The sequence below is a fragment of the Quercus lobata genome, chromosome 9, assembly GCF_001633185.2.
Source record: "Quercus lobata isolate SW786 chromosome 9, ValleyOak3.0 Primary Assembly, whole genome shotgun sequence".
Classification (NCBI taxonomy): domain Eukaryota; kingdom Viridiplantae; phylum Streptophyta; class Magnoliopsida; order Fagales; family Fagaceae; genus Quercus; species Quercus lobata.
In genome coordinates, this window is record NC_044912.1 from 19,630,235 (window position 1) to 19,702,323 (window position 72,089).

The 72,089-nt window shown below is 34.3% G+C and overlaps 2 protein-coding genes and 1 pseudogene across 8 annotated transcripts; all 3 read left to right on the forward strand.

Moving 5' to 3' along the window:
- The first annotated feature begins 8,222 nt into the window (after positions 1-8,222).
- Positions 8,223-15,430, forward strand: LOC115961347 (uncharacterized mitochondrial protein AtMg00810-like). Its single transcript, XM_031080344.1, has 4 exons — positions 8,223-8,354; positions 8,622-8,709; positions 9,181-9,913; positions 15,193-15,430. The coding sequence occupies exons 1-4, from the start codon at positions 8,223-8,225 to the stop codon at positions 15,428-15,430; spliced, it is 1,191 nt and encodes a 396-aa protein (XP_030936204.1).
- Positions 15,431-27,574: 12,144 nt separating this feature from the next.
- On the forward strand, positions 27,575-41,584 carry LOC115959049 (TMV resistance protein N-like). 7 transcript variants are annotated; one of them, XM_031077340.1, is made up of 10 exons: positions 27,575-27,740; positions 27,846-28,385; positions 31,098-32,196; positions 32,320-32,595; positions 32,687-33,667; positions 33,742-34,571; positions 34,713-34,845; positions 35,639-36,020; positions 39,071-40,503; positions 41,063-41,584. In XM_031077340.1, the coding sequence occupies exons 2-6, from the start codon at positions 27,898-27,900 to the stop codon at positions 34,420-34,422; spliced, it is 3,525 nt and encodes a 1,174-aa protein (XP_030933200.1). In that variant the 5' UTR covers positions 27,575-27,740; positions 27,846-27,897; the 3' UTR covers positions 34,423-34,571; positions 34,713-34,845; positions 35,639-36,020; positions 39,071-40,503; positions 41,063-41,584. The 7 variants fall into 7 exon arrangements, with proteins under 7 accessions (XP_030933200.1, XP_030933202.1, XP_030933201.1 ...); XM_031077342.1 differs by lacking the exon at positions 41,063-41,584 and having other exon boundaries at positions 39,071-39,278; positions 40,216-41,056; XM_031077341.1 differs by lacking the exon at positions 41,063-41,584 and having other exon boundaries at positions 39,071-39,278; positions 40,223-41,056.
- A 3,870-nt stretch (positions 41,585-45,454) lies between these two features.
- On the forward strand, positions 45,455-50,169 carry LOC115959051 (annotated as a pseudogene).
- The last annotated feature ends 21,920 nt before the right edge of the window (positions 50,170-72,089 follow it).

Genomic DNA, 72,089 nt, shown 5'->3' on the forward strand with positions numbered 1-72,089 from the left:
GGAATTTTAAAGATGCTCATGGAGTATGTTGGTATTGCTTGCACTACCGTCTTGATTAGGACTTCTCTTCCCGCCTTTGAAATAAACTTTTCTTTCCATCCCATCACCTTCCTTGTGATTTTTTTTCTTTTCACTTGCCATCGGTAATCCAAGGTATTTTTCACAATCCCTCACTATTCTGGCCCCCATCAAATTCCTTATATTGTGCTTTACATCTACTCTTGTATTTTTGCTAAAGAACAAAGTCGTTTTCTGCCTGTTTATAGCTTGCCTTGAAGCTGCCTCATATTGCGCCAAGATGGTTAATAACCGGTGGCATTCCTCCATTGTTGCTTGACAAAAGATGAGACTATCATCTGCGAACAATAGGTGGGACAGGCAGCCTCCACCATTGCTGGATAGAACACCTTGCAAATGTCTTGCTTCTTCTACCTTTCTAAGCATGGCAGACAATCCTTCAGCACAAAACAAGAATAGATAGGGAGACAATGGATTACCTTGTTTTATACCCCTTGTGGGGTGACAAAACCCTTTGGCTCTCCATTAATGAGGACCAAGTACAATGACGATCACAATGGATGAGAAAAAAAGTGAAGGAAAAAAGAAAAAAAAAAACTAAAAAGAGATACGTGGAAGACATGCATTCAGGTAAAAAAATAAATGTGGAAAACATGCATGGAAGCAAATAAAATTTAAAAGATAAAATTTTAAATTACAATTTTTTTTTAAAAAAATGTAGCACTACAAATTATTTTAAAACTTTTTTGCCACAATTGTAATGTGGCATGATTGTGTGAATAATTCTACATACACAAACTATTATATAACATTTTTATAAACTGTTAGTGACTTTAGCATTTTTTAAATAATTATTAGTAAGTAAAAATGTGATATTAGTTGTGAGCTCGAACTAGAACCAATAAAAATGGGATCATGGGTGATGCACATTTTAAAAATAATCACTATAGATAAGAAGATAAGGGAGAAGAGAATGAGTGGATGAGAAAAAAAAATGAAGGAAAAAGAAAAAGGAAAAAAAGAGATACGTGGAAGACATACAATTAGGTAAAAAAACAAAATGTGGAAGACATTCCCAAAAGGAAATAAAATTTTAAATTACAAAAATTTAAAACAAAATATAAAAATATAGTATTTTTTAAATAATTATTGCTAAGTAAAAATATGATACTAGTAGTGAGTCCGAACTAGAACTGTAGGGTCAGAGAATTTATGACCTTGGCCCATTTCATGTTAAGGCCCAAGGCCTGTGCCGAGGAGAGATAATGCCGAGGACGCACCATGGAAGTCCAAGACGGCCTAAGGAAATGGTCGAGGATGAATTTATGCTCGGCATCCCATAATGCCCCTAAAAGGAAGAGTGAACACAGTGCAGAAACAGTCCAAGTAAAAGGCTGCCAGTACTACAATAAAATATTCTGCACCTAACAGGACCATACTCTTCAGCTTTTGCAACCACCTCCTAACCACTCTAGGTATGGGCTGACAGGACAAGGCTTAAACCCAAGAAAATTGAGCTTACACGTAGACGCTGGCGAAAGGGTAAATGCCAGTATAAAAGGTTAAGAGAGGCAGTATGAGAGAGGGCGGGGGACAACCAGTCTCCCAAACCATGGTGTCCTAGAAAAAAGGAGGGGAATAAGAGCACTAAGCTCTCGAGACTCCTTAAACGAGATATACCGACCGGAGCCATCCCAAACCACCGTCCGGTGACCATAGCCTAACCTTTCAAACTCATGCTCTACAAATGATATTGTTTAGGCCCTCTTTACGTACGAGCCCAATATCATCTTGGGGTCGTCACGAATTGAGTCCCTACAATTAGCACCGTCTGTGGGAAAGACTTGTGCGTTGGCCTAGGCGGTGGAACGAGAAGTTCTGCCATCATTTCCAGCAGACCGTTGTTGTGTCTTAACATAAGGTTCCACTAGGGGCTGCGTGTCGAAACGTTAGGAACGCGGACGATTCTAGTGGCTTTCAACGTTGGATCAATGTCCTACGCCTTGACCGAGGGGCTAACCCCCCCATACTTAAAAAATCTAAGTTTTGGACAGAACCAAGATATTGCATGGTCCTTGGACTCAAACCTATGGGAAAACCAACTACTTAAAAATGCTAAGTTTTGGACAGAACCATGGTATTGCATAGTCCTCGGACTCAAACCTATGGAGAAACCAATTACTTAAAAAGGCTAAGTTTTGGCAGAATTAAGGTATTGCATGGTCCTCGGACTCAAACCTATGGGGAAACCAACTACTTAAAAAAGCTAAGTTTTGGACAGAAGTAAGGTATTGCATGGTCCTCGGACTCAAATCTATGAAGAAACCAACTACTTAAAAAAGCTAAGTTTTGGACAAAACTAAGGTATTGCATGGTCTTCGGACTGGATACCAAAAAAGGACTTAGGCTATGAAAGTCATCAGGAAGGCGGCGAAACACTCTGGTACTTGGTGGCCTGCATGGACGGTCCATTTTTGAATCACCCATCCTTGGATGGTTATCTCCTACACCGCACCGAGCATTTAGCTGTCATCTCGGCTAGTTTGGGGTATGTACCGCTTTTTCAGGTCGGCATTATTGTGCCGGACAACTCTAATAAGTTCATAATAACATCTTTTTTTGAGCAAGGGTTCCGACCCTAAGTATCGTTTTTCCAGGTCGGCATTATTGCGCCAGACAGCTCTAATAAGTTCAATTAACATATTTTTCTTAGTAAGGGTTTCGGCCCTAAGTATTGTTTTTTCAGGTCAGCATTATTGAGCCAAATAGTTCGATAAGTACAGAATAACATCTTTCTCTCAATAAGGGTTTCTACCCTAAATATCATTTGTTCAAGTCGGCATTATTGTGCCGGATGGTTTCAATAAGCGCAGAGTAATGTCTTTTTATTAACAAGGATTTCGGCCCTAAGCATCGTTCAGAATATAAAAATAAAATAAGTCATATGGCAGTACGTCCATTCATGACATAACCATTGTAGAAAAGATAGAATACACAAAATAAAGCAATGTTGACTTTTATTAATATAAAGAGGTAGTACAGCGTACAATGAAGGGGTTAAACAAGCCTATACAGGAAACAAATTACAAAAGCAAGAATAAAAAAACAAAAAAAAACAACAAGAAGTCTTTTGAAACTCTACTTCAGTAGCAACCATATTGAGAGGAGGACCCCCTTTGATGGAAAAGGAGAAGAAGAGGAAGAAGTAAAAGCACCAGGATGGATCTGGTGATGGGGAAGAAGAAGAAGGGAAGGCAAAAGAAGGCACTAGTGAAGGAAGAGAGGAGGAAGCAGGGATACTTAGTCCCTGCCCCAGCCTTGACTCCTAACACGCTGGTGTCATATTAGCTATGCTCATAAGAAAGCGGCTAGTACTAATAATGGGTAACCCCAGCTCAGTCGCACCAAAAGCTTGATGCGACGAGCACCTGCTTCGGATTTTGGCTGAAGGGGGGTGAGAGGTATCTTGAGTCTCTGCCAACCCTGTCCTGACCGAGCCATCTTAAGGTTCGAAAGGACATAACGCTTCTGGGAAGGATATGGTCTCTTCATCCCCGCTCCTATCTCAGACATATCACAATCCAAGGTGTGAGTGAGCGGATAAGGGAAACTCTGGGCGAAGCTAGAGGTTTGAGACTTTAGAAGGATTAAGGGGTCTCTGAGTGAAGGAAATAACCTCTTGTCTTGCTTCTTATATGGAAGGCAAATTGGGTGGCATTTAATCTGTATAAATTTCCAAGAAGAGCTGCAAACGAGAATATACCCACTCCACTTCCTAACGCCGTTAATAACCGTCGGATTTGAGTGGTCTCGTAAAGGGAAATCATTAAAGACGCATCTCGAACACTGAAACAGCAGGAGTGCATCGTGAGTGAATCTAGAAGAATGTATCATAATCCGGCGCGCTTCCTAGGCAGATGAAGAGACACCCACATTGATGAAGGGCAGAGCTAAGCAGACTGTAATAAAGGCTTGGCATCACCAAAATCCTCCTCTCAGCACAAGTTAGTCCTCGGCCATTTCCTTGAGGGGCTATTGTGGGGTCAGAGAATTTATAACCCCAGCCCATTTCATGTTAAGGCCCAAGGCTTGTGCCGAGGAGAGATAATACCGAGGACGCACCATGGAAGTCCAGGATGGCTTAAGGAAATGGCCGAGGACTAACTTGTGCTCAGCATCCCATAATGCCCCTAAAAGGAAGAGTGAGCACAGTGCAGAAACAGCCCAAGTAAATGGCTGCCAATACTGCAATAAAGTATTCTGCACCTGATAGGACCATACTCTTCAGCTTTTGCAACCACCTCCCAACTACTCTAGGTATGGGCTGACAGGACAAGTCTTAAACCCTAGAAAATTGAGCTTACACATGGACGTTGACGAGAGGGTAAATGCCAGTATAAAAGGTTAAGAGAGGCAGTATGAGAGAAGGTGGGGGATAACCAGTCTCCCAAACCATGGTGTCCTAGAAAAAATGAGGAGAACAAGAGCACTAAGCTCCCGAGGCTCCTCAGACGAGATATACTGACCGGAGCCATTCCAAACCACTATCCGGTGATCATAGCCTAGCCTTTCAAACTCACGCTCTACAAATGATATTGTTTGGGCCCTCTTTACGTACGAGCTCAATATCATCTTGGGGTCGTCACGAATTGAGTCCCTACAAGAACTATAAGAATTTGTCACGTCAATAGTAATAAAAAAGAATTATGACAAAAAAAATCTAACACAAACATTATTAAAATAATACCAATAATAATAATAATAATAATATTATTATTATTATTATTATTATTATTAATAAGTAGTTGATTTAAGTATGAAATAAACTCTCTTGTATATATATTGTCATTTTTGGTAATTTACAACTCAAACCGCCACTTTTATAAGTACTAGCCAAATACTTAGTTTTTTAAAAAAAAAAAAATACACTTTTTAACAGTTTCTATCAAATACTAAGTTTTAAAAAAAAAAAACCCAGTTTCATACTGCAATTTTTTAAAACCGCCACTTTTTCAAAAAACATAGTATCAAAAAGCTGAACTAAACTCACCCAAAATTGAAAAATATCCCATTTTGAAATTGCAAATTTCTTTTTTCCCCCGAAACGCTAAACCAAACGGGCACTTAGACTCCTAAACACTTTGTGTATAGGAAAATCCCAATTAAGTTACAAAGCTATCGGATGATAATTTGGACCTTGAACTGGTTTTGAAACTTTTTTTTTTAATTATTTGTTTTTCTCCTCAATTGCCTCTACCACATCACTTTTAAATCATTTCTGCCTCAATGTTAACAACAGGTTATCAATTTTTGTACAAAAACTAGCAAGACTTGCAATAATTATAGGACCACAATCTTTATGGTATAATTTCTCATAATTATTTTGTGTGATTAACGGTAAGTGATGGTAAAAAAATGGTCAATCTATGTAAAAGTGATAGCTAACCGGTTACAATCTAACACATAAGGAATTGTGAGAAGGGGCATGCTTCTAGAATAACTCTAAGACTTGCAACATTCAATATGGATCATATTGAGTCTATTGACACATTTTTTGAAACACAGAGACTAGTAACAATAAGTTTTTTTTAGGGAATCAAAACTCAAAAGTATAATTTGGCCAATTAAATTCAAGCAATTTTATAAATAAATAAATAAATTATATATATATATATATATTTATATTGACCCCAAATGTTAACCATTTTCATTAAATTTAAATTTTCTCCCATAAATCCTTTCTCACTAATTTTTTCCTTCAAGCCCATCCACGCACCCGACCGAAATTGTTTAAAAGAAAAATAAGAAAATGAAACTGTTAGGTTCTAAAGTTTAGGACTTTGTGTATTTAGAACTCTAATTTGTATTGTTGGCAAACCATGATCAAAACAATGTGTTTAGAAGTGTTTAAAGTTAGCTCAAAGTTGTATGTCAATGTAAAGTTGGAATCGAGTGTAAAGTAGAAAGCACTGTGGCTTTCGGCCTGCCTCGATCGATCGAAGCTTAGGCTCGACAGATCGAAGCTCGGGCAGATTGCTTTTCTGCAGAATTTTCCAACTCAGCCCTAGTTGTTTTTAAAACGTTTTTAGGGTTTCTTATTTGTCCTAAGTATAAAAGGCAAACCCTAGCCACGTTTTTGTGTTGCTCATATTGCGGTTTGTGTAAATCTCTTGTGAGATCTAGAGGAGCTTTCCTTTACACAAATTTAGGGTTTTCAAGGAAGAGATATTCTCTACACCTTGATGATCAAAACAGCTGCTGCCATTAAAGTTTAAAGAATACACAAGCGGGGGTGCTTGTAGCTGGTGGGAATCTAAGAAAGAAGGAGTCCGTGGATTCAGAGCTTGCACGTGGTCGTGTCAGTAAGTTTTACTGGTTGGTAGCATTAGGAAGTCAAGCGGGGGTGCTTGTAAGTCCTTTTGTATGAACTTCGATTCTTTCTGATAGTGGATTCAAGTTTACCTTGAGGATAGCTATGTCAAATCCTCCCCAGGTTTTTACCGATTTGGTTTCCTAGGTGATCATATCTTGTGTTATTTATTTTCCGCTGCTTTACTTGATTTTATCTTTATTATTGTGATAACCTAGACTTGCTTAATTGGACTAAGTAACAACTTGGTTAATTACTTAGGTTTAATCAATTGTTTAAGGGGTCTAAAAACTGTCAAGTGGTATCAGAGCAGGTAGCTCTTTTTTTTTTTTATCCTTTGATCTCTGAGCTGATCCTTGACCCCTTTAATATGAAATTTTGGAAATTCTTTCTGCTTATTCATCAACTTGCTTACTTTGTATATTTGTGTCTTGTTGAGTTTGCTAGATCTTTCCTTGAACATCTTGATCTTATCATATGTGGTAATAATTATTTGTGTTATACTGCCTTAACCGCCTTAAAGGCACGTGATTCTTGTCTTTGGTATTTGGATAGTGGTTGTTCCAGGCATATGATAGGAAACAAAGGATTATTCAAGACTCTTTTTGAAGGAAAGATTGGTACAGTCACTTTTGGAGATGGAAGCAAATCTGTCATCAGAGGCATTGGAACTGTGGACATCCCTGGGTTATCGGTCTTTGAAGATGTTTGGTATGTTGATGGACTAAAGACAAATTTACTCAGTATCAGTCAGATTTGTGACAATGGACTAAAAGTTCTCTTCACTAAGCATGAATGTGAAATACTTGATGGTGGAGGTGACTGTATGTGTGTTGGTGTACGAATGGCGGACAACTGTTATGGATTGACACCAAGCATAAGCAACAAGTGTTTTAGTGCAAAGATTGATCAAGTTGATTTGTGGCATCAACGGCTAGGGCATGCAAGTCATAAGTAGTTAGAAAAGATTTCAAAATGTAATGCTGTTGTTGGTTTACCTAAGTTTGAGAAGATAGATAAATGCATATGTGGACCATGTCAGATAGGTAAACAAATAAAGTCTAAGCACTCGTCTGTGGCTAGTGTTCAAACTTCAAGACCTCTGGAGTTACTGCACATTGATCTTATGGGTCCTGCTCGAGTTCAGAGTTTGGGAGGAAAGAAATATATTCTAGTGGTTGTGGATGACTTTACAAGATATACTTGGGTTGTACTCTTGAAAGATAAAGTTAAGGCTCCTGAGAAGATGATACATCTGTGTAAGAAATTGCAGGTTGAAAAAGATACAGTGGTAGCCAAAATCAGAAGTGACCATGGAAGAGAATTTGAGAATACCAAGCTAGCTACTTTCTGCAATGAACAGGGCACACATCAAGAATTTTCATTACCCAAGACACCACAACAAAATGGAATAGTTGAATGGAAAAATAGGGTCGTTCAAGAGATGGCACGTGTGATGTTGCACAATAAAAAATTGCCAAAATCTTTTTAGGGAGAAGCAGTTAACACTGCTTGCCATACACTAAACCGGGTGTATTTCAGACCTAATTCTAAGAAGACTCCCTATGAACTCTGGAGAGGAAAGAAGCTAGTTGTCAAGTATTTCAGGATTTTTGGTAGTGATTGTTACATTCTACGTGATAGAGAGCACCTAGAGAAATTTGATGCTAAGAGTGATAAAAGATATTTTCTAGGGTACTCCTCTACTAGTAGGGCATATAGGGTGTACAATCTGAGAACCAAAACTGTCATGGAATCTTCAAATGTTGTGATCAATGATGAAGTATGTCCAGAAGCACATCCAGAAAGTACTACTTAGGTTCAAGATAAGCCAATGGAGGTTAATGACTCTCTCCCTGATGATTATGTTGTGAAACATAGTGATGAGGAGCTAATGGTGTTGAATGATGCAATATTTGTGCCATCAAGTCCTGAACCATCCACTCCAGTTCATGAGACTCAACAGGTTCAACATGAGTTTAGTCCTTCTTCAGAATAGAAAGGTGCATCCAGATCTCTGGTTAAAGGTCCTTCCTCTAGAGTAAGGCTAAATCATCCCTCCTCAAATATATTGGGAAGTCTGAATGACAATATGAGATTAAGGTCAAAAGCCTTAAGTGTAATTACACACTCATGCTATCTGTCCCAATTTGAACCGAAGAAGGTAGATGAAGCACTTCAAGATGCTGATTGGGTGAACTCTATGCATGAAGAACTTCATCAATTTGTTCAGAATAATGTGTGGGAATTAGTTCCTAGACCAAAGGGAGTGAATGTTATTGGAACTAAGTGGATCTTCAAGAACAAGTCAGATGAACATGGCACTGTTATTAGAAATAAATCAAGACTTGTTGCTCAAGGTTACACACAAGTGGAAGGGATTGACTTTGATGAGACCTTTGCTCCAGTAGCAAGATTGGAATCCATTAGGATATTGCTGGCTATAACTAGTCATCTAAATTTCAAGTTATATCAAATGGATGTCAAAAGTGCTTTCTTGAATGGAATGCTGCAAGAAGAAGTTTATGTTGAATAACTTAAAGGATTTGTTGACCCTCACAGACCGGATGATGTGTACAAATTGAAAAGAGCACTGTATGGTTTGAAACAAGCTCCACGGGCTTGGTATAATCGATTGACTACATATCTTACTGAACACGGCTTCAAAAAGGGATTTGCAGACACTACTCTCTTCATAAGAAAGGATAAGAACAATTTTGTTGTAGCTCAAATCTATGTAGATGATATTGTTTTTTGTGCTACTAATGACTCTCTTGCTCATTCTTTTGCAGATGAAATGAAGGCAATGTTTGAAATGAGCATGGTTGGTGAACTAACATATTTCTTGGGATTACAGGTGAAGCAAACAGATTCAGGGATCTACATCAACCAAGCCAAATACGCAAAAAATCTTGTCAAGAAATTTGGACTGAGCCATGCTGCCCATGCTAGAACACCAATGGCCGCCAATGCAAAACTAACAAATGATCCATCGGGTGAGTCTGTTGATGTTACACTATACAGAAGTATGATTGGATGTTTGTTATATTTGACTACTAGTCGGCCTGATATTGCATTTAGTGTTGGTGTTTGTTCTAGATTTCAGTCTAATCCTAAGGTTTCACACTTAAATGCTGTCAAAAGAATCATTAAATATGTTGCTGGAACTTGTGACTATGGATTATTTTATAGCAAAGAGTCTAATTTGTCTCTTGCTGGTTTTTCTGATTCTGATTGGGCTGGTAATGCTGATGATAGAAAAAGCACCACTGGTGGATGTTTTTATGTTGGTGCTAACCTTGTTGCCTGGATGAGCAAAAAACAAAATTCTGTGTCCTTGTCTACTGCCGAAGCAGAATATATTGCTGCTGGAAGTTGTTGCTCACAACTTCTTTGGATAAAAAAGGTTTTAACAGATTATGGGATATCCCAAGATACCATGGTGGTTTACTGTGATAACTCTAGTGCTATTGACATATCTAAGAACCCTGTTCAGCATTTTAAGACTAAACACATAGAGATTAGGTATCACTTCATTAGGAATCTTGTTGAAAGAAAAATTATGTGTCTTGAGTATATTCCTACAGAGTGTCAGAATGCCGACATATTTACCAAACCTCTTGATAGAAGTAAGTTTGAGACTCTTCGTCAAATGATTGGTGTGATTCTATGTTCCTAATCTGTCTTTGGCCTCATGGTCCTTGTGCTTCATTGCTCTACCCTTTGTGACCATTGTTCTTTTTTTTTTTTTTTTTTTTTTTTTTTTTTTTTTTTTTTTTTTTTTTTATCTCTAGGATTTGCATAGCATAACATTCATACATTTCATTCTAGGCATTTTTATTTTTATTAAAAAAAAATGGGAAAAGGAAGCACATTTTGTTTTTGCACTATTCTTCTTGGTTTTTGAGAACAAGGTTGGTCAATTTATTTTCACATAACATGTTTTTGGTACCTTGTTTAGCTTTGATGAGCTTATTTATTGCACTCTACTAGTTGAAGATTTGTAGTGCATGTTGTGTGGGAAAGATGTGTATGGTTTTTGATTACTATGTCTTAATCTTGAAGTCACTTGTTTTTTAAATGTTGGACTTGAACTTTTAGAGAAAGGCATAAATAACCATCTCACCACTGTTCACTAGCCAATCATGAACACCTTAGTACATATCATAAGATTTTGTGCTCAAGAAAGTGTATCACATGCACAAAAAGAATATAAGGTGAAGCCTCAGTAAAAGTTCTTAATTCTTAAAATCTAATTGGTGTGTACTATTAGGTTTGATGCCAAACTCACATAAACTTAAAATTGGAATGTATATTATGAGGCATAAATATAAGAAACTTACATGATTGCAAGTTTATGATCTAGGAGATGTGGGAGTTATATGATGTAACTCTTTAGGTGATAATCTCTTTTAAATTCTTTGTGATGAATTTTGTAGATTTTGTGATTGATTTCTATTCACATATCACCTCACAGTCTCATGTCTTTGCTAGTCGCACACACTACACGAGTTACTCGTTGCTAAACATTATACATGTTATTGTGTGTGTTTATGGTATGACCAACCAAGTTTTTTTTGCAATCACTTTGAAGTATGTGCAAACTAAATTTGTTGCTTGAAAATTTGTGGAGAATGCAAAATTTTGTTTTTAGGAATATTACGCTTAAAATTCTTGTTTGGAAAATCATATCATCTCATACTCATGCATTTTTTGTCTTAAATTTTAACACTTTGAGTCAAATCAACTTGTTTTTCAAAAATTGTGTTTTTCCTGAAAAATATGGTGAGCCTCTGCCTGTTTCGATCGGTCCATTCTGTTTTTCGACATATCAAAATTTTTAAAATTTTAAAATTTTTAAGCGAGGGAGCCTCTGTCTGTTTCAACCGGTCGAGGCTGATTTTCGACCAATCGAAACTCGTGTATCAGGTTTTTTAAAAAGCAGAATAGGACTTTTTCAAAGTCACTATTCAAACTTTTTCAAGTTTTTCTCTCTCTCCGCATTGGCTCTTGGCTCCACCATCAAATTTTTGTCGTTTTCCTTCAAGATTTTTGCAAGGTTTTTCTCCTTAGAAGCCGGTAAGACCCTTTTGCCCTTCTTTTTCAAGTTTCTTTCTTGTTTTCATGCATTTTTCATGCATTCTCATGGCTATTTTCGAAATCTTCAAATTTTTGGGGTTTTTGATGATTCAAACCAATTCTTGTGTAATTGATCAATGGGTTTTTGTGCCATGATGTTATATTGATGTTCCCTATAGTTTAATTTGATCAATTTTGTGGTTTTTGAAAAATTGAAAATTCTAGGCTTTTGAATTTGATCCGAATTGGGGATTTCGTCAAATTGGCTTAAATTAATGAAATTGTTCTCCAATTGATGTAATTGGTCATTATTGTTGTTATTATATCTTGTACTATGATCAATTCGTCAATTTTTTTAAATTGATCAAGTGGTTTCTATATTTTGGGGTTTTATGTGTTAAAAACCTTAATGTGCAAGCCAATTTTGTAATTTGAATCTTTTTGACTTAATTCACTGCATTAGCACATGCATCATGACATTTAAACTTGTTCATGCATCATATAGATTTTGATTTTATTTTTTTTGTTTTTGTGCTAACTTGCAGTCTGCCCTTGGTTTTGTTTTGTGGTTTTGTTCTTTCGCTTTGTGTTTTGATCCTTATCTTAACACCATGCCTAGGAAAACTAGAGCTCATAGGACCACTTCCACTTCCTCTGAGTCTCCACTTAGAGTAGAGTTGTTTAAGAATGATAAGTGTAGAGAAGCTTATGACACCTTGAACTGTAGGCGTAAGATCTGGTCTGAGCGAGCTGTTGTGTTAGATGCGCTTGATCCGGCCATTAGGGCCAATTTTGAGTCTAGGGGTTGGTTGCCTCTCGTACAGATAGATCATCCACCTCTGACCGCCCTGATTAGAGAGTTCTACTCGAACCTCTCTTGCCACATCTATGATTCCAACACCTTAGTTAGGAGTTGATACGAGGTGTAGAGCTCACCATTACCCCTCGGGTGGTGGCTGAGGCTCTTGGGGTGCCGGTTGTTCGGGATGCTGACTATCCCTATGATGAGACACATTCTTTAGATGTTGTCATGTCTTACATCACTGGGTTTTCTATCCAGTGGGGTTCTGATCCTCGGATCACGTCCGCTGAGCTTACCAAGACTGCCTATCTCCTCTTTAGGATAGCGTGTCATTCTGTGTGGCCTATCATTCACTTCCACACCATCCCTTTAAAGCGATGTGTGTTTTTGTACGCCTTTGCTTCTGGAGCGTCTATTAGTTTTCCTCACTTGTTCCTTCGTTCTTTGAACGAGGTTCATAGGAGTTCTGCCGTAGGGCATGCGCTGATTCATCCTATTTTCATTCATAGGATTCTACTCTATTTAGGTCTAGATGGTTTTCTGTCAGGTGAGCCTATTCATGTGATAGCTCCCATAGGTGCCACCTTTCTTCGTTAGGGGGCTGCTCAGTTGAGGGTTCCTCCTTCTCATACTAGAGGTGCGTCATCTAGTAGTGTTCCCCCTCCTCCCTCTTCTACAGGTACAGCTGCTGCTGAGACTTCAGGTGCTGCTTCTGCTGCTGAGGCTAATGTTCCTCCACCGACTGCTTCAGATGATTCAGACATTCGTCGTCAATTGGATCATGTCTTGACCGTTCAGGCCGCTCAAGGACAGATTTTGGTGGACGTCCTTGATGAGATTTGTGCTTTGCTTGCGGAGTTAGCGCAATTTAGACCACCTCCCTTTTGATGATGGATATCTTGTTTGCCCTTTGGCATTCCGTCATAAAAAGGGGGAGTACTTGTAGGTTTTTGTTTTTGTTTTCAGGGGGAGATTTTTTTCATTTTGGTTGAAGCTTGTGGAGTTTTAGATTGTATCTAGGTGCTTCATTGTGTACTTAACTTTTTTAGCTCTTACCTTATTTTTTTGATGGGATATTCATGTTAGGGGGATTTTTATGTTTTTGTTGGTACTTTATTTGTTTCTTGTTTCAAACTGCTTATTGATTTATATTTATGAGTTATTCATTGATATATGTCTTTATTTGTGTGTTGTTTGAATTCAAGAAGTTATTTTGTTTACTTGTATTATTTCCACACATGCGGTTATGCATTTTGTTTAGTGTTTCAGGAAATATATAAGTTGATTTAATTGAGCTGCTGTCTACACTTGCAACTGATGGATAGTAGTTAGGATTGAATTTGGTTTATGAGCATTATTTTGTAAAGGGTTTTTCTTTTTGTAAACTTTGAGCTTCTAAGTTGTGTTTTGTCACGGATTGCCAAAGGGGGAGTTTGTTAGGTTCTAAAGTTTAGGACTTTGTGTATTTAGAACTCTAATTTGTATTGTTGACAAACCATGATTAAAACAATGTGTTTAGAAGTGTTTAAAGTTAGCTTAAAGTTGTATGTCAATGTAAAGTTGGAATCGAGTGTAAAGCAGAAAGCACTGTGGCTTTCGGCCTGGCTCGATCGATCGAAACTTAGGCTCGACCGATCGAAGCTCGGGCAGATTGCTTTTCTGCAGAATTTTCCAACTCAGCCCTAGTTGTTTTTAAAAAGTTTTTAGGGTTTCTTATTTGTCCTAAGTATAAAAGGCAAACCCTAGCCACGTTTTTGTGTTGCTCATATTGCGATTTATGTAAATCTCTTGTGAGATCTAGAAAGGCTTTCCTTTACACAAATTTAGGGTTTTCAAGAAGAGATATTCTCTACACCTTGATGATCAAAACAGTTGCTGTCATTAAAGTTTAAAGAATATACAAGCGGGGGTGCTTGTAGCTGGTGGGAATCCAAGAAAGAAGGAGTCTGTGGATTCGGAGCTTGCACATGGTTGTGTCAGTAAGTTCTACTGGTTGGTAGCATTAGGAATCAAGCGGGGGTGCTTGTAAGTCCTTTTGTATGAACTTCGATTCTTTCTGATAGTGGATTTAAGTTTACCTTGAGGATAGTTAGGTCAAATCCTCCCCAGGTTTTTACCGATTTGGTTTCCTGGATGATCATATCTTGTGTTATTTATTTTCCGCTGCTTTACTTGATTTGATCTTTATTATTGTGATAACCTAGACTTGCTTAATTGGACTAAGTAACAACGTGGTTAATTACCTAGGTTTAATCAATTGTTTAAGGGGTCTAAAAACTGTCAGAAACAATTCCAATTATTATGATGATATTCTTGAAGGAATTTATTTTAGGTTGCTTCTCGGAGTCTCACCCCATACACATCTCTCTCTAAACAACCAAACCCACTCATTTTTACTGGTTACCTACAAGATTTTAATGTTTGAAATTATGAGAGAATTTAATCATAGTCGATAAATCATTTAAAAAATCAGCTAAATTCCTTGAAAGATTTGGATAGCTCTCCTCGGAACCTTTTTTTTATATAGCTTAACATAAATTTTGCAGATAAAGAAGATAGAAGAAGGAAAAAAAAAGGACTAATTATCCCCTAATTTCCATTTAAATAATTACTATGGTAGTAAAATATAAAGTTATAAATAATAATTACAACATATTTAAAACATTGGGGAAAAGTGGAGGTTTTACCCAAATCATGGACAGCCCACCTTTTCACTTTAGAAGGGGAAAAGCACTCTTTGGCGGTATTAGAAGCTCAACACTAAATTGAGAACTTAAAACAAACTAAATTGAGACTCATTATGTGTCATATAAACAAATTGGATTACTCAAGATTAGTGCACTGTTTTAATTATGTAAGTTTGGGAGCATATAAAGAAAAGGCTGCCTTATTTTGCATCATATGTTCTTAATGAGTATTTAAGGGGCACAAAGTGGTTAGAAACAATTCCGGCTGATAGAATTGGACAACAAAGAGAACAAACATCACAGAAGGTTAAAATTGATAGATATGCGATTGATGGCAGGTTGCCAATGAGACTGTTCAGTAATTCAAGTAATCTTAGAGAGGAGATTTATGTACTCTCCGATTATGAATTCATTGTACATCAAAAAGAATATATACAGACAACAGAATATATTTGTGCGTTTGTGTTGCATTGAAACTGATAAAATCAGTGTAAGAAGAAAGGCAGAAAGCACGAGATTTGGAGAAAAAAAGGCTTTCCTTGATAACAGAAGCTATTACAATGAATCAATGGCCTTAAAAAAAGTAAAATGATCCTAAAATGAAGAACAATTCAAAAACTACTGGTAAAAGTCCACCTCTGCCATCTTCTGCTACAGAACTATTCAAATACTACTAACGAGATTATACTTTGGCTCTCTCTTTAGCTTTCCCAGCATGCCACAAAGGCACAAACACAACAAAATTAACAAATCTTGAAGTTTTTTTCACAATTTGTTAAGTTAGCAAAATCTAAAGGTTTGTCAACATCATTTTCATTTTATGGTACACCAATTACAGACGGCTACCTTGGCAAGTGTAAAATCTTTTGTCAAATTCTTTGTGTACTTAAACTTTCTCTTGTTTTCTTGGAGAAATTATCTTAGATGCTCTCTCTCCAGATAATCACCCGCACCTCTTGAGACCACCCAACCTAATAGAAAGTTTATAAATACAAAAAATTTAAGTTTATTACAAAAAATTTTACCAAATTTTTGCGCTTGTTAACATAGCAGATTGTTAATAGATAGATAAAAAAATGGCGTTAGCAGTAAGTCCAAATAAAAATTAATAAAAACTTTCCAACTTAGCTATTATAAAAAATATAAAAACCAAAAACCCTTAAGTAATTTTGTGGTAAAAAAACCACCTAAACAGTGCATTTCAATGGAACATAATTCTGAACACCATCCAAACTTGAATCAATTATGAACTATGCAGGTTCAAGGGCTATTCAAAATTACTAAAAAAACCCACCCCAAGTCGAGGTTGATCAATTTTGACATTCTAAATTAAAAAATTCAGGTTGGTGAAGTGTTAGATGTGGGAAAATCTCACCTAAAAAAAAACCCAATCCAACCCTTATTTATTACACGTGGCACTTTCTTACACCTAGGCGCTTTCTATTGACCACTGAGATTATCTTATTCTTTATATCCGATGGCATTTGTCCCTTTCAATTTGTGTATGTTTGAGATGATTGATGGTTTTTTTTAGACCATAGAAGGTTGATTGCATTGTTTGATGATGAAGGATTTAGATTTTGGTTATATCAGGTTTGTTTTAGTGTTTTTGTTTGTATTTTTCATATTTTTGTGATGTGCTTTAAAAAAATGGAAACATCACTAATCCAAAAAAAAAAAAACTCAAAAAGCTCTCAAATAGGGCCCATAGCTGAAACAAAAGAAAGGCCCAAAAACTCTCAAATGGCAAGTCATTTTGTTTAAAATATGAGCCCAAGACCAACCTTGCAATGCCCAATTCACTACGAGATTGGTTTTTTCTAAACATGCAACCTAATCCAACGACTTGGGTAGTTCTTTGTGAAACCATTCTTGCATAATTTTCTATTTCGGCCCTCAGCAACTCTACCTCAAGCTTTTCCTGGCTGGCCCAATAGGCAAAAAAATTTGGTTTTATATGCTAGCCCAACATTTCCTAATCTACTAATTTTTCCCACTAATTAAAAAGCTATAATTTTTTTTTTTTTTGAATTAAGGAATCATAATTGGGTTATATGCTTAAGTAGCAACATGAAAGAAGGACATTTTCACGTTGCTTAATCTGTTCATGAGTTATTATGTAGAGTATAAATCAAATTGAAGTAGGCCTCAATACATTTTTTGAAGGGAGGCTTCACTAAATTTGGATCTCAGAAAATGAAAAATTCGGCCTGTTGGCTTTGGCTGGTCCAATAGAAAACTTGCAGAAACTCTTTGCCTTCCACAATATTAGCCTAATACTATTCTCTCTCTTTTCTAGTTGGACTTGGCATCCCACGGTTTAGTAAGTTAAAGAATGAAAATTGGCAAGGACAACAACTTAAGTAAAAAATTATAGCAAGGAAAGAGAAATTCTTATTTAAGTTCTCCCTCGGGCTGGCTGAGGGTTGAGGAGTAATGGTTCTTTAGATATACAGTTCTCAATTTTACAATGATCATTTTCTCTCTCTATTTTCCTATTTCTCTCCCAAAAAAACCCGCCTTAATTTGTTACTTGTACAGTGAAAATTTTCTGATGAAAACTTTTCAATCTTAGATGAAGCCTCATCTTAGTTTTAAGACGTTGTAAAATATCAAATTTAAGAGGCATAAAAAAAAAAATTTAAGGAAGAAATGACAAAATGTGAATCCAAAGCTGGTTTGTAGGAAAGTATTGGGCAGATTCTCAGAGACAACTGTTCTAAATAATGTGCACATGATGACCTTTAGCTCAAATTCAAAAGGTAACATGTTAAGACCTGTTTGGTATGCGGGTTCAATCACATATTTTCAATTTTTAAACAATATTACACATATTTTTCATACACTTTTTCATCCACACGTATTTCCAAAAAAAAAAACTGAAAACTGTAATGTTACATTTTTTTTTTCAAAAGTTGTAACCAACGAGTAATTCTTAAATACTCATAAAACATAAAAAATAGTGTTTCTTCTTATTTTACTGGGAAGATACCTAGAAGATGGGAGGTCACTTCCAAACCGATTGGTTGATGTTGAAAACCACGCAACATTATTCAGGCCAAGTCGAGTGGTCAAATTGGATCAAACAAAACTAGGCTACACAAAGCCCAACATACTTAACACATGAATGTTGTACCCCCTGTCTCACTTATTTATTTTGGTTAGTCAAGGTAGAAATACCTAGCAATTATGACTATTGAACATGGAACATTCTTAGATTTTTTTTTTACAGAAGATAAAAATTTCACTTTAATCTAATTTAAGTGTGTATGTGTGTGAAGCTCATTCCTAGAGATTTGAACTCCGGTCATTGCCCTCCACATACCACAAACATTGAAATATATGGGTTTTTATTTAATTTTCTATTTAACTTACAAGTAATTCTCTTCTTATCCATCAAAAGAGAAACAAAGGCAATTCCTATAGTCAAGCTCCATATGTGTCAATAAAGATGAAGTGGGTGTCCGCGCCTTTGAGCCACCAAGGAAATTTTGTAGCAATGAAGTAGGAATAGACAAGGAAGCCCTGCAAACAGATTGTAGGTAACAAGTAAAAACAGATTGAAATTGAATAGCAATACAAACAAGGATCTTATTGGAATTGATGTTGCAAGTTGCAACACTAATTTCATGTTGAGTAGGGAGTTTATTTCAGGGCAGATGCCCTTGTTGTAGTGTACTAGTGTTTCAAATATTTATGTTTGTATTGGTTTGTTTCATATTAATAGAAATTTCTGAATTATCCAAAAAAAACTGTTGATGCCTTCTTCTTTGTATGTGTGTGGATGCAACAATATTAGTAGAAGCACCCAGACTTTGATGGTTGATGGTTGTATCACTTGTATTTATTGCTTAACATTATTATTTCTTAACATGTTCGATGGAAAAAATTATTATATGAGACGGTTTCATGAAACTTATGTCTCAGTAACATGTAGGTTCTGTACGCGTGGAACTTACAAAATAATTGAGACATTAGTCTCATACGACCATCTCATACAATACTTAGAGAATTCATATCTGCTTTCTTGAAACTATTCTATTTTACTATCTTAAAAGTTATTTTATCAATTATACCGTACTATTTTAACACACCCAACGTCCCAACTTTTATTTATCTCATCTATTTATTAAAGTATTGATTTCACTGACTCTTTCTCTCTCTTCCTCTTCACAAAAAATAATTAAAAATACCCACCCATCACAATAAATACAAGACCAAATGTAAATGCTCTTAGAGCATTCCCATCAAAACTTTTAAAAATTTTAGCATTTAATATCTTAAAAAGTCACTTTATCAATTTTAACAACTCATTTTACAATATACCCAACATCAAAGGTTCTATTTTTTTACCATTTTGTTTAAAATAATATAAACTACTCATTAAAATAATAAAAAACAACTACACAATTCACATTTTCCATCACAAGCATTAAAATAATAATATTTATTTTTAAGATTGGAGCTCCAGTGGGCTTTCAAAGATGAAAGCTTACTGTAGCTCAATTGCTATTTTTTTAAAGTTTAACATATTTGTTGTAACTTACTTTTTAGTACTTTTTATAAACTTAATATTAAAATTTAGCATTCTTAATGAGAATGCTCAAACTAGTTTGATGGTTGCATTGTCATTGGATTCCACTTTGGCACCTTGATAATTGAGTTTCCATTTCTTCTTTTCTTTTGAGGGTAGGGTCTAGGGAGGGGGAAAGGGTCGGTGGTGGACAGCAAATAAACTTAATAAAGGCATGCCTTTTTGACTTGACTTCTAAAGGTACCATAGAGTAATTACAGAATGACAAAAATAAGAAAGCTTTATCTAACCTTTAGAAATTTTCAAGAAAAAAAAAAAAAAAAAAAAAGACTACAGGATTTAATATCTATATATATATATATATCTTTTTTTTTTGGTAGAAATAAGATTTAATATATTATTTTCTATAAACAAATACCATAAACTATTATCTTCTAGAAAATTACTACAAGTTTTTGACGTGCCACATCAAACCTTGTTCACAAGAGTCACTGTTAAAAAAAATAAAGAAAACCACCAACCATTATCTTACATGCAATTGCTCAATTAGGCTATGAAAATAGCTTTCGACATGCCACATCAAACTTGTTCACATGAAAGTCACTAGTAACACGAGGCCATAAGTGTAGGCAATTATTCTAAGAGCCATACATGACATATGCGAGTTAAAGTTTTCAAAGAATTTTCTTAAACTTTAAAGAACATATGTAGTCACATCACGAGAAAAATTAACTACACCTGAGCCTATTGTGCATGTAAGTGCATATTGATGTTGCATCTTGAGTCACTTTGATGAATAAAAAAAAAAAATCATTTGCCTCAATATTCATATACCGGTCATGCAAATTCCTCAATAATAATACTAATGTAGATCAAATATATTTATTTTTTCACGTGTAGTTTTAGTATGTTATAATTACATCATTTTGAGTTTAAATGGTACTCTACAAATATATCAACATCGAGAATGGGAAGGAAGTTCAAATAAAATGCTACATATGTAATGTTATTAGTCCAAATTAAGTATTTAAAGATTAGGGGATAAATAACTAAATTTTATGTATGTATATGGTTTTAGTCCCCCCCCAAAAAAAAAAAAAACGTAAATGGTATTATATATTTATTTGAAAATCATGTAAATGGTAATTTAATGGACTGGAGCACTGGTTTGTTGACTTGACTGCAAAAGGAAAAAGAAACTTGAATAAAACGCATTAGCATTAGGATACTTTTTAGAAATTTCGAAGTAGTGACATAAAACATACCTTTTAAAAATTTGGAAGCAGTGAGTCGGTGACTTATATATATATATATATATATATATATATATATATTAAAAAATAGTGTTTCTTCTTATTTTACCGGGAAGATACCTGGAAGATAGGAGGCCACTTCCAAATTGATTGATTGATGTTGAAAATCACGCAATATTATTCAGGTCAAGTCGAGTCGTCGAACCAGATCAAATAAAACTAGGCCCCACAAAACCCAACATACTTAACACATGAATGCTGTATCCCCTGTCTCACTTGTTTATTTTGGTTAGTCAAGGCAGAAATACCTAGCAATTATGACTATTCAACGTGGAACATTCTTAGGTATTTTTTTTTTTTATACAAGATAAAAATTTCACTTTAATCTAATTTAAATGTATATGCGTGTGAAGCTCTTTCCTAGAGATTTGAACTTTGGTCATTGTCCTCCACATCCCACAAACATTGAAATATATGGGTTTTTATTTAATTTTCTATTTAACTTCCAAGTAATTCTCTTCTTATCCATCAAAAGAGAAAGAAAGGTAATTCCTATAGTCAAGCTCCGTATGTGTCAACAAAGATGAAGTGGGTGTCCACGCCTTTGAGTCACCGAGGAAATTTCGTAGCAATGAAGTAGGAATCGACAAGGAAGCCCTGCAAACAGATTGTAGGTAACAAGTAAAAACTAGTAGAAATTGAATAGCAATACAAACAAGGATCTTATTGGAATTGATGTTGCAAGTTGCAACACTGATTTCATGTTGAGTAGGGAGTTTATTTCAGGGCAGATGCCCTTGTTGTAGTGTACTAGTGTTTCAAATATTTCTGTTTGTATTGGTTTGTTTCATATTAGTAGAAATTTCTGAATTGTCCAAAAAAAACTATTGATGCCTTCTTCTTTGTATGTGTGTGGATGCAACAATATTAGTAGAAGCACCCGGACTTTTATGGTTGATGGTTGTATCGCTTGTATTTATTGCTTAACATTATTATTTTTTAACATGTTCGATGGAAAAAATTATTATATGAGACGGTTTCATGAAACTTATGTCTCAGTAACATGTAGGTTCTGTACGCATGGAACTTACAAAATAATTGAGACATTAGTCTCATATGACCATCTCATACAATACTTAGAGCATTCATATCTGCTTTCTTGAAATTATTCTATTTTACCATCTTAAAAGTTATTTTATTAATTATACCGTACTATTTTAACACACCCAATGTCTCAACTTTTATTTATCTCAACTATTTATTAAAGTATTGATTTCACTCACTCTTTCTCTCTCTTCCTTTTCACAAAAAATAATTAAAAATACCCACCCATCACCATAAATACAAGACCAAATGTAAATGCTCTTAGAGCATTCCCATCAAAACTTTTAAAATTTTAGCATTTAATATCTTAAAAAGTCACTTTATCAATTTTAACAACTCATTTTACAATATACCTAACATCAAAGGTTCTATTTTTTTACCATTTTATTTAAAATAATATAAACTACTCATTAAAATAATAAAAAACAACTACACAAATCACATTTTCCATCACAAGCATTAAAATAATAATATTTATTTTTAAGATTGGAGCTCCAGTGAGTTTTCAAAGATGAAAGCTCACTGTAGCTCAATTGCTATTTTTTTAAAGTTTAACATATTTGTTGTAACTTACTTTTTAGTACTTTTTATAAACTTAATATTAAAATTTAGCATTCTTAATGAGAATGCTCAAACTAGTTTGATGGTTGCATTTGTCATTGGGGTCCACTTTGGCACCTTGATAATTGAGTTTCCATTTCTTCTTTTCTTTTGAGGGTAGGGTCTAGGGAGGGGGAAAGGGTCGGTGGTGGACAGCAAATAGAGGCATGCCTTTTTGACTTGACTTCTAAAGGTACCATAGAGTAAGCACAGAATGACAAAAATAAGAAAGCTTTATCCAACCTTTAGAAATTTCCAAGAAAGAAAAAAAAAAAAAAAGACTACAGGATTTAATATATATATATATATATATTTTGGTAGAAATAAGATTTAATATATTATTTTCTATAAACAAATACCATAAACTATTATCTTCTAGAAAATTACTTCAAGTTTTTGACGTGCATGCCACATCAAACCTTGTTCACAAGAGTCACTGTTAAAAAAAATAAAGAAAACCACCAACCATTATCTTACATGCAATTGCTCAATTAGGCTATGAAAATAGCTTTCGACATGCCACATCAAACTTGTTCACATGAAAGTCACTAGTAACACGAGGCCATAAGTGTAGGCAATTATTCTAAGAGCCATACATGACATATGCGAGTTAAAGTTTTCAAAGAATTTTCTTAAACTTTAAAGAACATATGTAGTCACATCACGAGAAAAATTAACTACACCTGAGCCTATTGTGCATGTAAGTGCATATTGATGTTGCATCTTGAGTCACTTTGATGAATAAAAAAAAAAAATCATTTGCCTCAATATTCATATACCGGTCATGCAAATTCCTCAATAATAATACTAATGTAGATCAAATATATTTATTTTTTCACGTGTAGTTTTAGTATGTTATAATTACATCATTTTGAGTTTAAATGGTACTCTACAAATATATCAACATCGAGAATGGGAAGGAAGTTCAAATAAAATGCTACATATGTAATGTTATTAGTCCAAATTAAGTATTTAAAGATTAGGGGATAAATAACTAAATTTTATGTATGTATATGGTTTTAGTCCCCCCCCAAAAAAAAAAAAAACGTAAATGGTATTATATATTTATTTGAAAATCATGTAAATGGTAATTTAATGGACTGGAGCACTGGTTTGTTGACTTGACTGCAAAAGGAAAAAGAAACTTGAATAAAACGCATTAGCATTAGGATACTTTTTAGAAATTTCGAAGTAGTGACATAAAACATACCTTTTAAAAATTTGGAAGCAGTGAGTCGGTGACTTATATATATATATATATATATATATATATATATATTAAAAAATAGTGTTTCTTCTTATTTTACCGGGAAGATACCTGGAAGATAGGAGGCCACTTCCAAATTGATTGATTGATGTTGAAAATCACGCAATATTATTCAGGTCAAGTCGAGTCGTCGAACCAGATCAAATAAAACTAGGCCCCACAAAACCCAACATACTTAACACATGAATGCTGTATCCCCTGTCTCACTTGTTTATTTTGGTTAGTCAAGGCAGAAATACCTAGCAATTATGACTATTCAACGTGGAACATTCTTAGGTATTTTTTTTTTTTATACAAGATAAAAATTTCACTTTAATCTAATTTAAATGTATATGCGTGTGAAGCTCTTTCCTAGAGATTTGAACTTTGGTCATTGTCCTCCACATCCCACAAATACCATATCATATACCGGTCATGCAAATTCCTCAATAATAATACTAATGTAGATCAAATATATTTATTTTTTCACGTGTAGTTTTAGTATGTTATAATTACATCATTTTGAGTTTAAATGGTACTCTACAAATATATCAACATCGAGAATGGGAAGGAAGTTCAAATAAAATGCTACATATGTAATGTTATTAGTCCAAATTAAGTATTTAAAGATTAGGGGATAAATAACTAAATTTTATGTATGTATATGGTTTTAGTCCCCCCCCAAAAAAAAAAAAAACGTAAATGGTATTATATATTTATTTGAAAATCATGTAAATGGTAATTTAATGGACTGGAGCACTGGTTTGTTGACTTGACTGCAAAAGGAAAAAGAAACTTGAATAAAACGCATTAGCATTAGGATACTTTTTAGAAATTTCGAAGTAGTGACATAAAACATACCTTTTAAAAATTTGGAAGCAGTGAGTCGGTGACTTATATATATATATATATATATATATATATATATATTAAAAAATAGTGTTTCTTCTTATTTTACCGGGAAGATACCTGGAAGATAGGAGGCCACTTCCAAATTGATTGATTGATGTTGAAAATCACGCAATATTATTCAGGTCAAGTCGAGTCGTCGAACCAGATCAAATAAAACTAGGCCCCACAAAACCCAACATACTTAACACATGAATGCTGTATCCCCTGTCTCACTTGTTTATTTTGGTTAGTCAAGGCAGAAATACCTAGCAATTATGACTATTCAACGTGGAACATTCTTAGGTATTTTTTTTTTTTATACAAGATAAAAATTTCACTTTAATCTAATTTAAATGTATATGCGTGTGAAGCTCTTTCCTAGAGATTTGAACTTTGGTCATTGTCCTCCACATCCCACAAACATTGAAATATATGGGTTTTTATTTAATTTTCTATTTAACTTCCAAGTAATTCTCTTCTTATCCATCAAAAGAGAAAGAAAGGTAATTCCTATAGTCAAGCTCCGTATGTGTCAACAAAGATGAAGTGGGTGTCCACGCCTTTGAGTCACCGAGGAAATTTCGTAGCAATGAAGTAGGAATCGACAAGGAAGCCCTGCAAACAGATTGTAGGTAACAAGTAAAAACTAGTAGAAATTGAATAGCAATACAAACAAGGATCTTATTGGAATTGATGTTGCAAGTTGCAACACTGATTTCATGTTGAGTAGGGAGTTTATTTCAGGGCAGATGCCCTTGTTGTAGTGTACTAGTGTTTCAAATATTTCTGTTTGTATTGGTTTGTTTCATATTAGTAGAAATTTCTGAATTATCCCAAAAAACCTATTGATGCCTTCTTCTTTGTATGTGTGTGGATGCAACAATATTAGTAGAAGCACCCGGACTTTTATGGTTGATGGTTGTATCACTTGTATTTATTGCTTAACATTATTATTTCTTAACATGTTCGATGGAAAAAATTATTATATGAGACGGTTTCATGAAACTTATGTCTCAGTAACATGTAGGTTCTGTACGCGTGGAACTTACAAAAAAATTGAGACATTAGTCTCATGCAACCATCTCATACAATACTTAGAGCATTCATATCTATTTTCTTGAAATTATTCTATTTTATTATCTTAAAAGTTATTTTATCAATTATACTATACTATTTTAACATATCCAACGTCCCAACTTTTATTTATCTCATCTATTCATTAAAGTATTGATTTCATTGACTCTTTCTCTCTCTTCCTCTTCATAAAAAATAATTAAAAATACCCATCCATCACCATAAATACAAGACCAAATGTAAATGCTCTTAGAGCATTCCCATCAAAACTTTTAAAATTTTAGCATTTAATATCTCAAAAAGTCACTTTATCAATTTTAACAACTCATTTTACAATACACCCAACATCAAAGGTTCTATTTTTTTATCATTTCGTTTAAAATAATATAAACTACTCATTAAAATAATAAAAAACAACTATACAAATCACATTTTCCATCACAAACATTAAAATAATAATATTTATTTTTAAGATTGGAGCTCTAGTGAGCTTTCAAAGATGAAAGCTCACTGTAGCTCAATTGCCATTTTTTTTTAAATTTAGCATATTTGTTGTAACTTAATTTTTGATACTTTTTATAAACTTAATGTTAAAATTTAGCATTTATAACATTTAACATTCTTAATGAGAATGCTCAAACAAGCTTTATGGTTGCATCTATCATTGTGTTCCACTTTAGCACCTTGATAATTGAGTTTCCGTTTCTTCTTTTCTTTTGAGGGTAGGGACTAGGGAGGGGGAAAGGGTCGGTGGTGGACAGCAAATAAAGGCATGTTTTTTTTTACTTCACTTCTAAAGATACCATAAAGTAAGTAAAGAATGATGAAAATAAGGAAGCTTTATCCAACCTTTAGAAATTTTCAAGGAAGAAAGAAAAAAAAGAGACTAAAAGATTTATATATATATATATATATATATATATATTTTTTTTTGGTAGAATTAAGATTTAATATATTATTTTCTATAAACAAATATCATAAACTATTATCTTCTAGAAAATTACTACAAGTTTTTGACGTGCCACATCAAACCTTGTTCACAAGAGTCACTGTTAAAAAAATAAAGAAAACCATGAACCATTATCTTACATGCAATTGCTCAATTAGGCTATGAAAATAGCTTTTGACATGCCACATCAAACTTGTTCACATGAAAGTCACTAGTAACACGAGGCCATAAGTGTAGGCAATTATTCTAAGAGCCATATATATGACATATGCGAGTTAAAGTTTTCAAAGAATTTTCTTAAACTTTAAAGAACATATATAGTCACATCATGAGAAGAATTAACTACACCTGAGCCTATTATGCATGCAAGTGCAGATTGATGTTGCATCTTGAGTCACTTCGATGAATAAAAAAAAAATCATTTGCCTCAATATTCATATTCCGGTCATGCAAATTCCTCAATAATAATACTAATGTAGATTAAATATATTTAGTTTTTCATGTGTAGTTTTAGTATGTTATAATTACATCATTTTGAGTTTAAATTGTACTCTACAAATATATCAACATCGAGCATGGGAAGGAAGTTCAAATAAAATGCAACATATGTAATGTTATTAGTCCAAATTAAGTATTTAAAGATTAGGGGATAAATAACTAAATTTTATACATGTAAATGGTTTTAGCCAAAAAAAAAAGAAACGTAAATGGTATTATATATTTATTTATTTATTTGAAAATCATGGAAATGGTAATTTAATGGACTGGAGCACTGGTTTGTTGACTTGACTGCAAAAGGAAAAATAAACTTGAATAAAACGCATTAGCATTAGGATACTTTTTAGAAATTTCGAAGTAGTGGCATAAAACATACCTTTTAGAAATTTGGAAGTAGTGAGTCGGTGACTTAAATATATATATATATATATATATTAAAATAAATAAATAAACGCACCAACTCCTCCGACAATCTCCTTTGTTCTTTGTTTGCCTTTTCCTTCTCTCTTCCACTGCAACCTCATCATTCTATGCTAATCTCACCTTTATCTTTATTCTTCTTTTTCTTCCCTTCCTTTGCAGCTGAACTCTAACCCAATTTTCATTTTCAACCTCACTCGCTTTCACCTTCCGAGGTTGGCCCGCCAACAGCGTTTCAGTTTTCGCATCGATATCTCTCTCTCTAACTCTTTTTTTTTTTTTTTTCGGTTATCTTAATTTGGTGGTTTGCTTTTTTACAGAGAAAGTGACTGAACATTTTGGTCATTGATCCAATTGCTTCCATTTCCTTCGATGGCGACTCAAACAGCCTCCTCCTCCTCCTCTTCTTCTCGTAAGTATGATGTGTTTCTGAGTTTTTGCGGCGTTGACACCCGTAAGAATTTCACAGACCATCTCTATACTGCTTTGAAACAAAAGGGTATTATCACCTTTAGGGACGATGAGAAGCTTGAGCGTGGAAAATATATATCTGAAGAGCTCTTGAAAGCAATAGAAGAGTCTGATCATGCAATCATCGTTCTCTCAAAAAACTATGCTTTTTCAAGGTGGTGTTTGATTGAACTAGCAAAGGTTGTTGAATGCACGAAGAAGACCGGGTTGATAGTTTTTCCTGTGTTTTACCATGTTGATCCCTCTGACGCACGGAACCAGACAAGAACTCTTGGTGAAGCCTTTACTAAACATGAGAAAGATCCCAAGGTTAACATAAATGATGTACAAGAGTGGAAAGCTGCTTTAACAAAAGTGGGAAATATCTCTGGATGGCATTTACATGACGGGTAACATTTTTGCCTTTTCTTGTTACAATGAGAACATGGTTAAGTTAAAGAATTTTGAAAAATAATTTTCTTCAAATTATTATCAATATCGCATATGTTTACACCAAAACGTCTCAAACTTTTCCATGGATTAACATAACAGATTGTATTCATTTATTTTTCCTAGTTGAACCAGAAAAACTCAGTTTGGTCCCTGTATATTACATACATAAGAAACTCTAAGCTCAAATTGAACAAACAACACTATGAACTTGGTAATTGCATTCAATAAGTGATTTGTCTGAGTATAGGAAACGCCTGTAATCTTCTTTTCGAAGTAGATTTTTCGTAGTCATATCATATTGACCACCTGGTTGCACTTGTTATAACACAACTTACAACCTGAGATTGGGTTCAGATCAAGGGTTATTGACACAATTTGATTGGCCGACAGTATTTTCTTGTTATTCTTAATTTTATTAATAGAGGGAGGTATTCGATTACATAGGCCAATCCAAACATGGTCCTTGTGTTTTATTAAGAAAAAAAACGTGGTGTATTTATAAACATATAAACTCCATGCAAGTATACCACCAGTATTTCATATAATAAAATTAATTAAAATAGTAATAATATAAAATCTAAAATTTTTTACTGAATTCAATGAAGTTCCATCCAAATTTAGATATACAAAATATAAGAAAAATAAAATAAAATGAGAGTTTCTGAGAGAGAAAACCTTAGAAATCCATTGGAGAGTTAGAGATTGCATGTCTACAATCCTCTCCTCATTTCTCTTAGTTTTCTTCACTCTCTTTGCTCTCTAATTCCATATCCTTTGAGAGGTTCTTAGTCCAAACACAAACCACACCCATTTTGAGTGCTGTGAGTTGCTTTTGAGCTTTTGGAAAAGCATTGGGTCATGTCATTCTATGGTGGATGCAATTGGGGATAATTGTGGGATCCGGAAAGCTAGTGAAGACAGAGCTCAGTGAAGCACGTTGATAGTTGAGACTTGGAGGGTCTTCATAAAGATCGAGGGTAGTCTAGACTTGGAGGGTCTATATTGTAATCCTTATACTCTAACTTGTTTACTAGTAGATTGATTCAGCTTAGAGGGCGGCAGAGTGGTATTTACACCGAGTACTTTGGTTTTCCTCTTTGATAACACATTGCGGTGTTATTTTGTGTTTTTTTCTCTCTTCCCTTTACTCCTTGTGTTTATTACTTAATTGTCAATTATGTATGCCCATGTATTAGGTAGTAGTCCTGATTGATTATGCATTTTTTACTCTTTCTTGTTCTGCATTTAATTGAGTAGATTAAAAGCTATCAAGCTGTAATCTAAAAACTGGGGGTCTAATCTAATTCTAGTATTTATACCAGTGAGCTTTCACTCTTCAACCATTCTTGACCAAGATAGCCATACACAGTGACGTAGCTATTCATGGACTTAAGGGACAATGCCCCCAAATTTGTTTTTATAAAAAAAAATACTACTATATATATAGGTACTAATTTTAGCAATTTAATTTAATAAAATTATACTTGGCTTCCTTAACAATATCATTGATCCTTTAAAGGCCATAAAAAAAAAAAAAATTAATGGATCTAAAATTTAAAACAAAAATAAAAAGCCCAAAAAATATCTTAACAACAAAATTACCAATAGCAAAGCTAAAAGAAATTAAATCCAATCAACCAATTTTACCCAAAACAAACAACTTAGCCCTTCAAAAAATTTTAAATAAAATATTTTTACCCTTACCTAGCAACAAATGCATGCATCAAAGACACACACCAAGTTTCCTTTTCATAAATGATTGCATTGTAATGTATTAAGAAACAATGATTTTTTGTTTTTGTCTTTGTTGACGGTTTGTTAATATTAAATGGATGTCAGAGAAAAATGGGTCCAGACCTCCTACGAGAATGATTTGGAAGATCCAAAACCAAAAATAGTGGCATGATATTGCTCATCATCATTTAGCTATTGCATTTACTTTTCTTGTTGCCTAGCGTGGAGTCAAAAGTGAAGTGGATTATGACCCAACACCATTGATGAAACAATTCACTAAACTCACAATTCTAACCGGTTTTTATATTATATTATATGATTTAGATCGTTACACAATTAATTTCTTTTTGTACATCTATCTGCAATTCTTCAATTCTTTGAGGCCCACCTTTACCTTCTAGTAATAATTTTGGGTATCAAATATTTGGAGTTTCTTTTTGTATATTATATTGATGATCCGATTTGCACGGCCCATATTTGGGAATTGCTCATTTGAAATTTCATTTTTTTTTTTTTGTTTATACTTTCGTCCCCTAACTCTAAGTCTTGGCTTCATCGCTGATCATACACATTTTTTTTTTTCTTTGATATGTGACCACTATGCCTTACTAATTTAGACTTTTTTGCATAACTACTTCGATAAGCAAGACAAAAGTTGTTTAGGGTGGTATGTGACCACTATGCCTTACTAATTTAGACTTTTCTGCATAACTGCTTCGATAAGCAAGACAAGAGTTGTTTAGGGCAAACGCTTAGGTTACAAGCCCTAATAAATATGTTGCATAAGTTTTATTTGGACTATTTGTTAGTATTTTAATTATTGTAGAATTACAGTTCCTTTTCCTTATTGAATGAAACTAATACATTTGTGGAAACTTTTACCTCTTTGTGATCGCTGTTAACTCAATAAACTTATGGTCTTATCTTCACTGCAGACATGAGTCAAAAGTTATTGAAGAGATGGTTGGAAAAATACTTGGTAAGTTGAATTCTACATACTCAATTTCTCACAAGGATCTTGTTGGAATAAACTCTCGTATGGATGAATTGGTGGATTTATTAGGCATGGGGTTGAATGATGTTCGCTTTATAGGAATTTGGGGAATGGGAGGAATGGGTAAAACAACTTTAGCAAAAGTTGTTTATGATAGATTTCATGATCGTTTTGAAGGCAGCAGCTTTCTTGCCAATGTTAGAGAAGAAAGTGGAGAACGTGGTCTAGTTTCTTTACAAAAACAACTGCTTTCTGATTTCTTGATTGAAATGAGTATTGATTTTTCAGATGTTCAAAGGGGAATCAATGTGATATTGAAAAGATTATGTCATAAAAAGGTTCTCATCATTCTTGATGATGTGGATCGACCTGATCAATTAGAAGCACTAGTAGGAGAACAAAGTTGGTTTGGTCAAGGAAGTAGAATTATTATTACAACTAGAGATCAACATCTATTAATCAGACATGAAGTGGCTAAAGCTCAAATATACAAAGTTAAGGAATTAAACAATGATGAATCTCTTAAGCTCTTTAGTCAAAAAGCCTTCAAGAAAGATCACCCTCTAGTAGGTTACGAAGAGTTGTCTCAGAAGTTTATATATTATGCTAAAGGCCTTCCTTTAGCTCTTAAAGTTTTGGGTTCCTTCCTATATTGTAGAGATCTAAATTTATGGGAAAGTACCCTAGCTAGATCTAAAGAAAATCCTCCAAAAGATATTCTAGATGTGCTTGAAATAAGTTTTGATAGCCTAGAGGAAAGAGAGAAAAGCATTTATTTAGATATTGCTTGTTTCTTCAATGGGAAGGACAGAGGTTATGTAACAAAACTACTACAAATTCTCTATGACAAGCCAGACATTGATATAGATGTTCTATTAAAAAAATCTCTTATAACCATATCAAGGGAATACTTTGAGATGCATGATTTACTACAAGAATTAGGTAGGGAAATTGTTCGTCGTGAATCTCCTCAAGAGGCTGGTAAACGTAGCAGGTTGTGGCATAGTGAGGATGTCCTACGTGTACTAAGAGAAAATTCTGTAAGTTGATCACACAAAATCTAAAACTTTTTTAATGGTATGTGTGTGTGTGTGTGTAAAGAATCAAATAAGATTTTGTTAATCCAAAAGTACATCTTTTTTTTTTTTTTTTTTAATTACCAGGGAACCAAATCAGTTAAAGGCATATTCCTTTGGTCACCTCCCAAAAAAGAGAAACACTTGAATGTTAAAGCCTTCTCAAAGATGAAAAACTTGAGATTACTAAAAATCAGCAATGTGCACCTTCCTCAAGGCCTCAATTATCTTTCTAGTGAGTTGCGTTCAATTCATTGGGCTGGATATCCTTTAGAATCGATGCCAACTAGTTTTGAGCCAGAAAAACTTGTTGAACTCATTATGCGCAACAGTCTTATCAAACAACTGTGGAAAGGATTCAAGGTAAGATTTTCTCATATGCAAAGAAATTTTTTTAACATCAATTATATTTATAAGGGTTTAATTTCTCTGTTTGATTGTTGTTTTATAATAGAGTTGTGACGAGCTAAAATATATTGACTTGAGTGACTCGGAAAACTTGATTAAGATCCCAAACTTGAGTGGAGTTCCAAATCTTGAGCAATTGATTCTTCAAGGTTGTACAAAATTGCATAGGATTCATGAATCTCTTGGAAATCTCAAACGACTTATTCAATTGGATCTGAAAAATTGCAAATGCCTTGAGAGACTTCCACACAAGATCAACTTGGAAGCTCTTGAAACTTTTATTCTTTCAGGTTGTTCAAGACTAAAGAAGTTTCCAGAGGTTGTGGGAAATATGTCATGTTTGTTAGAACTTTCCTTGAATGAGACTGCTATAACAGGGCTACCGATATCAATTGAGCATTTAATTGGCCTTATTAAATTGGATCTAAGAGACTGCAAAAACCTTTCAAGTCTTCCGAATGGTTGTTATAGTTCAATGTCTCTAAAAATTCTTAATTTATCTGGCTGCTCAAAACTCGATGAATTGCCGGAAAATTTGGGAAAAATCAAAGGTTTGGAGGAGTTAGACTTGAGTGGAACTGCTATAATGCAATCTAGAAGAAGTCCAAATCCCATGGGCATGCTAGAGCGTTCTTTAATAGGCTTATGCTCTTTGACCAAGCTTAATCTAGGTTATTGCAATGTTCAGACAATTCCTAATGTTCTTGGGTGCTTGCCATCTTTAGAAAATTTAAATTTAAGGGGAAATAATTTTGTTTGCCTTCCTGAAAGTATCATTCAACTATCTAATCTGAGATATCTTTGTGTGGGTGGTTGCACTCATCTTCGAATGTTGCCCAAGCTTCCATTAAATATTGATTATATTGATGCAACAGAGTGTACCTCACTGGAAACATTATTGTTAAGACCAGAATACGATTTTCGGCCGAATTTTCGTCTTCGCAATTGCGACAAATTGATCAAGAATCAAGGCTACGATGACCTAGCTTCAACATTGCTAAGACATCGTATCATTAATCCTCCCGAGGTCTGTCTCTCTCTCTCTCTCTGTCTCTCTCTCTCTCATGTGGAGTTCTAAGCATCATGAATTGTATGTTTCAGGATTACTTGTTGAATTGTGTCGAGATTCCTGGAAGTGAAATTCCGAAATGGTTTAGATACCAAAATGGGGGGGCTTCAGTGAATCTGCAAGTGCCCTCAGATTTATTATGTAACAAATTGATGGGAATTGTTGTGTGCGCTGTTTTTGTATTCCGCCAGCAACATCCACTTCACCAACTTCATAATCAAGATCATGGACATATGATAGGTTCACCTGCGATTAATTGTTATATTGGTAACGGTAAATATTTTACGAGCATTTGTTTTGCCCAGGAATTTTTTAAGATTGAATCATATCAGCTTTGGCTGGAATATTTCCCCTCTACATACGTGGGAGTGGACTTGAAAGAAATATTGAATAAAGTCGATGCTAATGGATTCAGCCAGATTGAAGTTAAATTTATACCCGAAGGTCCAGGCTTGGAGGTTACAAAATGCGGGGCCCATTTGGTATTCGAGCAAGACATTGAAGACCTAATAAACCAAACTAAGGCTGGGTCTAGCAGCTGCATCATCACTCCTTATGATCAGGATGGTCTTGAGGATTCAGAAAAAGATACCACACCCAAATGGGGAAACCGTGATGACTCCGATGGGGAAGGGGCTGGACCTAGTGGAGAAGCTACCTCTAATGATGTAGACGAACCACACCCAAAGAGGATAAAAGACTCCCTAATCTGATTGAAAGATTAATTCCACGTTTGGGAAATTGGCTTGGGAATTCAAGCACACAAGAACAAGGTGACTCTGACTGCGAGGAAGAGAAATCCCAGTGAAATTGGTAGCTTTGATGAAATTGGCTGATCAACTTTCTTGTCTTTTGACTTTTTGTAAGTCAATATCTTTTCTCCCTCTTACGAAGCTTGTTGGTAGCTGTATATTTCTTTTTTAAAATTCGTTGAATTTCTTTTCTTTTTATTCTATGACAAGGTTCGTTTTAGTTTGGTAATTTGTTTTCTCATTTCTGCCAGCTACCTCATATTGGATACGAAGAAGTATTTATTTGGACTTTGTTGAAAAGGAGAAACAGTCACGTTGCTGGCTGACGAAAAAGCATGTGGAACTGATTGTATGGTAGTCATTTTTGTTCAATTGTGTTAGATGGTATATTCGGAACTCTCTGTTATTGCTCTCTTTTTATAGTATTTACTACAACTTTCCATAGGAGAATGCAATTGATGCATGGTACTCCAGTGTTGTAAAATCAAATGGAATGAAGAATATTTGGGCCTCTGTCTCCAAGTGAAGTTAAATTGCAGCAAAGTAGATAAAATTATTTGCAAAGTTTTCTTGTCGTGTACAATAGAACTAATGCAATTGTTTTATCATTTAGAAGTAAGACAACTATTTTAAAACTTAAAGGACCCTTCTTTTCTCTTTTTCTATTTTGACTTCACACAACACCACCCATTGTTTGGTTGATTGGAAAGCTGTGGAAATTTTCCTTTTTGGTATTTGTATTTTGTGCTGAGTTTGTCCTTGAATTAGGCCTGAAACAGTTGAATTAGGTTCCTGAGTTCTGACTTGTTTTTTTGGGTCCCAATATAACAAACTTCCAAAATATCATTATTTTCTGTTTTTATTTTAATAATTTGATTTAAGGACAAAATTTTGTCTAGAACTCCTGATGTGCATGTGTCTATATGACAAGTTAGCTCTATTGAGTTAATAGAGTAAAGCTATAATATTAATTTCTTTCTTTAGAATATTTGCAGTATATGGATACTATGCTATCAATTATATCATCTGTTTGGTTATTGCTGGTCAAAATCATATTTTTAATGCACTTCTTTATCAGACTACAATCATCCAACTACCATCCTTGTCAATTCTGAATAAGAAACTTCTCATCGTCTTATTTGTCATTTGAAAACTGATGTCAAGTGGTTCCATCTAGGTGCATTGATGTGGCAGTCCTATATATTGTGTGGTTCACGTCCAGATTGGTTGAATCAATACAATTGCATGGAAGCTTCTATTGCTAGCAACTGCCAAAGCTTGAAGGTGCAGAAGTGTAGGCTTTGTCACGGCTACATGACTTCTTTATCTGATAACTGGGGTCTCATTTGTCAATTGATGGTTGATAATGGAGAAAGATATAAGCAAAATTGTTTGTGAAGCAAGACCCTGTAGATTTAGAAGCTATGTTGAAGAAGTTTAGCCTAAAAGACTCAGATTACACGTTGATTCCATGCTTAAGGACGAGGGAAAACAAGATGTACAATATCCTCTTGCATTGCTGCCTTCATTACTTTTGAGCTTTTCCTTCTAAGCTACTGGTATGCATCCACCCCCCAGTTTTCTGTCATGGATTTATTTCAAATACCTCATTTATTTCCTCTTTTCTTTGTGATTTGATTAAATATTACTTCCCCATGGTGTAACTTCAACTCACATATCACATCAGTACTGCTTCATTTGGATTTTTTCAAAATTTCTGTGGATGAATACTTCAACAGTGAGCAGAAATTTATACCAAACTTGTGTATTTCCTATATTTAGCTTTCCTGTTGATCAAATTTTCCAAGGTTGCATACCTACATGAACTTGGGCCTAGCTTTTTTTGTTTTTGGATGAATGAAAAATATTATTAAGAAAACACTCAGTACAAAGCCATATGCAGCATAACAATAGCAGCAACAGAACAACTAGACATGATTTAGACATATTTGAAGTAGAGCAAAACTTTCTTTAAAGAAACACTTTCTGGATTTTCCGAATGCAATATTGACTCTTACTAGGACACCAAATACAATCACAACAGCACCTAGCATAAAAATTATAGATGTAGCAAGAAACACAGCGGCAGGAAACAATTCAGCATGACTGCACAAGATTCCCTGGCTTCATTTTGAGAAATGATAGTGGAATATTCCAACTTTCACATAGAGATATATTCATGCTAGAGTCTATGAAATTCCCTCTAGCTGCCATCCTTAGGCCAGGCCAATCTTAAATTTCTTCAACTGTTCCTCACTTTAGGTATTCCTTCCATGAATTCTGGCATTTCTATGACTCCATAAATGGTATGTTAAAAATCAAACACCACCTCTCTCTCTCTCTCTGGAATTTTCTTTCTACAAGACTCTCTTGCACAATTAAAGTCCAGCCAAAATTTTAGGATGTCTAGAAGCTTAGAGAAAGCAGTTTACTGTTACTGGGCTAGAAATATCAAAGTCGGTGACTTAACTGACTTGAACCAAGTATAAATAGGAAGTGATGATGCTTATTTGGTGTGTTAAGTGTAAGCACCAATTCCTAGTGTGAGTGTATATGTCCTTACAAGAGTGAGTGTGGTAAAGTAAATTGCATGTGTCCGTTGTGCAGAGCGAGTGTGAGTGACTTGGTGTGTGCATTATAAGAATTTAGTTTTGGAAAAGTGTAAAAGGCAAAAGTTGATGTGTGTGTCTATTGTGTAAGCAAAGTGTGGTGTGTGTCTATGCAAAAGTGTCTTGTCTTTAATTTGAAATCAAAATTTGTTTTGTTCTTTATTATGTCTTGTGGTCTTCTTCTTTCCTCAACATGGTATATAACACCTGCCATGCTAACTTACATAAGGACTAACTTACACAAGGAAGCTTTAAGACTCTTACCTTTTAAACTTTCCAACCCCCATTTAGCAACCTTATTTCAATTTGTTTCGGGAGAGTCTATGAAGAATCTGTTCATAACTTCACTCCACAATCTTTTTGACAAACTGCATTCAAAATATAGTTGGTCTCAACTGTCTGTGCAACTTCTTCAAAATGAATACAGAACATCCCCTTGTACCCCCACTAGAAATGTTTACCCCAAGAGGATAATATGTATCTCATAACAAGCCAGTGGATGAAAGCATGTGCAGCACGTCTCTGAATGGCTGTAGAAAACCAGATTAGCACTTACGGTATTGTTAACATTTGGTACTAGCTAGGGAACTTACGGTATTGTTAACATCACATTTTTTACATAGCGAACTAGCTTTCTGAAGGGAGACACCCATCAATCTAGGTACAGCTACTGCTTCTGCTCAAGATGAATAATCACAAACCAGAATAAGATTTAGAAGTGAAGGAAAAATAATAAAATCATTTCTCTGTCCAATAAAAACATTTTCCAAATAATAGGTGGTTTCAGAATTTTTCTTGCAGATGAATTCAAAGATTGTTGACTACAATGGATTGATTAGTTTCCACAGAAAGCAATGGATTCTAAAATTCAAAGATTGTTGACTACAATGGATTGATTAGTTTCCACAGAAAGCAATGGATTCTTGGAGTTGAAAAGTTTATTTTATCTTACATTAAGCTGCAAAGGTTTAATTCACTGAATGATTAGTCTAAGGCCATTGTCTGGTGAGGTCATTGATAGGGAAGGAGGACCATGCCATGCCTTACTACCTTATTAAGGTGAGAAGGAAAGTCTAAAAATTAGTAGCTCTTGAGCATGTTTACTTGGGTGATAGATGAGTGTAAGAAGCTTATTATCATTTTCTCATTTTTATTTTTAAGTTTCAAATGATACGATGGGAAATACTACCTTCTGCTTGATTCTACATACAACATAAGCGTCCCATTACATAGTTCCGACATGTATGATATGTTGACAGGATATCATGGATGCATCTGGTGTGACACTGGTTATAATCGGACCTAACAACATTGTATAAATGCCCCTTGGCCCTAATAGTTCTATCTATTTCTCCAATGTCCACCAGAGGAGGTTTGCTCTGTATAGAAACCAGAGAATTGGACCTAAGTGGATTCCAGACAAGTATTTTCCTTCAATACACTTAAAAATTTTTATGAGCGATGTTATGATCCTATATATAATATTAAGTAGATTTACTAATTTAATTAAGATTTATTTGGTAGATGATTCTTGATGGTGTTCAAATATTCATGTGTTATTAGATGAAAATAATTATTTGATACAAATCTATATAAAATCTAAAAATTGAAGTGTATCATTTATTACCTTTACGCTCTTGTTGAGCCATATCAGTGTAGCATTTTGGTCCACTTCAGTTCAATTTGGTCTACATTGGCCCTGTTTGGTCCACTTTGGTCTATTCGGTCCATTTCAGTACACATACAAATCCATATGACTAAAGTAATGGTCAAATGCCTAAGTTGAATATATTGAATGAACTTATAGTTTATCCTTTATTCTTTAATTGTGTTATTACTGATCAAAATCATCTTTATCGATGTACTCAGCCCAAACTTTTATTTTATTTATTTAGTTTTACTTGTTAACTATGCAACTTTTTTTAGTCTACTAGTGCATCCAGACATGATTCTTAACAATTTGGAATTAGAAACTTCTCATCGTCTAATTTGTCATTTAGAAACCAAGATCAGATAAATGGACCATGGAATGCTTGACAGCAGAGATGATCGTCCTATTGCCAGTAGTACGGGTTTTGGTGCTACGACCACCACTACACGGTCTTTGGGTGTCTCTGGGGTTGAGGTTGATGATGATGATGGAGTGGAACAGGTTTCAGAAACTCAAAAGATCAAAAAAGATCCCACAAAGATCACCTGAAAGCATGTGTATGTATACATATTCATCTAAATATTTGTTTTTGTGTATGTGACTATTTCTCTGTTTGGCTGCAAGGAAACTTGAGGAAAATTAATGTAGAAAGGATACAAAGCTTTGAATTTTATCTTGTTTTGATGTTTTAGTTTCGGGGAATCATAATGCTCGACTAATATGGGCTGAAATAGTAGTGCTGGGCTTAGTTCTTGAGTTCTCAACTTTCTGAGTTTCTTTTGAAACATATAAATTTTGTTTTCTTATCCTGTATTTTTCATAGAAATTGGACGAGTGACAAAATTCTAGGGTTTATTCTTTCTTATGGTTTTGTTTTCAGAACACATAAGCACGGCTCCAGCAAGCCAGTTGTGTTTGGCTTTGCTAGAAATTTCTTTCCTTAACATAAATGCATTTTTTTTACTAAGAAAGTATAACTTATTGTGGGACAATGTGCCGATTTGGAATTGTGTTCATAGATCTCATGTGCATGATTTGTACTGTTCTCCAGAGCATATGATTTGTAATGTTCTCTGTATCTCAACCTGCGCTATAAAATATATTTTCAAAAGTTATATGAGCCCTTATGTATTATTTATTTTTCTTAAACTTAAACAATGGTTTTTTAATTAAGGAAAAATGATAGGATGAGAAGCTTTATACAAACCTCAATGCTAGCAAACCACAGTTTTTGACATTCTTAATGTTCTGGTTCTTTGGTGGGTTTTTAAACATACCTCAGTAAATGAAACAGCCAAAGAAACTTTGTTCATAGATGCTATGACTTTCAATTAATTCCCAAGCATCTTTGTGTTTTCTAATTTGGTGCTCCAATTTTACTAGACATCAATTAGTTCTTCTTACAGTCATTAAGGATGTCCTTGCTGTAAATTAGAATTATGCTTATATATTGGCTCTCAAGCTGTCAATTTTTTTTGTTTGGGGGGCGAGAAGTGTGCAGATTGTTGTTGACACTGCGTCTCCTGCGGATCATGCTCATGTAACTAGGCAAATGCCAGTGAATTCAGTGTTATCTTCTGGAGGTAAAGAGGACTTGCTGATGACCACAGAAATGGTGGTTGGTGCTACTTCTGCTGATGACTGTGCTGTCCTTTGATGGGTTCAGCTGCTAAGTGGGGAAAGAGGCTTTTCATAGGATGTATTCCAATTGAAGCTACTATGGATAATGTGCAGTTGCATTTCAGTCAGTTTGGCCATGCTTTGGACTTGTATCTTCCCATGGTAAAAGTAGTGGATTTGCATCTAGGTTAATTGAGAATGGTGTAGAAGGTTTGCTGATGAATATTACTTTCTGCATTTTTTTTCTTGACAACTATTTCAAAATGCTTAAACCATGGCCATGCAGCATGTAGTTGGATGTGTTAAACCTTCTTGGGTTTGTTCAAGGTTTTAAATGGGCTTGCTTGCCAAGAGATACTTTTACCACCTTATCTATATAGCAAAGATTCAAAATTGCACAAAACTAGTAATGGCTAAAATCAAGATGGTGAGATGTGGTACAAGGCGGAAAATGAACACATGATTAAGGGTAGCACTAAATGGAAAACAAATGAAAAATATTCTGCAAAATTCATACTGGGATGCAAATTGAAATTTAGTAACTATTCAGAGGCTTTTCCTGGTGCTAATTGATTGCATGGTTTTTTCACGTTGCTATTTGCACACCATGTAATCTGATTTTGTACTGTAATTACATATTCTTAGTAGTATGTATCACATCCTTTTGGGTGTTGCCCATATGTTTTTGGCATGACTAATATCATGATGCATTTTTCTTCAGGATGAAAGAATGGGCAGAGGTGTGTCCTAGATGTCATCATGATATGCCTCTTGTCGGCTTTGGGATGTGCTTGGGCCTAATAGGCACTCATGTGGGTAGCCGGAGTATCAAAGGAAAGAGCCTCATAAATTCCTTATTATCTCAGAGAAACTAAAGAATTCTTGGAGAGGTCAAAACAGAGGAAAGCATATGAAGAGTTTGAGAAAAGATGTCAAGTTTAGGTTGATGTTTAAAGAAAGTGGCTGCAACTTTATCCTAAACAGAGTTCTCCAATGTAACTGGTTTGTGCCTTGTTTCATCCTTCATGACCTCTGGTTAAAAGTTTGCTAGTAGCTGGGTTTGTGATTGTGATTGTTTTGTTTGTAAAAACAAGATGTTGGGTATGATTAGCACCAATCAGCGGCTGTAGTTTAGTCTAAAGACTCGCGTCTCTGTGAAGAAATGGGTTGGGATGATATATTACTGTTTTCATGCTAAGAAAGGAGTTTATGTCAAGGCAGATGCCTTTGTTGTAGTGGACTAGCTAAAGTCTGAGTGGATCAAGTGTTTCTGTTTGTATTAGTGTGTTTCATATCAATAATAATTTCTGAATGATCCAAAATGACAAAAACAAGAGTCGTTCACATTTCTTTTGTGTAGATGCAACAATTTTTGAGTCTTGAGGAGTAAGGAGATGCACCTAGACCAAGTGCTTAACATTATAATTTCTTAATATGTTTGATGGTTGCATTTGTCATTGGCTTCCCAGTTCCCACTTTAGCACCTTTGTATTTCATCCCTCTTTTGTCATTGTATTTCCCACTTTAGATCAGGAATATAGCTTCTGATGTGCCACAGATCAAACCTTGTTCACATGAAAGTCACCATTAAAATGAGGCCATTAGCACTAGGCAATTATTATTAGAGTAGAATATACGAATTAAGTTTTTCAAGGAATTTCAAACTTCAACAAGGAATTCCAAACTTCAAAGAACATATAATGCTGGACAAAAATAAAAGTAACAAGGAAAGTAAAGATAAACTTAAGAATCAGCACTTAGGGTCACTTGGAATCAGCACCTAAGGTGTTAGGAATCAACACCCAACTATTGAAAAATATTCGATATGAATTTCATTAATCACATCTATCTTCCAATACAAATAAACTAGGCTCTTTTATAGAGCTAGAGCTCTCAAGAAATAAAGAGATAGTAAAAGATAACAACTAATAAAACTAATCTTAACTTAACTCAAATACTAATCCTTATCTAATCTCAAATTTAATCCATATCTGAATAAAAGTTTACAATTATCCAATTTCCTATGAGATAAATACAAAAATCTGAAAATGTAAATTCTAAAATAATTTTGGTTTTGCTCTTGCATTAACATAGTTGCATCCTATGCGAGAAAGATTAACTAGCTTATTGGCATTTGAGTGTGGATTAATGTTGCATCTTGTGCATTTGTTATTGTGTTTCCACTTTAGCATGTATGCTCCTTGCATCTAAATTTGTTGAAGCTGCTAATGGACACACATTCTCACATCAAATTTCATAATTTGTAGACTTGTGCGATTATGAGTGGTCAATGAAAAGTGGTGGGTGGTGGGTAGAAAGTGTTCACTTATAATCGCACAAGTTAACAATTATGAAATTTGGGTGCAATTAGGTGTGTCCCTAGACTTTTTCAAATTTGTTTGCTTGGAAGTTACTGTTTGGACCTGATGGAGTCATGGAAGAATAAAATACTATTACTTTGCAAATTCACCTATTCAAGAATTATTTTATTGGGTTCTCATTTGAAGTCCAATTGAAGTGAAAGACCTACCCTTTTTTTTTTTTTTTTTGAGAAAGACACAGGACTGAACACACACACACACACACACACACACAGAGGGGAGTGGGAACCTGGGTTTAATATCACACAACTCACAACATACAAAAGCCGGTAACTCTTGAATGCTGTGTGAAGGCTTTAAACCCATTGGGAGACACACACTTGGGCGATGTGGGACAAACCCGCTTGATATTAAACCCGGGTTCCCACTCTCCTGTGTGTGTATGTGTGTTTAGTCCTGTGTCTTTCTCAAAGAAAGCAATCAAGTGGGTTTGTCCCACATCGCCCAAGTGTGTGTCTCCCAATGGGTTTAAAGCCTTCACACAGCATTCAAGAGTTACCGGCTTTTGTATGTTGTGAGTTGTGTGATATTAAACCCGGGTTCCCACTCCCCTATGTGTGTGTGTGTTCAGTCCTGTGTCTTTCTCAAAAAAAGGCCTGCCCTTTTAATGGTCTAAGTATGAGTTTTTTGGGTTAAAACAGTTTTAATTTGGGTATTTATTTTATTAGTTATGGTCAGTTTTATATGGAGGGGCAAACCTGTAATTTTTACGAATGAAGGGTATTTTGGTAATTTAGTTGAGTCTAGAATCTTCCAAGGTACTCTAAGTATCTTAGGTTTATTTACTTTGGGTCCAAGTTAGTATTTACTAAGTTTTATTTGTAGTCCTAATACTAGTAGAAATCCTATTACTACTAGTACAAGCAAGAGTCTTTATATGTATTGTGCTCAATTTATTCAAAGAATAGAATGAGTTGACTAATAAAATTTTGTGTTTTGAGCAATAGGCACGTTGGCCTTGTTGTTTCTTTCTCCTTCTCTCTTTCTAAGGTTATTGTTCACGGGTACTGTTCACAGCCCCTAATTAGCCCTAACTTTTCTCTTATTCTTCTTCTTTCTTAACCCTAAATCCACTGCAACTAAATGTAGGCAAATTCCTAATTTGTCCTACATTTGGACCACTTTTCCATACTATGAGGAAGGAGAGAGGAGAAAAACAATTTAGTAGTGAAAAGAGAGAAGAGAAATTGATAGAGATAAATAAGAGAGCCGTCACTCAAACACACTATAAATATAGCTTTTGACATGCCACATCAAACATTGTTCACAAGAGAGTCACCTTTAACCATTATCTTCCAAGAAATTGCTCAATTAATCTAGGAAAATTGACTTATCAAATAAATTAGTCTAGGAAAATTGCTTCTAACATGCCACATCAAAACTTGTTCATGAGAAAGTCATCAATAAACACAAGGCTATCAACGCTAGGCAATTATTATAAGAGCTGCGGTATATGTAATTAAGATTTTCAAGGAATTTTTCTTAAACTTCTAAAGGACATATATAGTTGAATCCTATATGAGAAAGATTAACTACACCTAAATCTATTGTGCATGTGAGTGCGGATTGATGTTGCATCTAGAGTTCCTCCAATAAATAAAGAACTAAAGAACGATCATTTGCCTCAATAACAATACTAATTAACGATGATTAAATAATTTATTTTTTTTCATGAGAATAAAGTGCGAATAAAACGCTACATAATGTTATGAGTCCAATTTAAGTATTTAAAAATTAAGGGATAAATAATAAATGACTAAACTTTTTTTATTTTTATTTTTTATACAAGATAGAATTTCTACTTTAGCCTAATCTAAGTGTATATGTGTGTGACACTCTCTTTTGAAGACTTGAATCCCCACCCTTACTCCCCTACACTCCATAAGTATTTATATTTATAGAGTGGCTATTGTACCAAAGGTGCGTGATGGTAAATAACTAAACTTTTTTTTTTTTTTTTTAATACAAGATAGAATTCTACTATAGTATAATTTAAATGTATATGTGTGTGAAATTTCTTCTTGAAGACTTGAATCTTGACCCTTACTTCCCACACCTTACAAGTGTTTATGCTTGTAGAGTGATCATCGTACCAAGAGTATGGGTAGTGTAAATAACTAAACTTTTAAGTGTATATATATATATATATATATTTTTTTTTTTGAGAGAGTACTTTAAGTATGTAAATGATATATATATATATATATATATATTTTAGAATAATGTAAATAGTATTTTTTTTTTTTTTGCTGAATAAACCACACCTTTTACAAATTTCGAAGTAGTGAATTCCCAAAAAAAAAAAAAGAAAAAAAAGAAAAAGTGCACCAACTCCGACAATCTCTTTTGTTAATTTGTTTTCCTTCTCTCTCAAACACTGCAAGTCTGCAATGTCATCATCCTCATGCTAACCTCATCTTTATCTTTATTCTTCTTCCATTTCTTTGCAGCTGAACGCAAACCCAATTCTCAATTTTCAACCTCACTTGCTTTCATCTTCTAAGATTTTCCCGTCAACAGCTTTTCAGTTTACGCACTGAAAATATATTTCTTGTTTCTTTTTTTCTCTGGTTATCTTAATTTGGTGGTGTTTTACGGGGAAAGTGACTGAAATTTTTGGTCATTGATCCAATTTCTTCCATATCCTTCTATGTCCACTCAAACAGCTTCCTCCTCCTCCTCCTCCTCCTCCTCCTTCTCTTCTTCTTCTTCTTCTTCTTCTTTTAAATACGATGTGTTCCTTAGTTTCTGCAGAGTTGACACCTGCAAGGATTTTACAGACCATCTCTATATTGCTTTGAGACAAAAGGGTATTATCACCTTCAGGGATGATGATGAGATACTTGAGCAAGGAAAGTATATTTCTTCGCAGCTCTTGAAAGCAATAGAAGAGTCCAAGTATGCAATCATCGTTCTCTCAACAAACTATGCTTTTTCAAGGTGGTGCTTGATTGAACTAGCTAAGATTGTTGAATGCATAGAAGAGACCAAGTCGACAGTTTTGCCCATCTTATACCATGTTGATCCCTCCGATGTACGGAACTAGGCGGGTGCTTTTGCTGAAGCCTTTGAGAAGCATGAAAAAGATCCCAAGATTAACAAAGAGGATGTGCAAGCATGGAAAGCTGCTTTGAAAGAAGTGGGCAATATCTCTGGATGGGATTTACATGATAGGTAACATTTGTCTTTCGCTAGACTACTTTTTGTTCACATTATTATCAATATGGTAATTTTTCTACACTAAAAGCTTTGTCGACTTTCCCGTGGAAAAACATGACCGATTTTATTTGCTTTTTCTAATCTGATTAACTAGAGAAAATTTATGTTTGTCCCTTGTATGTATATTATGACTTAGGGTCGTTTGGTGGGAGGAGTGAAAAGGTGGGAGAATGGAAAATTAGTGAGAGGATGGAAAAGTGGAAGGATAGAAAAAATTTGGTTTCCCTCAAGTGTGTTTGGTTGGAGGGGGTGAAAAAATGGGAGGGTGGAAAACTTTTTTATTTGGTTGGAGAAAAAAAGGAGAGGAGGGAAAATGTAATTTACGTAAATTGACTATTATATTCTTGTTATATAATAGTGGGAAAGTAAGAGGGGTAGGTGAGTGTAATAAAGTGAGGGTATTTGTGTAAAATGCATTTCTCATCACTTTTCTCTCCTCATTTTCCTCCCAATTTGAGAGGATAAAAAAAGTGAGCCTAGGAGGGAAAACTTTCTCCCCTATTGTTTGTCACTCCTATTTTCTTTCCTCAACCAAACAGTAGAAAACAACATTTTCCACCCTATTTTCCATCCTCCCTGTTTTTACCCCAACCAAACACACCCTCAGAGAATTATAAGCTCAAGTTTGACTTTGGTTGAAGAGCCTTTGCATTGTATGAGGCATGGTAGTCTATTACTGAATTACTCAATATGGACAAACAAAAAAAAAAAAAAAAAAAAGACTTGGCAATCCACATTATATATAAATGATTTGTTGAGTCAATGAGGCTTTGCTTCTTATAGTTGGCCTCAATTCAAATGCTTGCCTTCTTTTAGCTTAGAATGTCTAAATACATTTCAAAAAAAAATCGCAAAATGGCTTATTCATGTGTAAACAAATCCCTGGTAGATAAACACATTATAACAAATATGTTATTTTTATATTTTGTGCGTGCACACATGTGCGTCACTCATACATTCCCCCCCCCCCCCCCCCCCCAAAAAAAAAACTTTTCTGCCCAATTAATATCTATTATCTCATAACAGGACTCAAGCTGGGTCCTGATCAGGACAATTGTGTTTAGACATAGACTTTATCAATATGCTTGTAATTTCCAAAGTTCGTAATATGCAAGGTGTAATCCCATATATACTTCTATTCGTAGTAGATTTCTCATGTGGTCATACCTATATCATTTTGCATTTGGCTTGCCTACCGTTTAAAACCCTCCCATTCTGTCCAATTTTTATTTTGATGGATGACACACGGCAAATAAATGATATAAAGGTTAGAAAAATGCCATCTCAAACACAATTTATTTCTCACTACATCCTCCTCTTCTTTGCCTTTCTTTCTTGCAATTACCAAATTTTAATTGTGGTAATGATTTAGATCCCAAGTTGTAATTAAGGCTAATTCAAATTTTTAGCTAATCTATCAGTTTATAGCCCAATGGTGTACATCATTAGCCAATTAACAATATAGCAATATCAAGCATTGATATTCAATAAAAAATAAAAAATAAAACTCAATCACAAAAAAATAAAGAGCACAATACCACACAATAACACTGCATTTTCATCTAATTATTATTTCTTGTAGAATTTCTTCTTTGAGCAGTTAAAATGTTCTGGGCAAATGAAAAGGCCAGAAGCATAAATATTAGTAAATAATTAAGTACTTCAACTCAGGGGCGGAGCTGTGTTGAAGGGTGGGGGGGGGGGGGCATGGCCCCCCCAAAATCTGGAAATTTTTTTAAATATATATATATATATATATAAAATTATTTTAATGTTTTCAAAATTTAGTCTATAAAAATAAGAGTTGGCCCCCCCAAATATTTGAATTAGTCCAATAATGCTCTTAAAAAAAATAATTGTTCTAATAGTTATAAAGATATAACTTTATTTTTCGCAATTCTATTTTTTATTGTAAAATGTACTTTTATATGAATTTATCTTTTTTAACCCGTTATGTGGCGATTAACAAGTCATTGACTCATTAAAAAAATCTTGTCACTAAAACTATACATGAAATGTGTCTTTAGTTGCCACATAATAGGTTAGAACAAGATAACTTCAAATATGTTTGGAGACTAATTTATTCCTCCTAGTTTTGGATCATTCATGTTTTTGAAAATTTTATTAGTTCAATTGAAAGATTTTTTACGTACTTTAGTATAAAATTTGATAATTTGTATTTAAAATGAAATTTTCTAAGAATTTCACTATGAAAATGGAAAAAATGAATTTTATTTTATGAAAGATTGCCATCAAACATAATTTTGATTAAAAATACTAAGTTTTTTTTTTTGGTTGGGTGTGTGTATATATATATAACTTATCAAATAAAAAAGTGTGTATATATATGTGTGTGTATATATAATAAAAAAATGTGTGTATATATATGTATATAGGGATTGTCTTGATAAATATATTAATGCTGCAACTTGGCCCCTCCCAAACAAAAATTCCTGACTCCGCCCATGCTTCAACTGGTCTATCTGTTATATCTTTTTTCTTATTGTGAAGATTAAAGAAACAGAAAAAAGGAGTATGAAAATTAAAATCTGAGAAACTTACCAAAAATGACATTAAAATTTGTCACACTCTAACTATCGGCTTATAAAAAAAAAATATTAGGAACACTCTTAACTCATTAAACTATTACAATTAGAAGGAGACGCACTGATAAGGCTGCTAACATCACAATATAAGGTCCAGTTTCTGGTGAAGTTTATCTCTCCCCCAAGCAACTACTATTTTTTGACTTCAAATGGATTCCAACTTCTCTAAGCTCCTGCACATTGCGAAATGATTGCCATTCTTTGTTGTCAGATTTAGGACTAACGTCATGAGTGCAGCCTAGAAGTCTGTTCCATTGTAGATCCAGCAGATGAATTGGTTCTTTATTGGGTGGCTTTTCCTCTGTTTTTCTGCACATGGTTCTCACAGACCGTCCGATGTGACAAACAAATCAAACCTCAATTACGATGCTATATTATGCACTTTTTGGATTCCCCTTTTGTTAAATGAATCTAAGTTTGTATTTTGAATGTTTAGTCTCCTGTATTTATGCTATATATTATACAGTCATCAAAGTTCTTGTTTTGCTACCTTCTTTGCAGGCATGAATCAATAATTATCCAAGAGATCCTTGAAAGGATATCTGGTGAATTGAATCTTATATTTCAAAGTACCATTTCCAAGGAATTTGTTGGAATAGAATCCCATGTGATGGAAATGTTGGATTTATATTTAGTTGAAGGGTCGGGCGGTGTTCGCTTTGTTGGGATTTGCGGGATGGGTGGAATGAGTAAAACAACTCTTGCACTAGAAATTTATGAAAGAATTTCAGGCAGCTTTGAAGCTAGCAGCTTTATAGCTGATGTAAGAGAAAAAACTAAAAATCATCATCTAGTTTCTTTACAACAACAACTTCTTTCTAACATCCTTAAGGGAAGTAAAAAAAAATATCGAATGATTTTGAGGGGATCAATGTTATAGGGAATAGACTACGTAATAAAAAGGTTCTTATTGTTCTTGATGATGTAGATGGAGAAGAACAACTAGAAGCATTAGTTGGGAACCATGATTGGTTTGGTTCAGGGAGTAGAATAATTGTAACAAGTAGAGATAGCCACTTGTTGAGAAGATGTGGTATGGATGATATATATACAGTCAAGGGATTGAATAACAACGATGTTTTGTGGCTTTTTAGTTGGAGAGCTTTCAAGAAACCCTATCCTGAAGAAAATTATGTGGATTTGTCTAAGGACTTGGTGAATTATGCCAATGGCCTTCCTTTGGCTCTTAAATTTTTAGGTTCTTTGTTGTTTGAAAAAAGAATAAATGAATGGAAAAGTACCTTATATATTTCTTTTTTCTTTTAGTTCCTTGGCATTTCTTTTCTTAAATAGGGCCTAAGGTTGTTTGATTGTTAATCCAGCAACAAAACTTGCCCCTTAGCTTGATGGACTTGCAAAAGGATTTTGCAGTCAGCTATGTGTGTGGGATGGTAGCCTCTAAATATTTGGTATAATAGTTTTCATCGTTAGAAGTTGCTTAGGGCCTAAACTTATCTAGGTCTTTTTAACAAGTACTGAGAATTAATAAATATGATGATGACCCAATGAGTACTGAACATACTCAATTTGAATGCCATGCGATATACCTTTTGGTTTGCCATGCATGTGGCACTCTCTTTTTCATTATTTTTTAGCCTAGCTGGATTATGAATTTTCTTAGTATTTGTTAGGTGCCGTAACTTTCTATAATATTTCACCCTGCTAGCTTGCAACAACTTAAAATTACATAGTATTGGTAAAATTCTTCCATACAAATGGGAACTATTATAGTTCCTATTAGTCTATTGGTCATGATTACCTAAGTTTCTACCTCCCTCACTTATCAGGAGACTGATATTTACATGCATTGGTTTGATGAGCAATCATTGAGATCACTTTAGAGTTAAATGTTAATCCTATCATGCCTTAGATGGTATACATTCCTTGTGTTTCCACATTAAACTGTATATGGATGGTGGGTTTCTGCAGCTTTGTGGCTAATTGGCGACCTTCTTGTGGATTTGGCTATGTCAGATTAAGCTTCAGAAAATTCTTAGGTATTAAGCTGCTAGATAATTATATTTAATCAAGGTAGGTTAAGCAAGTGGACATTCTTTCCAATTAAATTATCTGATATTCATGCTGTTCAACTCAAAAAATGCTTGTGGCTCAACATACCCTTAATGGAAGGACACTTGTGGTTCGAGTTACTACCCCAAAGGCAAGTTCTGTTCCTAGCTTAAAAGAATTCTTACTTTACATGTATTACCCACTTGTTGGTACCTCCTGTATTATGTTTCAAATCTTTGGTTTTTCATTTTTATGTTTCCATTGTCTTGTGATATAATTTTCTACAGGGGAAAAAAATGAGACAGCAATTATATGCTTGGTCCTTGTGAGTATTTGGTTGAACTTCAAATAATTGTAAATTATGTTGCTTGGTCCTTGTGACCAAGTGTTAAGACTTATATCTACGTGGATGAAGTGTTGCCTAATGTCTTCACTTTCAGCATGTTGATGTTATATTTGTGAGGAGCTCTTGAGTGTCTTTTAAACGTAGTAATTTTGGTGGAACAACCAGAATACCCCATGTTAACTTATAAAATTCACCATCCATTCTCTTGAAGCTGACTCATTGGTATCTATCATGACCAATTTGTTACAAAGATCAATTAAGTTGCCTCTTACCAGATAACTTTCTCTTATTGTTTTTTAATATTATTATATACTATGTCAATGACAGTGAGTTTATTCAAAAGAGAGTATAAAACATATAATGCTAAAGAAAAAGCTAGCCATGAGTGTTCCTCCATTATTGATACAATAATAAACACAATTTTGAAAGAAAAAAGCAGTACAAAATACCAAAATAGTACCACGACCTATGAAGGCATATAATCCCCATGGAGCATCTTAGCAGTGAGTGCACTGCTCTTGGCCAGAAAACTCACCTGCCCTTTACAATAGATTGGACAAATTATGTTTCTATGCTGAAAACCTGTACCAAGTGTTGATCATATACATTGAAATGTTTCTTTATCTCTTGGCAAAATGGCCTATCGCAACAGAATTTGTAAGTTTTTTATTGCTCAACATTCTGTGGGAGTTTCAAGAAAAACTCCAATTCTAACTTGATAGCCTTTATTGACATCTACACATTCTCTTTGTTAGACCTCCTGTGACTATTCAAAACTCAGAGCATAGATTGCTATTTTTCCCATGGGAGTATCAGGAAAACTCGAATTTTCACCTACATGTTCTCTTTGAGATACCTCCTGTGACTATTCAAACCTCAGTGTATAGATGTCTATTTTCCATTCTTAAACTCAGTCTTGTAGAGTTATTTTCACATGAGGTCTGATTGATGAAGAATTAAATGTTTATGAAATACTTCCACAAAGCCTGATCTACGAGCACCCTCCATTGTCTGAGTGGAGAATTCCCATAGATTTCCCAAACTGAATAAGAACCATGGAATAAAAGGCTTGAAACTTCTTTTTTATTTATTTATTATATTACAAATAAAAGGCTCGAAACATTAGTGCCTTTTTTAGAGACAAAATAGTTGATTTGCATTTTTCCATTTCATGTTGCATTGTACAGCTACAGCAGTTTGGCTAGGATGATGATAATGTTAATGTACTAATACTTATTTACTCCATGGGGTATGAAGTGGGCTTTTGCCTTGGCATTTTGCTCCCTAGATAATTTTGTAGCTTCGTGGGATGATCTTATTGTAATTGTATTTTACTATAAGTTCATGAGAAAAAGCTGTCTATTATTCGCTTGTCTTACAAAACATTTACTCATTGTTTTCAACAGGAAGAAATGGTATCAACTTCCGAGGGTAGAACCCAAGTTTTTGTTGCTAGAAAATACCTTCAAGTATCATAAATGATGCTTTTTGCATGTATGAAAATTTCCCTTGATCACATTCACCACCTCTTGTGGCAAATCAGCAATATCTAGCAAACCTAAATGATTTTAGGGTTGCATGCATTACTAATTAATCCTGTAAGATTGTAAAATAATTAAAATTTCATGGGTTGTTGATGATTGTTGCAGTTGCTTTATGAACTATAGTTCACTTACAGATACTTAGATATTTAATGTACACAGTATCCACCTTCCTTCAATGGTGATTGCAAATTTTTTCTTTTTATCTTAACATTCTTTTCTGGTTTTTGATTCCGTGGCCAGGTTAACAGAGTTGAGTGTTTTTGTTGTTTTTGACATTTCATTTTCAAGTTTAATAAGTACCTACACTAAATCATCATAATGATCAGTTACTTGTAATCTAATTCATTAATCTTTTTTTAAGTTTCTTGATTTATATTTCCCTACATGGAACTGCATTCTCACTTTTTTTACATCAAATTGTTGAAATGTGAAGTTGCTTACATGAGGAAGGCTTTTACTCTTTTAACTTTCTAACCACCATTCAACCAACCTTATTCCAATTTGTTTCCAGAGACTCTATTAGGCATCTCTTCATAACTTCCCTCCATAATCTTTTTGACAAACTGCATTTAAAAAATAAAAGGTCTAAACTTCCTATGCAACTTCTGCAGAAAGCACACAGATTATCCCCTTGTACCCCCCACTATAAGAGTTTATCCCAAGTATGTGATTTGTTTTTCTTAGCAAGCCAAGTGATGAATCATGTCTAGAAATGGCGGTACAAAACCAGATTAGCTTCCACCAATTAACCTCCGATAACTTCAATCGAATTTTATTCCAGGCTTATTAGCTGGCATAAATGCCCCCCTTGACAGGAACCCAAATAGGTCTATCTACATCTCCAATGTCTATTAGAGGAAGTTTGCTCTGTATAGAAAGCAGAGAATTAGACCTAAGTGGCATCCAAACATAGTTTTTTTCCTTCAATACACTAGAAACTTTTGCCTTAAGACTACTTGCAACATCATACACTACTTTGTAACCATACCCTCAATATAATATTTTTTTTCCGTCCCCACAGAAGATCTTATAAATATTCTTGTTAACTCACTATACTGGAGGAGTTTCCTCCATCCCCAAGAGCATTTTTGAGGGAGTTTTAGTTTTTAGAAGGATAGCTCTTAGAAGATTTTTCTCTTGTCCTAGCCATCCTAATTGAGCCAGCTTGAGCAAAAAATTTCCATGTATGCCTCATGATCGTTGCCTTTTTTGATTCCGCAACTCTCCTAAGCCCCAAACCTCCCTCACTCTTTTTCAGTATATTGAATTCCAAGCTACTTACTTCATGAGTTATCACTTCAACTCCATTAAATCTGCTAAATTGCTGCTTAATCAACTTAATGACTTTTGTAGGCAGTATGATGATGTTAGATCAGTATACTTTTTTGCTATAAAGCATTGCAATTGCATCCTCCCAGCAACAGAAAGTTTCTTACCTCCTCAGGAATAGATTCTTAAATCTTGGATGTGGTTTTCATTGTTTGATTTCATTTATATGTCATTTTATTTAACAAAAAGAGTGATTCTAGGTGAGTCAATATGCTTGCTTTTGAATTTAAATCAAACTAAACATGATGTTGTAATTAGATCCTAGTCCATTTCTTGACCCACTTTTATCTATTAACTTTTGTTATTTCTTTCTGCTGATTATGAAGTTATACTTCAATGCCTGTAATCTTACAAGTATACTTTTAATATGTTGGAATGGAACAAGATGAATGTATTGTAATGCAGTTTGTAATTATCTTCTGTTTGCTGTGAAATGCATGCTAATAATGTAATCACATGAAAGAGTTTTATAATTGATCTTGAACATATATTTCCAACCCTTTTACCATATTGATTGCTTTATGGAGAAAGTTGTAAGAAAGTGGTAAGAAAGGAGTGATGAGTTGAAGGAGAAGGGCTATCCTTATTTGTGTACTCTTTAAGAACTCATAAATGCATTTTACACACTTGCAGAATGTAGCCAAAGTGTTTGTGATTTATGGTAGTCAAGTGGTTTCAAGTGAGCTGAGTGGCTGTATGGGTTCTTTTGTTCTGTTCTGGTGCTGGCTCTCCCCACACCCCCCAAAAGTTCTTGCACCACATAGTGTTATTGAGCCACAAAACTTTTGACAAATAGACTCATTTTTAAATACAAGCAAAGTGGAAGAACCTTTACAGTTCGCATAGATATTTTATGACACTAGTAGTATGCCTATGCATAACATAGATTAAGAAAGGTTGTGGCACTTCATATTACATACAAAAAGTTTAGCCTATATCTCCCTTGTTTTATTATTTATTATTTAAAAAAAAAAAAAGAAAAGAAAAAAAGAGGGAGGCTCTTTTATAACTATAAATCATGGCTTTCTTTGATTCAAAAAAGAAGTTAAACGCGGCTGGCTGGACTTGGTTGAATGGACTATCACTCATTCAAAGGCATTAGCTTTAGAGCTGCTATTTGTAAATTGGCTTGGTGGGTTGCTGTGTATTATCTATGGCAGCAAGGGAATGCTATCATCCGCTCAAGGAAGATAAAAACTGAGGAGCAGAATGTTAAGGATATCAAGAGGGATATATCAAAGGCAGAGTGGAGAGCAAAAGTAGAGCAATTGACTCTGTACTGAACAGAATATTGTGTTGTAAATGGGGCATTAACCCTGCTTTTGTGTGTAAAAAGCCATCCTAGGCTGTCTGTACTTGCTGCTATGATGCTGCGTGTTTACTGTGTTGTGGCTTAGCTTGTCATGGTACCTTGGGTCCTTGTGTAACACTCTATTTTGAAATAATATGTTTATTGATTAATATAAAAAGAAAAAAAAAATCTATTAAACATAGCATGGGCATATGCTGCATATTTGTTGGTGTTGCATCAATACAGTTGCATTGAGCTTTAATTGCAAGCAGTTGATCAAGCGTGACAGTGCAGAAGTGCGGGGCTGTCTCATAACAGCATAATGATATGTAAAATTTAAGTAAACAAGAAGGCAATTCATGGGTTCTTTATCTGATAATTGCTCCTGCTTCAAGATTGTGCCTTTTTTTTACTTGACTTCTCCCTGCTCAACAAAGTTGATCTTGTTCTGCAACTTGGTGGTCTCATTTGTCAATTGATGATTGATAATGGATAAATAAATGAGCAAAATTGTAATGGTGAAGCAATACCCAGTAGATCCAAAAGCTGTAATTGGGAATTTCAACCTGAAAGAGTGAGAACATCTGTTGATCCTATGCTTAAAAATGAGAAATCAAGTTGAAGAATAGCCTTTCCTCTTCTTGCACTGCGGCCTTCATTACTTTTGGGCTCTCCATGTCTAAGTTACTGGTATGTCATCCACTTCCACCACCACCACAACCCCCCCCCCCCCCCAATCTTCTGCAATAGATTTATTTAAAATAGCTAATATATGTCCTCGTTTCCTTGTGATTTGATTATAAAAACCTTTCCATGGGTAACTTCAACGTGCATTAGCACTGCCTCTTTCTTTCTTTTCCTTCATATTTTTTTCAAAAATTCTGAGGATGGATACTTGAACAATTAACAGAAATTTATACCAAAGTTACATATTTTCTCAATTTAACTTTCCTATCAATCAACAATTAGCAGAAGTTTGTACTGTATAGAAACCAGAGAATTAACCAAAGTGGCTTCCAGACAGGTTTTTTTTCCTTCAATACACCTGAAACTTTAGCCTTAAGACTACTTGCAGCATCATATACTACTCTGTAACCATAACTGGTGGCTGGTGTAAAGAATATCATCAGGATGCCACCAATGAGTAGTTTTCTCCATCCCCAAGAGCATTTTAGAGAAATTTTAATTACCACACTCAAATTGAGCCAACAAGAGCAAAAAGATTCCATATATGCCTCATCCTCAACTCTCTTGAGCCCCAAACCTCCAGCACTCTTTGTCACACATTGAATTTCAAGCAACTCAGCAAATGAGTTATTCCACTCCATAGGAATCTGCTAAATTACTGCTCAATCAGCTTAATGACTTTATTAGGGAGTATGAAGATGCTAGATCAATATACCTGTATGCTATAAAGCACTAAGGTTAGCAATTGCAGCCACCTAGCAAAGTGTTTCTTAGTTCCCCAAAAAATTGATTCTTGCATCTTGATCTTCATTTTCATTGTTTGGTTTCATATATATGTTACTTTATTTAACAAGAAGAGTGATTCTTGCTAAGTCGATATGCATGCATTTGAATTTATCGATCTAAATATTATGTAATTAGATGTGAGTCCATTTCTAGACCCACTTTTGTCTACTGACTTGTGTTATTTCTTTCTGTTGGTTTCCAATAGGGAGGACTGAACACTGAAAACATAGTAGTTATTGGTGTTGCTGGCAAGGACTGTCACACAATGATAGCATTTTCATTGATTATGAACTTATACTTTGATCCCTGTAATCGTTACAAGTATACTTTTAATATGTTGTAATGGAACAAGATAAATGTATTGTACAGCAGTTTGTAATTTTCTCTTGTTTGCTGTGAAATGCATGCTATATAATGTAATCACATGAAAGAATTGTATAAATCTATCTTGAACATATATTTCCGACCCTTTTACCACATTGATTGCTTTATAAGGAGAAAGTCGTAAGAAATTCTTTAGAACAGTTTACTGACGTTGTTAGTCTTAGCTGTTCTTTGATTGGCTATTTACTTTATTATTTCTTTTTTAAACACAGGATAACGAGAGATTCATTCTAATCAGAGATGATATTATTTCACTAAACTTTGTAGCACTGGCGGCTCTACCTGCAATGATCACCTTGAATTGCAGAAAATTGCATATATACACCCGTCAAAAAAAAAAAAAAAAAAATATATATATATATATATAGGTTAAACTAACCTATTGTGACCATCTTAACAAAAATGTTGAACACCCTTACTTGAGAATTACAAAAAGTTAGGTTCAACAAAAATAAGAATGATGCAACATTTACAACATTTTCACAATAATTTTACAACAAATCTAATGTGGTAAGCTGTTACTAATTCTAATTTGAGCTCAATACTGATATTATTTTTTTATCCATCAATAAAAATTTTTTGCATAAGATTTATTGTAAAAATATTGGGAAAATTATTAAGTACTCCTGGAATATCATAAATACGTAGTCCCCCCCTCTCACATGAATGATGGATCCCACCATGAATTTAATTAGTGAGACCCACCATTTATGTGAGAAGAGAGAGTACACATTTATGGTACTCCGGGAGTACACAATAATTTCCCAAAATATTGTTATTGTAAAAATATTATGGACGTAGCATTACTCTAAAATTAATTCCGCCCCCTAAACATAATCCTTAATCCCTTTTTTAAAATTAAAAAAAAAAAACTTAAATAACAATAATAAATATTAGTCCAAATAACAACAAACATAAATCAAACAAAAACAAGATAAGACCAAACAATGACAAGTGATCTAATTATTCACTAAAAAGCCTGCTATAAAACAAAAGGATAAAAATTGCTAAATATTCAAATTTGTAGCTCATTCAACCTATTCAATAAAAATAATATCTAATTTCATGTTTCTTTAAAAAATGGTAACAAGAAAAATATTGTGGTTGTCAGTTCTCCTTAATGGTGTTAACAATTAGATTCTTTTTGGCTTTGTAGTCACAACAATTTTACTTTCTTTTGTGACTTGACTTACAATTGAAGCAAATATTCAAGTTATCGCTTTATTAAATTTTGCATAATTTAAATTTCTTAGTGACCACTCTAAAAAAAATTCCTAGATCCGCCACTCTAGTTTGTAGTGCTAAATTAGGTAAACAAAAGCATAATCTAACCTTATAGGAAATTTGAAGCAATTTCATACCTTTTTTTAAAAAAAAAAAAAAAAGGAAAAGACTACAAGGTTTAATGCATTTTGTAAACATAAATTAAAAGTCAGCCCCATTTTGTTTTCGGTTCAGTTATATAAATGGACCTGATAAACGGGTCAGATAGATTGGAAGATATGGGTCATACCGGGTACGGGTATGGGCATTTACCAGTTCTATTGACTTGAACCGTTTATTTATTTTTTTTTTAAAAATTATTTGTCCTTCTCTCCACAGAGCACAGACACTACGCGTCGTTGAGTAGGTTCCGGTAAGAATTTTCTTTTCGAATAATAATGCTACTTATTATTGTTACTTTTTTTTTTTTTTTTTTAAATATTGTTTAATAATAGCCCAAGATGCAAGTCCGAATCTGATGGCAATTCCTTTATGAATTTGAAAATGGGGTTTTTCATCTTTGAAATTTTGAGCTATGACATCTCTGATGATTTTCTGCATTATCCCCTCCGAACTTGGCTATCCTTGGCTGTTGATTTTTTTTATTATAAAAGTTATGGTCAACTAAGCTATAAAAGAATTCTTATGCATTTGTAATTTTTTTTTTGGGTACCAATCTAGGACTGGAAGAGAATATTTTATTGACTACTAATTAGCAATACAATTGTATTTGCTAATATTGAAGTGGTTCAACAGAGTAAATATATGTGTTGATATATTTGAACCTTTTCACATCTCTACTGATTCAAAATAGATTCTTTGATCTAGCATAAGTCCAACAAGTGCGTCATGCTACACCCTGTCTGTAAGCTTGCAGTAATGACGAATTCGGATGCTAGTGGTCATGCCATAAATTATAAAACATGTCCTTAATTTTTCCTCCATCTCCAGTTACACTCAGAAAGCATAGGAATTTCCCATAAGCTCATACCTTTGGTCACCTTTTCTTTGAAAAAAAGAACTTCTAGTCATTTTGCCTTAACATTAGTTCATTCTACATTCATTTGGGGGTGATAGAGGCATCTTTTATTTATTTTTCAATTTAAATTGTAAATCAATCATTATTGTACTTATGCAACCTTCATATTTTAAAAAAAATGTAAATAAGAATTTTAAATTATGGGCAAATTTTAATTAATGTGCCCTTCATATTTAAAAAGAAATTAAAAAAACACTCATTTAATGTACTAATGTATTATTTTTTTTCTTTTATTATTTAATTATTTATTTTTTTTCTATATATGACTCATTAACTTTACTTTCTCAAAAAAAAAAAAAAAAAAAAGACTCATTAACTTTAAGAGCATTTAAAGCATAGGTTTCCAAAATTATATAAGTAAATCTCTTTATTATTATGATTATTTTTAAATTTCTAAAGACTAAAACAATCCCCTTTTCATTTTGTAATTCAAGAGTTAGGAATACATGAATTCATGGATTTTTCCTTTTTCCTTTAGTTCTATTAATTTTTTGGATATAAATTTGGGGCATATTCTACCTCCCCACCCATAAACAAAAGAAAAGCTTTCATTTAATGGCTTTTATGGCAAAAAAATAAAGAAAAACTCCAATTTTCCCCTGATAGCTGTTACCCACATCATTTAATGAAACCACACTTATACTAAACTTAATGCTAGTAGAACCACAGTTGTTAATATTCTTAGGGTGTATTTGGATACCGCTTATTTTGCTAAAAACTGAAAATACTGTAGTAAAATAATTTTGAAATGTGTAAATAGTTCTGTGGAACCCATTTTTAATGAAAATTTTGTTGAAAAAAGAGGTTTGTGGGTCTCATAAACAGTGCATGAGACCCACTGAAAAAGCTGAAACCTGCTTCTCAAAAAAAAAAAAAAAAATGCAGACGCAGATGCGCATAAGCTGTATGCAACGGGTACTTAGAGGGCGTTTGCGTCTGCGTTTTCCTTTTTTTTTTTTTTTTTTTTTTTTTTTCCACGCGTTTTTGAGTTTTTTGAGTGCTGCGGTTACTGTTCATGTACTGTTCAATGAACAGTAACCGCAAATTTTGACTTTTCCAATTTGTTTCAGCCAATCACAGCACATCGTGTACTGTTCATGGACCCACAAATTTCACTTTTCAGCAACTTTTTCATTAAAAATGGGTCCCACGATACTATTCACACATTTAAAAATTATTTTGCTACAGTGTTTTTCAGTTTTCAGCTGTATCCAAACGGATCCTTAATGTTTTGGTTCTTTGGCGGTTTATTGAACATACCTTAGTAAATGAAGCAGCCAAAGAAACTTTGTCACATAGATGCTATGACTACATTCAATTTCCCAAGCATCTTTGCATTTTCTGGTTTGGTGTTCCATTTTACAGGACATCAATAGTTCTGCTTACACTCATTAAGGATGTCCTTATTGTAACTGGGCAGATCGTCTCCTGCAGATCATGCTCATGTAACTTGGCAGATGCCAGTGAAATGACCATTATCTTGCGGAAGTAAAGAGGACTTGCCTCCAGAAATGGTGGTTGGTTCTGCTTCTGCTGATGACTGTGCTGTTAAGCCATTGATGAGTTCAGCTGCTAAGTGGGGAAAGAGGCTTTTCACAGGATGTATTCCAATTGAAGCTACTTTAATAATGTGCGGTTGCATTCCAGTCAGTTTGGCCATGTTTTGGACGTGTATCTTCCCAAGGTAAAAGTAGCTGACTTGTATCTAGTTTAATTAAGAATGGTGTGGAATGTTAGCTGATGAAAATATTACTGTATCTTTTTTCTTGTCAACCTTTTCCTAAATGCTTAAACCATGGCCATGCAGCATGTAATAACAGGTGTTGTTAAACCTTCTTGGGTTTGTTCAAAGTTTAAAATGGGCTTGCTTGCAGAGTCATGCTTTTATTACCACCTTATCTATATACCAGAAATTCAATAATGTGCAGCACTAGTAATAGCTGAAATCAAGATGTTCAGATATGGTATCTGCCAAACTTATGCAGGGATGAAAATTGAAAATTAGTGACTTCTTGGAGGCTTTTCTTGGAACTAATTGGTTGCATGGTTTTTTCTCGTTGCTATTTGCACTTCATGGAAATTGATTTGTACCATATTAGCATTATTCAAAATCAAACGGAAAGAAGAAAATTGAGTCATTTCCTTCGGAGAGAGGTCTCCTTCTCTTAGAGCAGTCATGTGATCCTTCCCCCCTCTCACTACATCAACCCTTTCAAAATCTGAAAATTGAATTTTATTTTTTATTTTTTTATTTATTTTTTATTATTATTATTTTTTTATGGTTGTATTGTTGATGAACTCAGAGGTTGTAATCAATTTTGTTGATTTTTTTTCCTGCTTGGTTGATTAGAAAGCTGTGAAGTTTCTCCTTTTAATTTTTGGAGTTTTGTGCTGAGTTTGCCCTAGAATTGGGCCTGTAATAGTTGAATTAGGCTCATTTTAGTAGAGAGGGCTTTTTTATTTTTCTGGTTCCCAATGTAAGAAACTTAGGTCATTATTATTTTGTTTACATTTAAACAATTTGATTTTAAAAATGAAGTTTTGTCTAGAAGTCCTCCTGTGTGGGTTGTTTGGGGGGGGGGGGGGGGGGTGGAGGGTGGGGTTAAGGGGGGCAAGTATGCTCTTGTTTAGTATTATTGATCTCTTTCCTTAAAATTTGTAGTTGATGGATTATCTTATATCAATTGAATATAATTGTGTTATTACTGATCGCAATCATCTTTATTGATGTACTCAGCTCAAACTTCTATTTTATTTATTTAGTTTTACTTGTTAACTATGCACTTTTTTTAGTCTACTAGAGCATCCAGATACGATTCTTGACAATTTGGAATTAGAAACTTCTCATCATCTTATTTATCATTCAAAAACCAAGATCCGATAAATGGGTCATGGAGTGCCTGACAGCAGAGATGATCGTCCTACTGCCAGTAGTATGGATTTTGGTGCTACTACCACCACTACTTGGTCTTTGGATGTCTTAGGGGTTGAGGCTGATGATGATGATGGAGTGGAACTGGTTTCAGAAACTTAAAAGATCCCACAAAGATCACCTGAAAGTGTGTTTGTGTGTGTGTGTATATATATATTCATCTAAACATTTTTTTGTGTATGTGACTATTTTCTGTTTGGCTGCAAGGAAATTTGAGGAAAATTAATGTATAAAGGGTACAAAGCTTTTAATTCTATCTCGTTTTGATGTTTTAGTTTCGAGGAATCATAGGGTCCGTTTGGATTGAACTTATTGTTGCTGAAACTGAAAACTGAAAACACTGTAGCAAAATAATTTTTAAATGTGTAAATAGTGTCGTGGGACCCATTTTTAATATTTTTTAATGTATGAACAGTGCTGCTACAGTGATAAACAGTGCGTGAACAGTAAAAATTGTCTCCCGAACAGTAAAATCACTGTTCATGTGCCAAAAAAAAGAAAAAAGAAAAAGAAAAGAACTGAAAACGTGTTGCAAAACATAGACGTAGGATTAAGTTGAGTCCAAACGCCCTCATAATGCTCGACTAATAAGAGCTGAAATAGTGATGTTGGGCTTAGTTCTTGAGTTCTCAACTTTATGGGTTTCCTTTGAAACATATAAATTTTGTTTTCTTATCCTATATTTTTCATAGAAACTGGACGAGTGACAAAATGCTAGGGTTTATGTAACAAAGTTTGTAAATTACATTCCATAACCCAATTGACTATTAAAAATAATAAACTAAAATTTTATGCTCATGTTAATTGCATGAGTTAAATTACAAAATTTGTTACAAGTGATATCATAATTGTGAATTTTAGTAGAATGGGTTACTTTTCAATACCCCAATTTTAAATTGATTTTCTACCATGGGGTGCAGTACCTTTTTTTTTGGTTGAGAAGTTACAGTACCCCAAATTTAAAGTGAACTTCTACCAATAATCATTTATTCATTGTTATTAGTTTGTATTTTGTTATCGGTTGTATTTGAAATTAACTGATGTATTACCTGCATGTATGATTATTTAAGGAAAGGAATGAATCAATGAAGGCGAGAAGAATTAACCCAAATTCCTCTCGTCTCTCTCTCACGTTCTACGAGGTTAGTCATTTATAAAAATTATAAATAAAAAAAGGGCTCTAGGATGCTATTTACCTCAAATCCGACTAAATTTCTGTTTAAAGACTCGATAGAAATCCAGTTCATAACATTTTGTAGCTTAAGCTCAATTAATAACAAATATGCACTGACCTCCAAACCTCAAGTTGTACAACTGCTCCTACAAGGATCAAGCAAAGTTAAAAACCTAACAACACACTACATTTGAACTTTATGGGAGGATGTTCCAGAAAGAGAGAACAATCATTAGTCAACAAAAGTTCCCCACCTCTATTTCTGATGCCTAATTCACAAAGGTAACAAAATAATACCTTTTACACTTTCATTTTTTTGAACAACTTACTATAAATTCCATATAGGCAGAATAGACAGAAGGGTGTCCTGTCCAAATTCCTCCAAAAAAGAAACAACCAAAATTAAGAATAATCTAAAAGTAAGTGTCATGACCTATGGCAAGCGTTGGTCTCATCTACACTATACCCCAAAAGTACTAGTCAAGTTATAATTAAAGCTCCTCGTAAACACTTGTATAGCCTAGTACATGCTCAGTGGCGGCTCCAGGATTTGTTTTTAGGGGGGTCCATAGTGTCTTGAGCTAGGATTTTGTTGTAAGGGAGTAAAAAATAAAATGATTAATTTTTTTTTTTTTTTTGTATATACAATTGTCATATTACATACAATAATCTAACACAGTATTCTAAATAGTATACAATACAACTATATTGTAAAATAGTCTAAAAAAATGATTAATAGTTTAAAGATCGGTAAGAAAACAACAATAGAATGCATATAAATAAATAACTAATCATAATATTTGTCAAATTAATAATATATTATAATCATATGTAATATCAATTAAATAAAAATATATGATAAAAAAGAAATAGTAACACACTTAAGCGTAGGTCTGAGAGTAAATGTTAAACTAAGGAAAATAAATAATAACTTATATAAGATTTTTCTTTTGAAGTGTATGGATTTTTTAACCACACATGTGGTCATTCTCTTGGAATTGGAGCAAGCATTAAAAGAATTTTTGGACTCAAAAAACTATAGAGCACTTATCAAACTACTTGATTAGATAGAAAGAAAATATAGAAGGGAGAAAGAGAGAATGAAAAAAGAATTATAGATGTAAATACAGATCAGTTGGTTGTACAAGTGGTCTATTTTTTTTATTGATGAAGAAGTAAAGTGCAGGAAAAAAACAGTTTCATTCTACCATCAACAGTAAAGTAAGCCAGAGTTCAGAGATAATGTTTATTTATTTTTTAACAAATGAGCAATTTTAAGAGTAGTGCTACTGACAAAACATTTATGTAATAAAATCAAGATGGCAAGTTGTTAAAGGTATGTAAAAAAATGATGTCAGTTATGGGTTTAAATAAAAAGTCAATTACAATTTGTCACTTAACCTTTATTGTAAAAATATTGTGAAAATAGCTCTAATATGATCATATTTCAAGTTTATTTCAATTGGGTTTAAACAAAATTTAGGTTCAAGGTGTTCAAAATTATATTTTAAGGGTCAAAAAAAAAAAAAAAAAAAAACAAAAACAAAAATTCTATATGTGAGGGATTTTTTTCGACGCACGCTCACTGTCCGCTTTGGGGAGCCAAGCCCGCACGGTTTTGTCCTCAACCCCGAGTATGGGAAGACTTTGAGTGCAGTCCCACATTGGTTGGAGAAGCGCCCCACGCATGCCTTATAAGCCCTTGGAGCAAGGCATGGTGTACCACTCACACAAATGTGTGACGAGTGGTACACCATGCCTTGCTCCAAGGGCTTATAAGGCATGCGTGGGGTGCTTTTCCAACCGGTGTGGGACTACACTCAAAGTCTTCCCATACTCGGGGCCGAGGACAAAACCGTGCGGGCTTGGTTCCCCAAAGCGGACAATGAGTGTGCGCGGAAAAAAATCCCCCACAGTAGCTATCGTACATATTCACATTGGAATGTTCAAATAATTTATTAAAAATTCATATAAATAATGTTCTATTATGACTAATGTTAGCTTCTTTTTTTGTTTTTTTTTTTTGAGAAACAAACACACAAAAGAGAGAGAAAGTGGTTCTAACATACACACAATATTAGCTTATTTATAATAATATAGGAGTGTTTGGTACAGTTGTTTAAACAACAGTTTTCAGTGTTTAAACATTGAAATACGTATTTCTACAATACTTTTTAACCCACACATATTTTCATAACACTTAAACAATGATATTAGAAATTTCTAACTAAACGGGCTAATGTTAACTTCTTCTCTTTTTTTTTTTTTTTGAGAAACAAAATAGGAAGTCAATACTGTATCGGAGACTGTTTCAATTTAGTTGAATAAACGAAATATTTCAGTATCAATTAATACTGATGTACAATTTCAAAATTATTGCTAATTTATACATTATGTAAATAATTATTTATTTCTATCATCGTCCATCAAAGTCCATACAATTTATTAATAATATTTCAAAATATAATCCATATTTTATTTAATATCTTAATTTCTAACTAAAACGTTATTCCATTGTTGATAATAATATAAATATTAATATACTTAAATAGTACGTAACATAATAATTTATACTACTATTTAAGGGGTTGTACTTGTTTGGACCAGATTTTTGTATGTTCCAAAATACCCCTACAACCTACGTTTAAGTAGAAGCAAAACTTGAGGATAGTAAAGTAAAAATATATCTTTAACTCTCATCTAAAATATTTTCTACAAAATAGGGTCACTTTCCCACCCACTCATTCAATTTCAAAACAACTATACGTTTGTTATTATTATTTTTTTTCCTTTTAAAAAAAGTTATCTTCAAATCAATTTCTTTTTAAAAAAAAACATCCTCAAGTTTATCCAAAAAAAAAAAAAAAAACTAAATAGATATATATATATATATATATTAAATTTATTTAAACTATTTTCTTAACTTCTTTTTAAAAATTAAAAACAGAAAACCTAATGAAAAAAAAAAAAACTCATGTTTCTATCAAAAAAAGTTATCTACCCTTTATTAAGTTTTATCCTTTTTTTTTTTTTTTTTTTGTTTATCTATTTCATTTTTTTTAAACCCATGTCTAACTTCCCCTAAGTTGGTTATTATTATTATTTTTTTCACTCTTTTATTCTTTTTTTTTTCTCTCACTCTTTTGAATTCATGTTTGCCTTACTGATCACTCCCTTCACGTTTTTTTTTTTTTTTTTTCAAATAAATTCTTCTTTATTTATTATTTTTTATAACAATTATTATTATTTTTTAATTATAAAAGTTCTTCTTTATTTTTTATACAATAAAACTATCATTATAACTTTTCATCCATATCCCTTAAATTTAGACACTACCACTCTCCTGTTGGTTTTCAAATTGCTAACCGTATCACCACAATTTGGTTGGATCATTTTTCTCAATGAAAACTCCCACGTAAAACACTATCTGCAAAATAGAACCACACTTCTGATACACTCATGTTGATTTTTAAACTCAAATTGCTTCTTCTTCAGTTCTCCAATTCTCTCAATTCTGTTAATCTTCTTTTCACCATTATCATTATTTTTTCTATTTGCTCTACTCAAATTTGCTCCTGCTCAACGGTATGTGTATGTCAATATACTTTGGTCTTTTCTATTTTGATTTTCTAATTCATGAACAACTTCTTATTTCTAGAAACAAATCAAATATTTGTGTAAAATACCCCTTATATTTCAACCTCACCATTAATTTATTTCACATATTTCTTCAAGGAACGAGCACTGGGGTGCCTATCTTTAAGATTTTGGTATTTAAACTTCAAGGAACATGCAATGGGGTGTTTATCTTCAAGATTTTGGTATAACTTCGAGGAACTTGCACTAGGGTGTTGATCTTCAAGATTTTCGTGTGTTCTGTCCTCCATCTCCAACAAACTATTTGGACTTTGGACTTGAAGTGTAGTCAGCAACAAAAATGTAAGTATCTTTTATGACCTCTATTTAGAACGCCCCAAGCGTATTGAATTATCTCTATTACATTTGCTTTTATGAGTTGTCATTTAGTATTTGCTTTCCTGTATTTGGTTTCCTTACTTTGTTATCATTATCCTTTCCATATCATTATCTTATCTTTAAAAATAAAAATTAAAAAAGAAAAAAACATTTTCACGTCACGTTTTCTTATATTCCTATTGTTTTGTTCAAATATAACAACTTATATTCACCTTTTGAAGTCATATAACTCATAATAGCATGAAAATGTTTTGAACTTATATTAGAACTCATATTAAAAGCGTGGATATAAAAATATGAGTACTATTTGATATCTATTTGGACTTGTTAGGACATATGTGATTCACTTGTTAGAAATATATGTCACTAGTTTATGTAATTGGCTAATCTTTTGACAAAACCCACTTTACTTGTAATTGGGTGGATCTAAGATGTGTTTAATACTTCAAGAAACATGTTGTTCAAGTCTAGTATTAAAGCCATGAAGATTAGACCAAGAAACAAGTGAAAAAGGGCTATTCATTAAAGCTGGATAGATAGCTCAACACCTGCAGACAGATAGCTCGACACCTTCTCGACACCTTTCGACAGCTAGGCTATCTATCGAGCTCTTCAGTTGATTGTTATCGCAATCTTGACAGCTCTCGATAGTTGATGGATCGATCGAGAAAGCTCATGTCTCCTTGATAGCTCCTCGATAGCTTCTCGATAGTTGTATCTGTCAAAGTTTAAAGCTCGACACCTCCTCAACACCTCCCAATCAATCGAGGTTATAGGAATTCAGATTTCCAAATTTGATTTTCGGCCCAAGTTTTTGTATTTGTGTAGGGTTTCTTTTCTCATAACCCTAGACCTATATAAGGCTTATTTTAGAGGCCGTCACATAAAAGAATACAAGAAGAACATATGAAAAAGGTGACTGATACCTTATTCTCTCTGAAAGAAGCTACTGCGTCTTTTGCACCTTAGGGTTTTGTAACCAAGTGCTTCTTGATCTTCATTATTGATGAAGTGAAACTTTGCAGCCAACATTCTTCTTCTTCAAGTTGGTGAGTGAGTCATGTGCTGGGATTCGTGTAATTGGTTAGTCATGTACTGGGATTTGTGCATCAAAGGGTGGCGTTCATATATTAAAGAGTTCAGAGGTTCTGAAGCGGTAGAAGGTTTCTGTTGTGAGTTCATCTATGGGGATTGTAGAGTCTAGGGACAAAGGTTTTGTACTAGATCTGAAACTTTTCTTTACTATAGTGAATTGCTTTTCGGGAAGGTTTCCCCCCAGGTTTTTAACTGTGAAACTAGTTTGTTTCATTGGTTTTCCTAGGTCATCATATCTTGTCTTATTTATTTTTCAGCTGCATGATTTTGACATGATATTGATGTTTGTTTGTTTTAATAAATTTTATTCATAATAAATCTAATTAATAACTTGGGTTTAAAACTTATTAATTCTATCAACTAGGGTCTAAATTTCCCAACAGGACTAAAATTTTTAAATATGAATTCATATTTTTAAACGTGAATTCTCTATTTGAACTTGTAGGATTACAATTTGAGGCCCAAGCCCAAAATGTATGGAGTCTTTGTCCAATGAGCCAAATACAATTAATTTGTAGAGAATGGGTTGGAAACTTAGATCTTTGCGAATTAGATGATCGACCGATAGGTTTTGAAGGTAAAGAAAGATAACATAAGTTTATTAGGGAAAGAAATCCTCGGATTTTACCCGAGGAGGTTGATTCTTAAATATTGTTCTTAAGGCTTTGTTACAAGTCTGGCACCCAGATTGCTCCCCCCCCTTCTTTTTTCCCTTTCTCCTCTATTTTATACTATCTTCCTCTCATTTCCACCGTCCACATGTAGATTTAGATTAATAGTGCTGATACTTATTCCATCAACCCCTCTCTAAAGTCTTTGGGAGTGGTTGTAAAGGCTGAAAAACATGGTTCAGTTAGTTGCAGAGAATTTAATGCAATAGTAGCAGCTTTCTCTTAGATATTTCCATGCATTCCTTTGTCCTGTTCTTTCTTAATACTTATCATCTTCCATGGAATGGTCCAGAGTGTCACTCTTAATGGCAGACCATTCCCTTTGTCCTCGGTCTTGCCTGGCCGAGGAAGAATTCTTCCTCGGACTGGGCCCTTGGCCCAACATATACATAGATATGGGCTCCTTGGCCTTTCACCCCCACAATAGCCCATCGAGATTCTTCTTTCCTTCTCCATGGGAGGAAGGAAGGATCACAATGTGATAGTAACCCCTTCGCGCCCATTTTACGCCACTTCTGATTGCAAGGTATCTTTTAGTTATCCAAGTCGCGTTTCTGACGTCTCGGTACACGAGGCGCGCCTTCATTAATATTTTTACAAAGTGATGTAGATCCAATGGTTGAGGATTTCTTGGAAATTGAGCGGAATTTATCTTGCTCGTAATTCTTTCTTTGAATTTCGGGCGAATTAATTTCCACTAGATTTCGCCTTCTATATAAGACACCCTGGGGGAATCCCCCTTCCTCATTTAGAGATCCTTGAGTTCTGCAGGAATCTCAAGTCCTTGACCCTTTAGGCATTCCCAGGGACCCTGCCAAGATGGTGATCAAAGTCTAGGGAATGGGGTGGCTAAGGATAAAGGCAAGGGCAAGGAAACCAAGCCTTCCTCAGAAACCTAGGATGCCGCCAAGATCCAAGATGATGCAGTTAAGGCAAGGGAAGTAGAGGCCAAAGACGTTCCTACCTTTCAATCGAGCAAGAAAGAAGTCCCTCCTCCTTCGGCCAAGACCTAAAGCAAGTGTAGATCGCATAAGATTTTTGGTGCGGCAAAGCTTTGGTCTCACCTAGCAACATATATCATATATGCACAGATGTGAAAACGACCCAAGGTTGATCAAGCAAATCAACAAGGACAAGGATAGACAGGTTTCCTGTTTCTCAGCCTTGATAGTAGAACATCTTGTAGTTAGGAGAAAAGGGGTCCATCAAGCGTTTCCCATCAACCGTTTCCGCTTCTTCTCCTTTCTCATCGCCGGTACCATCCATATTGGCTTGATTGCTACTAGAACAAGATTGTGGATCAAGCATTTTCGCTTCTTCTTCTTTCTCATCGCCGGTACCATCCATACTGGCTTGATTGCTGCTAGAACAAGATTATGGATCAACCATTCCTATGAGCTTTCTCCTTTATAGTTAGCTTTAAAACAAGCCTACCTAGGCCGCTTTGTATATGATGTACTTTTCCTTTATTTTAATAAAAAAGGGCTACACTTTTACTTTATGAATCTCTCCTTTTTCTGCAATAATTATTTCATGAATGGGTGTGTTGTTATTTTTCCCTTAGATGGGACTTAGAATTGATGCTATTGACGGTAACGAAAAGTTGTCACCCTGACTTTATCAAAACCAATAGTAGCACCCAGCCGCTAACTTTAAATAAGTTAACTATGTAGAAATCATCAAGAAAATAACCGTGTGCTCTATACTGCGAACAGTGCAACCATAAAAAAATGTGGAATTTAAAGCAAGTGATCCGAGGGGACCATCGTGTACTAAGGTTCTGTTTAACATTTATAACGATGTCATAGCATTAATTTCCCCGAAGCGTCTGGTCTAAGAACCCGGGCATGCGTTAGGTTTTGTTTAAGCACTTTAAAGAGATGTCATAGTGTTAATTTCCCCCAAGCATCTAGTTCAAAGACCCAAGCACGCGTTAAGTTCTGTTTAAGTACTTTAAAGAGATGTCGTAGTGTTAATTCCCCCGAAACATCTGGTCCAAGGATGCAGGCATGCGTTAGATTCTGTTTAAGCACTTTAAAGAGATGGCGTAGTGTTAATTTCCCCCAAGCATCTGATCCAAGGGCCCAGGCATGCGTTAGGTTCTGTTTAAGCACTTTAAAGAGATGTTGTAATGTTAATTTCCCCCAAGCATCTGGTCCGAGGACCCAGACATGCGTTAGGTTTTGTTTAAGCACTTTAAAGAGATGTCATACCTAGCCCCACTTTGGATCACCTTTGATTTGTAGTGCCATCAACATGTACCATTTTGGACAAAGGATCCCACGCAGTGAGACCGTGTCAACTAACCTTCCATCTATGTGCTGTGCTTCTGTCATTTCTCCTGACGAGGGTTCAGCAATCTCGGCCACCATGTCGTGAGAACCTAGCCCTTAACAGAGGCACTAGATATGTATTTGATATTAAAAGCCCCCGATATTGTTCCGCACGGAGCAATCCTCCGCATAGCATGCACCATGTCCCAAATGGTCTCCTCCACCAACGGTCGATATATCACTGCATTTCCTCGGCATGTTGAGCGTTCAAATCGCTAAAACACCAGTTTTTCCCACAGACGACGCCAATTGTAGGGTCACAATTTGAGGTCCAAGCCCAAAATGTATGGAGTCTTGGTCCAATGAGCCCAATACAATTAACTTGTAAAGAATGGGTTGGAAACTTGGATCTTTGCGAATTAGATGATCGACCGATAGGTTTTGATGGTAAAGAAAGAAAGATAACATAAGTTTATTAGGGAAAGACATCCTTTGATTTTATCCGAGAATGTTGATTCTGAAATATTGTTCTTAAGGCTTTGTTACAAGTCTAGCACCCAGATTGCTCCCCCCCCCCCCCCCCCCCCCCCCCTTTTTTTTCACTTTCTCCTTTATTTTGTACTATCTTCCTCTCATTTCCACCATCCACATGTAGATTTAGATTGATAGTGCTGATACTTGTCCTATCAGCCCCTCCCTAAAGTCTTTGGGAGTGGTTGTAAAGGCTGAAAAGCATGGTTCAG

What these genes read in the sequence shown, in the direction of transcription:
- LOC115961347 (XM_031080344.1), top strand. Translation starts at nt 8,223, where the DNA reads ATGGAGGTTAATGACTCTCTCCCTGATGATTATGTTGTGAAACATAGT. An exon ending in CAGTTCATGAGACTCAACAG is followed by an intron (nt 8,355 to 8,621) that starts GTTCAACATGAG and finishes CAATTTGTTCAG; the next exon opens with AATAATGTGTGGGAATTAGT. An exon ending in ACTAAACACATAGAGATTAG is followed by an intron (nt 9,914 to 15,192) that starts GTATCACTTCAT and finishes TGAGTATTTAAG; the next exon opens with GGGCACAAAGTGGTTAGAAA.
- LOC115959049 (XM_031077340.1), top strand. Translation starts at nt 27,898, where the DNA reads ATGGCGACTCAAACAGCCTCCTCCTCCTCCTCTTCTTCTCGTAAGTAT. An exon ending in AACTGTGGAAAGGATTCAAG is followed by an intron (nt 32,596 to 32,686) that starts GTAAGATTTTCT and finishes GTTTTATAATAG; the next exon opens with AGTTGTGACGAGCTAAAATA. An exon ending in GTATCATTAATCCTCCCGAG is followed by an intron (nt 33,668 to 33,741) that starts GTCTGTCTCTCT and finishes TGTATGTTTCAG; the next exon opens with GATTACTTGTTGAATTGTGT.